Source organism: Pelmatolapia mariae, linkage group LG15 (assembly GCF_036321145.2).
Source record: "Pelmatolapia mariae isolate MD_Pm_ZW linkage group LG15, Pm_UMD_F_2, whole genome shotgun sequence".
NCBI lineage: Eukaryota > Metazoa > Chordata > Actinopteri > Cichliformes > Cichlidae > Pelmatolapia > Pelmatolapia mariae.
In genome coordinates, this window is record NC_086240.1 from 33,019,942 (window position 1) to 33,080,889 (window position 60,948).

The following is a 60,948-nucleotide window of genomic DNA, read 5'->3' on the forward strand; positions in this document are numbered from 1 at the left end:
GTCCAGTTGACTGGCCACAGCTCTAGCAAGAAGAGTTTTTCCAGTGCCTGTTTCACAACAGATCATCACTGACCATTAGAAGTACTGGTGGTACGGATTTCAAAAATACTACATCGTGTTCTACTCGATTTATCACATTCACAGACTTGTGTGTCCATGCCACCCGCCTGTCATCCTGACAACAACACCCCCACCAGGCCTTTACGGCTGATTACATTATGCTCCCAACGAAGAATCAGTGGAAAAAAATTGTTGCACCCATAAAACAAACATATCATGGATGTAGTGCTGGGCGATATGGAAAAAATATTTATCACGATATGAATTATTTTATATCACGATAACGATATATATCACGATATACCACCTGACCTGTGGTCATCTAGGTACGCAGTCTGTAAACAGCGAGTGCTGAGGGTGCAGTCTTTGTTTTGAGTTACCGTAAAGCATGTCGCAAATCCGGGTGCACGTACAGCAGCACCAGCTCGCAAACCACGAGACGGAGTTTCTTTGCAAAAAATATCTTTTTTTTTTTATACTTTATTTTTTCTTGCATAAAGTTAAGAGCATGTATAGTGAGAAGACAACACTAATATATTTGCCACAGGCTATTTAACCCTTTAAGACCTACCATAGAACCAAGTCCGCCAGAGCTTATCTTTATGTTTTTACATGCTGTAGTGCCATTTGTGGGAGTATTTCAAGTTTCCATATATCAATACAACCGTTATAGCCCAACTTTTAATAATATGTATGCATTAAGTCCATAGTAACTACATAAATTGCAAAAACTTGTAGTGTTTTGTTTTTTACATATATTTCTAGTTAAAAAAAATTTAAGAGGTGTATCCCTCAAAACTGTAAATACAAAAGTTTCCAACCACGAGAAATTTATTTTGAGTGTCTTCATAGTTTTATTTTTGAGATACACTAATTTTTGTATACTACAGGAAAAATGAAAATAAATATTATAATGCATCAAAATAAACTATTTCCAACAGTGTAATTTGAGTTCTAAGCATCCCAGAAACGATACAGAAAAGCATAAAGTCAAACATGCCTTTTAAAAACACCAACATAGGCTTATAAGGCCCTTTCGCGAAAATGACGTCACTTCCGGTTTCGGGCAGGTAATGGCGGACATGCGATAGTTCGCGCTGACGTATATGCCAACGTAGGAAGTGTTATGACCATCGGCAAAGCGTGTTTCTGGAATATTATGTTTTTGTTGCTGCAAGTCTGAAATATTACCTTTTTGTTGCTGCAAGTTTGGAATATTATGTTTTTGTTGCTGCAAGTGCTTCTTATGCAATTTTTGCAAAGCTATATGTGGAAGGAAACCGTGACCTTGGACAAGCTAATGGCATTAGATGTAAGTACAACTCTTCTGGTTTCACATGCAAAAAAAAAAAATATTGCACTACCATACGTGGTTCCAGTTCTACAGGGGTTTAAAAATAGTTAGGCAAAACGGAGTGTACCTGCTCCGACCGGTTGTAAAGGGTTAATTATATATTTTATGTAATAATTTAGAAAATTTGGGTTAGTACGATATAAACGATAGAAGACAAATGGCACGATAGACACTTTTCTATCGTCCACACGATATATATCGTCATATCGCCCAGCACTACATGGATGTATGATGAAGCCTATTGGTGTATTCACACCATGCGTTAAGTGAAAATTGGTGTGATTACATCAGTTCAAGAAGGTGTATTGAAACCAAGACAAGGCTGACAGTTTTTCAGCTTAGGCAACAATTTGCTCCACACTGCATCGAGGCGCGATTAGAGCATGTAGCCTTTAATGTGTACAGCACTTTGGCTTGCACTGACAACCCAAGGCTAGCTGGAGCTGTATGTTCAAAGTCACTTTTCGCACATGAAAAACAATGAAGAACTCTAATTGTGATTAAAATCAGGTGCACTTGAAACACTACAGTGACAAATGAGTAAAATTCAGCTTATTCAGCCTCACTTTAACACAAAGACAAGAAGAAAAACAGAAGACTCTTTGGACTAAAGTGAGTGAAATCACAGGATTTCTTGGCAAGCTGTGAAAACATTGTATTCTAACTTGATCCTAGCTGTTAGATGTACTCTTCCTCATGCCATTGGCCATTAGGAAGAAATATTCATATGTTTATGAATGTTTTCAAGAGAATAAAGCATTGTATTGTAGGGTCTACCTTACAACATAAAGCACCTTGGGGCAATTATTGCTGTGATTTGGCGCTGTAATGTGAAAACACCAGGAAATGACAGTTACCTGGGGGCCCATACAGCAGACAGCCTTTAGGAGGAATGATGCCAACTCTCTGGAAAAGCTCAGGGTTGGTCAGTGGGAGCTCAATCACCTGCAGGAAAACAGCAGCAGCCCCATTATTGTAGACTCATTTAAATATATAATGTAAAACAATGACTAGTGAAGGTGAAATCATACAAACAGAATGTAATAAAACACTGGAGTCAGTCACACTGAGATAAATAATGCAGAGCACACGAGAGTTGAGGAGGACTTCATTTTTGTTGTACCTCTCTCAGCTCACGGATCTGTTCAGACAAGCCTCCGATCTCAGAATAGGAGACGCTGCCAGGGTCCTCATGGGACATGTTGTACACCAGAGGGTCCACCTCCCTGGGCAGGTACCTGTGAAAAAAAACAGGCCACACATACACTGGCATCATCACATAAGCCAAGTTCAGGAAGCTTCCTTTTTATTAACTTTGCAGACGACACCACCCTGGTGGGCTTCATCACAAATAGGGATGGGTATCGTTTAGGTTTTATCCGATACCGGTGCCAACCCGGTACTTTTGAAACGGTGCCGGTGCTTAAACGGTGCTTAAAGAATGGAGAACACAAACTTTGTCCAAAAACCTCTCATGTTTAGCTGTTTTTTTTGTAAAAAGATAACAATGTTAGCCTTTTCTGCAGCTATAGGGCATATATGGTATCACTCTTGGCTGGAAGCAGTGCTTAAACAATGGAAAAAACAAACTTTGTCCAAAAACCGCTCATGTTTAGCTGTTTTCCACTTTTTCTTTGGTCATTTTAGCCTTTTTGGCCAGGGTGAAGGGAGTATCTGCCATCAAACAAGAAGACAGCCGCATGTAACCACGACGGTGTTTGCTAGTTCACCTTACGTGCATTAATTTAATAACGTGGTTAACCTACTAAACGTAAATTACACACGAACAACATTAAGCTACTCGCCCAGAGAAGAACGGCTGCTGCTGCCATCATCATCCGTCATCATTTCTGCTACACTGGCAGGGCTAGGGGCCAGGACTCTCCTCTTTGGGTTCTTGGGGGATGTTGCTAACTCCAGGTCCGATAACAGGCACCACACCCGCAGTAGATGTGCTCGGTGTGAGGTCTTGCAGCAAGCTATCAAATACGGTGCATTTTCGGCTTTTAAAAAAACGCTATGCGTCGCCAGGTGTTTCATCAGATTCGAGGTGTTACATCAGATTCGAGGTGTTACCTCCTTTGCACAGTCTCACCTTAAAGCACTTGTTGCAGGCTGCTGAGTTTGCATCTTTTGCTGTGAAGTACAGCAAGACTTTTGACCACTTTGCCTTGGGCATTTTTAATCCGTAGCTCTGCTCTAAAAGAATGTACGTACCTCGGCCCGCCTACTGTCCTTGGAAAGGTAAAATGATTGGCTAGAATCCAAAAATTTTTTTTTCCATCTCAGGAAAAAAAAAAAAAGCACCGAAATAAAGCACCGAAATAAAGCACCGAAATGTGCGCTGCTTTTCGGTCTGGTTACTACTGTTTATGTCAGAACCGGTGCCATAATGGCACCTGATACCGGTATCCATCCCTAATCACAAAGGGGAATGAGGCTGCTGACAGAGTGGTGTGAAGCCAACAACCTGCTTCTAAACACCTCAAAAACCAGGAAGGTCCTTGTCGCCTTCCATAAGACTGCAGGGGATTATACCCTCTCTACATACATGGAGACTGGGTAGAGACGATTTCTGGGAGTTGCAATCATAAATTATCTCTCATGGTTGGAGAATACACGGGCGATGGCAGTGAAGGCGATGCAGGGTCTGCACTTTGTGCCAATCTTCAGTAAAAAGAGACTGAATCAGAAGCTGCTTGTGTCCTTACTTACTGCATCTCAGTGTGGTACAGTGGAAGCAGCAGAGTGTCAAACACAGACAGAGGATCGTCAGATGCTCTCTGGCCCTTCCTGGAGGAGATCGCCAATTCCAGATGCAGAAGAGCCAAAAAACATCCTGACTCCTCCCACCCAGCTCATCATCTGTTCAGCTTAATGCCTTCAGTCAAGCCCTACAGGTCGATGAAAGCCCGCACAACTAGTATGAAAATTATTTATTTTATACCGATATTTAAAGGGAGCTGCAACTGTGATTTCATTATGTCATATAATGACAATAAAGCAAACCCATATGGAGTTTCCCCACTGCAGCAGACTTATTAATTCAGAGATGTAAAAGTAAACAAACCTGTGTGCTGTGATAAATCTATTGTTTATTAATCAGTGCTGAGGGCCATACTGCAAAGCAGGAGAGCACTTTGTTGAACTTTCAGTCAGAGCTTTCCTTGGTCATCAAAGCAGCTCTCTTTTTTCCTGGCTGAATTACCACGGTAGCTTATTTTGAATAACAACCTGATAAAAGATGCTGTGTTCTGAATTTGGGTTTTTAGGAAGCTCCACATTTCCTGGGATCTGCTCGAGCCACTCGCCAGGTTTGGGGGTCACTAGCTTGAGTGCTCCGATTACCACGTGCTCTAGGACCACTGTTGCCTTCACCGTCCACATCTTCTTGAGCACCTCTCTCAGCCCTTATTACTTCTTGAGCTTGTTGTGTTCCTTCTTCCTGATGTTGTTATCACTACGGCCTCCTTCCTCTGCTTGTCCACTACTATGGTAATAGTAATACTGTTGGTTAGCCACCATCAGCCATCACCATCCTCTAGGTTGTATTCCGTTTTGACCTCTGGACTTCCAGGTCACACTTGGCACAGATGTTTCTGTATACTATTCCAGCCACTTGGTTATGGTGTTCCATGTATGCCCTGCCTGCTAGCATCTTGCACCCTGCTGTTATGTGCTGGATCTCACTGCTTCTTTACACAGCCTGCACCTGGGGTCTTACCTGGTGTGTTAGACCCCAGCCTCTATAAACCTTTTTCTTAGTGCTGTGAGACACGATTCTGGTGAACCAATTCAAAATAATCATCATATCCACCTTACCTCATGATAGTAAGCGTAGTCATGTCCAGAGCCACTCTGGTCCCCGGCTTCAGCTGGGATTTGTCCAACTGGAAGAGTTTACATTTTATACAGTCAAGTCAGCATTTGTTGAGAAAGTTTGATTAGTGAAAATTAAACAATACATCATTTTTAATATGTCACAATGTAAACATTGTGAAGTGTGTTTCTTCTTTAGCTGTATTGACCCAATATACAAGAATAAAGTTAGACTGCCACTGCTGATTCTAAAAATTACATAACTCAGTGCTGAATAATGGAGTACTTCCAGCTGATTTACAACATTGTACACAAAGAAACAGATCTGGTCATTGGTACAGAGTCTTTTGTAAACCTATTTTTATTTCCTCATCATTGATAAATGATGAAAATCAAATGATTTAGCACTCAAAGCTCTCAGATGTGATTACAGAGGGCTTCCAAACCCTAAAGAAAATTCTGCATTACAAGACAGCACAAACACTAGAATGTGATCAACCCTTACCTGCCTGCGACATCCAACCACATATCGGGGTCCATTGGTAGCCTTTACAATGACTGTAATTTAGGAGCAAAACACAGATGACTTCAGTAAAAAAAAAAAAAAAAAAAAAAACCACACACCTGAGTTTAACACTGTAACACATGTCACAGATTCACATTTGTTATTTCCATTGATTACCAGGCTTCAACATAGGTGTTGCATAATGAGCCTGACAGTAGAAGACTAAAGAGAAGTATAAAATCAATCAGCCTTTTCTACCTGTGCTATAATATATGGGAATTTAAGACTTACATTTCTCCTCAGTGAGTTGTTTGAGCACTTCTCCAACAATCTGCAGGGAAGACAAATAGTTAGCTAATAAAAAAAATACATCAGGTCCCTTCTGTTTGTGTTGACATTAGCTTCATGTACTATAGCCTAACTATTAGTTATTTAACTGGGACACAAAGGGGAAAAGGAGAAAAGAAAAATCACTCTTTTGATATTGTCTGCTGTTAGTTTCTCACCTGTAGCACACAGCAGCTTAGTCAGCTGAAACTGTTCAGCACTCTAGCGCATTGGTGGAAACTGCTTATTTCTGTCTGTTGACTTACAACAGCCAGAAATATTGCACATCTAATTACTGTCACTGGCTTCAGATTTCTGTCATCAGATAACAAGTGAACAGTCTTCTCTTTGCATTGCTTGAGTGTGAATGCACTGATGTACAACGTTAACCTTCAGTCTTTAGTTGAAGCCAAATGATTAATTTCCACACGGTATATTTACCTGACCGACGCTTTGGAGAGCCTTGAGATCATTCTCTGATTTCTCGTACTGTTTGGTCTGTTCTCGCAGCTGCTCTCTCACTGGAAAACAACGGACAGTCAACATGTTTCATACACACACACTAAGAGCTAACTGGAGCAGTTTGTTATAGCTAATGCTCGCATCAACGTGAAAAGTCAGAAGTTAGCTCTACTTATAGCTCTTGATAACGTTAACAAATAATGACCTCACATTCTTAAATTAACCGGCCTTAAAATATGAATTATCCAACGAACGGACGAACTGTATCACTGTCGTGTTTATGCTCCTAAGCTGGTAGCGAGACCCGGTAGCCTCCATACATTTCCACCAAGAAGCTAACTGCATGACAAAGCACTAGCTAGCTGGTATGCTAGTCAATGCTGCCTGTCCATCTACAAGTAACCAGTCAACTAAACAACACGAATTTCTAGCACGAACGCAAATATCAGTGTTAAATGTTCCTTTACATTCTTTTAGTCGCCCATCAACTTCTTTGTGTTCCAGCAATTTCTTCCTGTAGTCCTGCAGCGCTTTTTCTCTAGTGTCCGCCATGACGCCCCGCTGAATGATGGGAAAATGCGGTGTCACTCCACTCTTGGTTCGTTCACTTACCTCAGTCGGATGCCGAAATTTCGCGCTCCGTGATGTTGCTGTTCGCTGGGATTGATATTCACACACACACTGCTGCCTGTCAGTTTAGACATGCAACACGTACAATGTAATAACTGATATAACACTAACAGAAATTAATAAATAAACAAGAGGACCCTATAGAGAATTTACAGAGCTCATCTTAGAAAAGATGGATGTGTTTGGCACAACATTGCATTGAGATTATAATTCTGATTGTCAAAAAAGTCAACATTTATATTATATACATTATATACATTTAATATTACCACCTTCAACACAACCTGAACTGACTAAGGCAAGGTTTCTTGTAATTTCCTTAAGCAGTCAGGAATCGCTGTCCAGGGTTCCTGATGAATGATCCCACACTGTTTCAATAATACTGATGGCCAATCCATGCCTGATAGTCTTCTATTTGTGTTTTTCTATCTATGCATTTACTGCATTACCAGTGTCTTTGGCATCGTTGTTATTCCAAAAATTAAAGCCAATCAAATGCTTTCCAGATGGTATTTCATGGTCTCCCGTCTTCCATACAAACTGATAATATTTAAAATTTTCACTTCAGTTGTTATGTAATTTTGTATATGTTGGCCTTCTCTCCCCGTTTCCCTTTCTAAATAATGTTTGCCTTACAGCCCCTTCCACTGAGACCATTTCTCAATAGGCTTCAGCAAACAGGAAGGGTCAGAGCAGACTCTACTTGCTGAGGCGGCTGAGGTCATTTGGAGTACAGGGAGCTCCAAAGACCTTCTATGACTCTGTGGTGGCATCTGTCATTTTTTACAGTGTTGTATGTTGGAGCAGCGGTTTATCGGCAGCTGAGAGGAAGAGGTTGGATAAACTCATCAGGAAGGCCAGCTCTGTTCTGGGATGCACCCTGGACCCAGTGCAGGTGGTGGGAGACAGAAGGACTCTGGCCAAAATAACATCTCTGATGGACAGTCTCTCACCCCATGCATGTAAATGTTGCTGAACTGCAGAGCTCCTTCAGTGACAGACTGCTGCATCCTAGATGCATGGAGGAGCGTTTCCGCAGGTCCTTCCTCCCTGCAGCTGTCAGACTGTACAATCAGAACTGCTCCCAACAAACATAGATGTTTACATCAGCACTGTAAGTGCAAAAAGTTAATCAACCAATTCACACTACAACCTGGTTTGCCTCTTATCTGTAGTTATTTTTATTTCATTTAATAACTGTACAGTACTCTCTGTATATAGTAACCATTGTCCTTAATGTATATATGTAAGAAAAATTGTGTATGTTTCTGTTCTGTGTCCTGTGTACTGTTTGTTTGTATATGTGTCTTTTTGGCTGTTGTTACAACCAAATTTCCCCTTGTGGGACAATTAAAGGATTATTCTATTCTATTCTATTCTAAACAGCAGATGAATCAACTAGAGGGACCGATGCATCTCTCAGATCCTAAATCAAATCTTTGCTGGAATTTTTCCCCATTTCTTAGGGATATGACTTTCAGATACTGTTCATCTGCTCTGGATAGTCTTTTAGGCCTGACGCTCTTGTGTCCTTTACTTGTCCAGTTTTCTTAAAATTTTAAGAACATAATACAAACTATGCTGAGATAGGTTTTCAGCCAATGGCTCTTTAGGATTCACAGTGTTGGTGCAAAAATACTGTATTTGTCAGACTTTGTTACCGTTGATATGGAGTCCATTATATTATCCTCAGTCACTCAGACTAGCATAGCCTGTAATTTCCATAATCTTATGATTTACTGTTTAATCCAGGGCATTTATAACAAGTTTTAAACTGTAAATCTGTTTAGAATTTAAGTCTTTGAATGATCCAGAAACAGAAAGGGTCAGATCAGGAGAACCCAGCAGCAGATTCGGCTCTGAGGGAGTAAATTAGTTAGGTCTAATACCCCCCACAGCTTCTTTCCAAACAGCAGAAAGAAGCTGTGGGGGGTAGGAACAGATTTAATGCCCAGTAATTCATTTGGCTCTTTTAGTGTGCAAAACATGAACATCAATGTGGTAATGGGCATAAAGACATTTTTGGAATGACTGGCTGGTTCATCAGCTGATGATCCGGGCAGGATACGCATCACTGGTGTACATCTGCCTGGATGCCAAGCCAAAAGAATTGCGCCATTCTCGCTCCAGAGTTTTGTCATACCTCATATGCCCTGCCATGCGGTTACAATGAGCCTCCTAGAAAATCATTTCCCTGGAGCTTTTTGGCACCAACAACTGAGTGTGTTCCTCATTGGTGCAAGTGTCACAACTCACTTGATACAATCTGCCTATAATCAACACAAAATGCATCTGTCACCCAGTACAGGGTGCACCATTTAACCATCAAAGGCTGACCAAGTGTAGTGTAGACTGAAGAGTAGAATGTCATCACGAGACTGCTCGTGGAGTTAATTATTGGAGCCAGTCCTGATTCTCCTCCTCCACAGAGTCAGTGTTAGATGACCTCATGTCACTGCTGAGCGCAGTGCAGACACTACATGCCCATATCAGTCGTGAATGCATCTCCACACACTGGTTATTAAACCCCGGCCAACCTATTCCCAGAATTAAGGGATGCATTAGGCAGAAGCTAACCACTGACTTGACTCTATGTGTTTTGCACTTATATTTTATTTGTAGGGGCATTATGGGATATTTGTGTATCCCCACATGCACACACCTAACATCCACCAGGGTCCAACCAGGGTTTGGTGAACAGGGAGCCTGTGCAGCAAAACTGAACACACTAAACTTAGGACAAGGTACGATCAAAATAAAACGGGAAACACACCGAGAGTCAGACTGAATATAGGGAACAGAGGAAGCAAGAGGCACGACTAGGAAACAGATGACTAAACACAGAGACAGATTTTAACACTCATGGTAGACATGACAGATGATGCAGAGAGGCACAAAAGGGAATAGACTAAATGAATGAAACTCAGAACTAGAAATAAAAATGTTTATACAAATGCTTAAACTTGGAAGTACAAGGAAACTAACATTTACCAAATGAGAACATGAGAAACATAGAAACACTGGGTTCATAGACCCACTACAAATATATTAGTGTTATAGGATGTTATATAATGGAATCAATAGCTCTGTTTTGCTAAGACATGGCATTAGTCCAAGATTTGAGGTTAACAGCAAGGATCTAGTTGATCACCACTTTTTTTCATCATTGCTGCAGAATTGTTGTCTATTCTGATTAAAAACAGTCAAACTGAAGTGTTAAATGTGATGGGCAAAAATAAGTCAACTGACAGATGATACCACACTGTTTCAGAAAATAAGGACCAGATCCCTTTAGGCCACTTCTCCAAAGCACGGTGTCTACAGCTGAATATACATAAAAGTGAGATACTAGTTCTGTAGTGTCACTGTAGTTGATATGTAATATACAAATGAAAAAGGATGTGAAATATTTGGGCATTGTAATGTTACTAACAGAAAGCAGTAATATATGTGATAATATAGAAAAGTGTTAGTCAATTTCAAACAAGTGGCAGCAGAGGAAATAAATGCAAATATGCATGTGCATATTAAATGTGCAAAATGTGCAAATATATATCTTTGGTTTTTAAACATAAAACTTATAGTTGCAGCCAGGGAATGTACAACAGTGACCCCTTAGATGGCTTTTTAGTTTTAGTCTCCCTGTTTTCCACTAGAATATTGGTTCTGTTACTAGTTAGCTAACATAAACTAATGTAAGTCTATTAGTACCAACCAACCCAATGATGTCAGGTTCTGTACAGGCAGAAGATGGCGCTGAACATGTTCTAAAAACTCTAAAAACTCACTGAAACATGGAAATGACAAGCAAGCCCTCAAATTAGCGGCACTGTTCAATTGTTTTGGTTTTTGTTAACGTCACCCCACCTTTTCTGTGATATAGTTAAGGAGTTTTCTTTTCCTTCACATATTGTGTCTTTTTAAATATTTTAGTAATTGTGTTTATTATTTATTTTCGCTTTTTTTTATGCTCAACCTTGGGTATAAAGATTTCTCGAATCACTGTTTGTGACTGTTTGTTTGTCCCTCAAAGAATTGAGCAGTCGAGCGATTTAAAAAGTGCAGGGGGCGTGTCCGTGGTCGACTCCAGCCCGAGAAATCGCATGTGCAGACTGGCTCTAAATAAATAGCCATCACGGAAATGATCAATATTGGCTTAGTTTTTGTACAATCGAAGGAACTGGAACCACGTCGTCCATCAGGTTTGTACAGGTACTGAGTGAAACCGAGTGTTTAAAAAATGAGAATTAACAATTGCAGCCACTCTCTATACTTCTGATACGTTTTTTTTTGTTGTTGTTTGCTTTTTGTTTTAATATATATATAATTTTGACGCTTTCCCCTGGTTGCCCACCCACCAACCAATCGGCATGCACAACATCATGCCCATGCGCAGTTTGAAGCAGGCTTGGTTGGGAAACCCCTCTTCTCTGTCGTCAAACGCATACGCAAGCAGCGTCTCTCTTACCTTGTCCAATCCGAGAGCTACGTGTATCACACGCGGGGTTCGGAGTTCAGAGGTTGCCAACCAGAAAACAAGATGGCTGCAGTCATGATGAGCCATAAGCAGTGCTGAGCTCATTTACGCGGATAATATATCAGAATAAAGTGGTCGTGTTCTTGTACTTTATCCGGGGTTTTCCCCCTACACGAAATGCGGACACGAATGGCGCTTATGTACAGTTTGTTATGGCGGCTATTACTGATTCTCGTTCACGTCAACAGAGCGCTCTTCTCTTGGCTCCACGTCCGCATCCAGAGCTGGAAGGGCCGGCTGTGGGAGCGAGCAGCGACCGTCCTGCTGTTGCCGATATCTCTAGTTGGGTTTCCAGACTTTCAGAATAATCTGAATCATGGCCCAGATGCTAATGCTAAACCGATAACTGAAAAGCGCACCGGCGGTTGCCGGTCACGGTGTCTGTCTGACGGAAAGTCCCTGAAGAAGATACCGGTCCATATCGGCCTGTTGGTTGCGGAAGAAGAGCCCAGTTATCCGGACATAGCAAACGTGGTGGTGTGGTGTATGGCTGTCGGCATATCCTATGTTAGCGTGTATGATAATCACGGTAAGCATGTTACTCCTATCAGCTGAGTTTGCTGCTTGTACTTTTATACAGTAAAGTTCATAAAATAATACATCACTGTTTCATCAAAAATACCTTTAAAATTGTTGTTTTAAAAAACTATACACGTAGTTTGACTACAACCAATATTTTGGACAAGTTCATCCGATGTGTGAAAACAATTCAATGATTTGCTCTCTCTCTCTCTCTCTCTCTCTCTCTCTCACTCACTCACTCACTCACTCACTCACTCACTCACTCACTCACTCACTCACTCACACACACACACACACACACACAGATTCTTGAGTGAAAAAAAAATCATAATTCCAGTCTCAAAGAGTATTAATGCGTGTGAGCTTTAAATATTCATTCAGTATTTTTCTGACTCTTAAGTATTTTTTTTTATTATTAGATGTACATTGTTTCTAATATGCATTTTAAAGATATTGTTTCCAACTTTGAGGCTTTTAGTATTACATTGTATTACATTCATTCTCTGTAAATTTCCCCTTTAATGCTTAGGCTGAAGATGTATCGAATCTTTTCCTTTTCAGATTTAGCAATGCCCTGTTTAATTGTTTACATTAAATGCAGATTAAATCTGTCTTTTTTTCACCACTTCAAGTCCTGATTTTGTTTCAACATACTTTCAGCTACAGACACTATTCAAACGTTAAAACAATTGCGCAATATTTAACTATTAAACTTGTATTCATCTTTTCATTTTTTTTGGTTGATTCTGTTCATTTGGCCGTCACGTTTTCAGTAGGAGAAACGTTTTATCACTCATCCAAGTGACTTGACAGTGACAGTGACCTCAGCTGACTGCAGATTTTCACTAACCTTATAAAAAGTTATTGTGCAAATGTACTGTTTATAAGATTGGGGAAACATGCAGTCAGCTGAGACTGAAGAAGTCACTTGGATGAGTGACGAAATGTTTCTCTGAGTGAAAACGCTACATCCAAATGAACAGAATCAACTTTTGGGATTCACTTACCTGGATGATTGAGCATGCATCAAGACTTCATTTTGTTACTTTTTTTTCCAGTTACAGTTATATTTCTGCTTTTTAACTTTAAGCAGAGGTTATGCAGCAGCTGAGCATTTTACCCTCAAATTGTTGAAATTATTGTCCCCTTCTCCCTAAATGACAAATCTCGTAAAGCTAACAGATATTAATGTTTTGACTGAATTAGGGAGAGTGCCTTCTAACTGAAGTTATTTTACATTCCCAAACTACCTCAGTTGGCCCCTTTTGATATGGAGGAGCAGCGGCTCTATTCCATCCCTCTCTAGTGACCAAGCTCCTCACCTTAGGGCTGCCCTCTCACGGATTGTAGTTTTTGCCATTGCCAAGTAATGTAAAGAGATTAAAAACAAGTATGATTCAATGCAGAGAGGTCTATTAACACATAGTGTGTGAAAAAGGTGACTGAAAAGGAAAAACCCAATGCATCATGGGAGTCCCCCAGCAGCCTATGCCTATTGCAGCATAACTAAGGGAGGATTCAGGGTCACCTGATCCAGCCCTAACTCTATGCCTTATCTTAAATCTTAAAAGTAGAGATAGTGTCTGTCTCCCGAATCCAAACTGGAAGCTGGTTCCATAGAAGAGGGGCCTAAAAACTGAAGGCTCTCCCTCCCATTCTACTTTTAAATACTCTAGGAACTCTAAGACTGCGAGAGTGAAATGCTCTAATGGCAGGATTTTGAATTCAATTCTGGATTTAACAGGGAGCCAATGAAGGGAAGCCAATACAGGAGAAATATGCTCTCTCTTTCTAGTCCCTGTCAGTACTCTTGCTGCAGCATTTTGGATTAACTGAAGGCTTTTCATGGAGTTTTTAGGACTTCCTGATAATAATGAATTACAGTAGTCCAGCCTAGAAGTAATAAATACATGAACTAGTTTTTCAGCGTCACTATGAGACAGGATGTTTCTAATTTTAGAGATGTTGTGCAAATGGAAGAAAGCAGTCCCAAATATTTGGTAAATGGCCTGCATTTGTATAGCGCTTTACTTAGTCCCTAAGGACCCCAAAGCGCTTTACACTACATTCAGTCATTCACCCATTCATTGACACACTGGTGATGGCAAGCTACAGTGTAGCCACAGCTGCTCTGCCACCTGAGCTACAGCCACCCCAACATATTTGTTTAATATGTGCATGGAAGGACATATCCTGGTGAAAAATCACTCCAAGGTGCCTCACAGTGTTACTGGAAGCCAAGGTAATGCCATCCAGAGTAAGAATCTGGTTAGATACCATATTTCTAAATTTTCAGGGCCGAGTACAATAACCTCAGTTTTATCTGAATTAAGGAGCAGAAAGTTAGTGGCCATCCAGGTCTTTATGCCTTTAAGACATTCCTGCAGTTTAACTATTTGGTGTGTGTTATCTGGCTTCATAGATAGATAGAGCTGGGTGTCATCAGCATAGCAGTGAAAATGTATGCAATGTCTTCTAATGATACTGCCTAAGGTAAGCATGTATAATGTAAACAGAATTGGTCCTAGCACTGAACCCCGTGTAACTCCATAATTAACCTCAGCATGTGAAGAAGACTCTCCATTTACATGAACAAATTGGAGTCTATTAGATAGATATGATATAAACCACTGCAGCGCAGTACCTGTAATACCTACAGCATGTTCTAATCGCTCTAATAGAATATTATGGTCGACAGTATTGAATGCTGCACTGAGGTCTAGCAGGACAAGCACAGAGATGAGTCCACTGTCAGAGGCCATAAGAAGATCATTTGTAACCTTCACCAAAGCTGTTTCTGTGCTGTGATGAGCTCTGAAACCTGACTGAAACTCTTCAAATAAGCCATTCCTCTGCAGATGATCTGTTAGCTGTTTCACAACTACCCTTTCAATAATTTTTGATATGAATGGAAGGTTAGAGATTGGCCTATAATTAGCTAAGACGGCTTGGTCTAGAGATGGCTTTTTTAGTAAAGGTTTAACTACAGCCAGCTTGAAGGCCTGTGGTACATAGCCGATTATTAGACATAGGTTGATCATATTTTAATTTAAATTTAAACACATGTAGATGAATGCATTAGGGGGTTCAGTATTTTGCACATTGATACCTGGTTTCTCCAGTCTATCTATTGACCTTCCAACTGGTAGACCACGCACCCTACTGACTGAGCCACAGTTGCCCCTAATTTTGGATTTATTTACTTTGTTTTAAAGAAAATAGATTCTATCAATCCAAAAGTCATGTTTCTTCACAATTACTGTTTCTGTCTTAGGTCTACTTGGTGAAGTGAATTAACTCTGAGTTTCATCAATCTGAACTGAATGATGTACTTTTCCTCAACCCAGGTGTTTTTCAGAAGAACAACTCTCGTCTACTCGAGGAAATAAAAAGGCAGCAACAGGATCTGCTGGGTGTTGATGGATCTATGCACAGTGTGGAGTTCCTGAGCAGTGGTAGTGACCAACACCAGCACAATGGTAAGAACCTGGCATGATATCTTTGATTTTAAGTTCATACAATTACAGACTCGGACGTACTTGGAAGCTTTTTACCAATAAGAACATTTAAACTTGTAATACCAACATTTTGATTAGTAACTGTATTTTAATTGTATATTTTTTCAATAAATTCCAGATCAATGTTTTTCTTGTAATTAAATTCTGTGACTCTGTTACATATAAGTAGTTGCATTCCAAAATTTCTGTGTCCACTTGTTGGAAGTGCCCACAACCTGATTTTCATTTTCTGTATTGTTCTTCATTAGGTTAGATGGAATCCACTTATAAAACTTCAGACCCTTACACCCTTTACCTTGGAGAGCCCCAAAGCCCCCGGTACTGGGGGCAAAAGGGTTAAACTACAGTTTAACGTCAATTCTTTGATGCAAATATCGACATGTCTGATATTCATAGATACCTCAGAATCTCAGCTAAATGCTGATATAAACCATTTCTACAACCACCAAACACAGCAAAAAAAAAAAAGATGATTAAATGAGCAGTTACGTAATTGTGCAAGAAACACACACCTGAGCCACTTACTCTCCCGTCTTCATGTAACAACAAAGGGTATAGCTAGTTTGCAAGCAGAGATCTCACAGATTCCAAAACTGCAAGTTCCACCACGCTCTGACCAAAATTCACTGAACCAGCTGTAAAAGAAAAGCGTATCATATCCACTAAAACAGAAATCAGCTTGCCTCCAGTTTCCTCCGTTGTTGTCCATCGATAGCCGCTGTAGCTACTGATAATGGCAGTGCTAACAGAAGCATCAGAGCCACTTCTGTCAACAATCACCATTTGCAGCCCAGTTACAGACACGTGACTGGATTACGCTGTGCGTCGTAAATTTAGGGTCACATGGGGTTTTCGCCGTGAAACTTCTGATTAGTGAACGCACCCTCTTTACTAGGATTCTATTGGCTCAAATGATTAAAAAGAGGTGTCAATCATGCAAATCGGCCAATAGAAACTAAAGTTACAGCCCCTCAGAATTTAAAGTACCAGTGCATTTAAACTGACTATGCTGCAGTGCATAGTTTTAATGGGGCTGCTGCACAACGCCCGGCCATTTATTTATTAAAAGTGCAGTAATTTTTCACAGTTTCACTTTTGAAGCATAAATCTTTGCACAGATTATGTTTATATGTTGATTACTTTTCTGGGTTAAAATGTGAACTGAAGCATATTTTTAAAAGGGTTATATGCTAAAAAAATAAATTAGACAAGGAAAGACTACTTACTTTTTCTGTGTTCCAGCCTCAGTAACTTTGACACAGTAACATCTGCTGTAATATTTACACCTCTGATGAAATCTCACAAGTGTTAGCTTAATTCTGGTACCAAGATTGTTTAAACAGAGTTTGTAATTGCAGAGAAATTGATTTCATTCATTTTGGGTCAGGAAGCTCAGAAAGCTCTTTGGGGCTTAGCAGGTTTTAAACACTTTTTCAATGTCACCTTTTAATACCTCTCTAGTTATATCTCTTCGCCTCTGCAATAGGGCTGTTCGATATAACGATATATATCGGATGACGATGTAAAAACGTCTATCGTTTCCTATTACGCTATCATTTGTTTCGTGATGCCGTGAAATAAACTGTTTACAGCAATATTTTTTCATTGTTTTGATGGTCACTGTAGTGCCTATATTAATTTCTTAAAGTTCTCTCTTTCTCTTATATTTAATATAACCACACTATGGACGGACAAGCGCCTGTTTTTACATGTTGTTGTTAGCAACAACAACGGTAAAACCATCGCGTGGCTCCGCTGTCCGCCTGTTTGTTTTCCACGTAAACTTCACAATAAAGCTCAAGATCCTGTTGAGACTTTTCAAAATAAACTGAATCACGTGAAAGAGTATGCAGAGAGTTTACGGATGAGAAGCAAAAAAGAGCCGTCAGGTGCTAAAAAATAAACCTTAGACTCAAACTTTGAAAGAAAATGTCGGCCGTTACAACTTATGTCTAAAAATGTATAGTTTCATGTATCGGTTAAAACACTCGACTCCAGGTAAAGGACGCCCAGCTGGACAAACTTCATGCAAGTCGAGTTGCCCGAGATTCACAGAATTTACAGAAAATATTAAATTTTTGTGATTTATATCGTTGTCAGGAAGATGAATGTCTTATATCGGGATATGAGATTTTGGTCATATCGCACAGCCCTACTCTGCAATGGCTGAGTTTCCTCCATTGTCTTAAAGTAGCAACTAAACTTAAATCCATCATCCATCCATCTTCTTCCGCTTTATCTGGGGCTGGGTCGCGGGGGCAGCAGCCTAAGCAGAGAAGCCCAGACCTCCCTCTCCCCAGCCACCTCCTCTAGCTTATCCGGGGGAACACCAAGGCGTTCCCAGGCCAGCCGAGAGATATAATCTCTCCAGCGTGTCCTGGGTCTGCCCCGGGGCCTCCTCCCGGTGGGACATGCCCAAACTTAAATCCAAATCCTTAAATTCCTGCAGTGGATAAAACTGCAAGGATCCTTGTTTGGCAAGTAAACGCCATTGCACAAAGAGCATGTTGCAGAAATTTGACACAAAGTTCAGAATTTTCAAAGTTCAAACTTTTCATGTAATGTATGTACAGCCTGAACTTTTTGTCCTCACACAGCGTGAAGAAAAAAAAATGAAGTCAATGTTAAGCCATGATGAGCTGGTCCTGAAGTGTTGAATTAAGAAAATAAAATAATGGAAATTCTGGGTTCATCAGATTCTCTACAGATGGTAGTAGCAGGTAATATTTCATGGGGCAGTTTCAGCTGTTCTGGGTAAAGTTGCTATCACATCTGAGGAAGAGAAATAATTTCAGAGACCCAGTTGACCCAGTCATGTTTTGAGCTACGAGTCCACTTGTACGTCTGGCTGGTCAGAGCTTTTTATTCAGACTTGGATTGGTAATAAATGCCATAAATTCATCCAGTGAAATTACATGGTCGGTGTGAACGACTGCATTAAGAATAGGTGAGTCAGAAAGTGTCAGTTCATTTCATCGTAGTATTTATCCACATATTTTAGTTTTCTTTAAGTTGTTCCTTTGTTGGAAAAAAAAAATTATTGGTCAACGAAGTGAACATAGATGGTAACATAAATAAATAATGTCACTAATTGACTTGTTCCACTGAGGTAACGTCTGACCGAAGCCGAAGCATCATTATTGACCCAGCAGTTTCTCAGTTTACCCAACAATATGTTTCCCAGGTGTAATCCTAAAATCCCTGAATCCATACTTCATCAGTGTGCTCCAGTAGTCTACATCAGGTGTGTTAGTGAGATTACATTATTAAAAAAAATAAATTTTCAACTTTGTAAATAAATTTGGTTGTGTATTTGCAGAAGAATACCATTAGTAGTCATATTTAATTTAATGTGTTTTTATGTGTCCTTTGTTGCAGTTGTGTCCTGCAGGCCCACAGTGAGGGTGTTGTCTCCTGACGATGGGAAGCAGAGCATTGTCCATGTAGCACAGCAGCTCTGCCGCTCTGTGGAAAACAAGGAAAGGAGCTTCAAAGACATTAATGTTTCCATGCTAGACCTGCTCCTCAGAGGTAACACTTTATGCCTGTGTGCATGTGTAAAGATACTTTGATTGTTTTCAGAACACACTTGAGAGATCGTTGCTCACCAACCTGGGAACACCTTGGTAGCCCTTAATAAAGCTAGAGGGGGTTACTGAAGCTGCGTGTGCTTATTAAGAAAGAGTCTTAGAAAGCTTCTTTTCCCTAATCATTAGAAGTGTGTCATGGAGTTCAGTAATTCATTACTGTTGAAAGCAAAAGAATTTCAAGATCCAATGGATGTGGGTACTGTGTGTTTTAAAAGTAATTAAGACGTGTCTCAATTGGTTGAAGTATTTTATCCTGTCTTTATCCACTCAATCCCAGCTGGTTACGCAAATGGCCGCCCCTCCCTGAGCCTGGTTCTGCTGGAGGTTTCTTAATATTAAAAATGGGTTTTTCTTTCTCACTGTTGCCAAAGCGCTTGCTCATAGGGGGGGGGGGACCCTGCATTATTGTAGGGTCACCTTACAATATAAGTGCCGTGAGGCAACTGTTGTTGTGATTTGGTGCTGTATAAATAAAACTGAATAGAATTTAATCATTATTGGACAGCTTAAAGAGGGAGCGTAACCTGTAGAGGATTCAGGTTGGCTGGGCCATGACATGGGATTGTACTTTTACATACAAGAGATGGACATGACATTGAAGTGCTGTAAAATGTTTCTTCTGGGCATTTTTCCCCACTGTTGAACCTCTTGGGTTAAGCCCTAGGAAAAGTGTTGTATGAATATGTCCAAAAAAATACTAAGAGGAGAAAAGTGAATGTGTGCCATGTAATATATGAGTGTTAGAAAGAACAAAGAAGCACAGATGTAGCAGTCAAAATGTCTTTTTGTTATTTGACACAAAAGAATATCCAAAAACCATTAAGCTATTTTAAGAAATAAATCATCTTGTAACAGAGGTATTACACAACATATTGCCACAGTAGAATTCCAGTCCACTGGTTAGGCTTCTGTATTTAAATAGACTATCCAATGCCACAGTTCAGCCAACTGGAGACAAATAAATGCAAAACAACCTCTAGAAAATCAAACAATTTAACTTAAATAATGACTCAAGTTTTCTAAAAGTCCAGGGATTGGACACATTTATGGCACCAAAAATGACCATAACTGTGGAGAAGTGTATTGTCCAGTGAGAGTGGATGTATATTACCTAAATTTTCTTGAACCTGTGTGGCTGTGGATCTCGGGTGACATCTACATGAGTACTGCTGAATGGGAGCCACTCTCAACATTGAGTTCATTCTATAGTCATAACATGCAGATTCTCAGTAAATAGGAGAAAAAAGATTGTCTTGATAACATGTTCGCTTTCTTTGTGCTTGTTTCAGAATCAAAAAATATTCCAGACCCTGAGTTGGTGGTGAAGTTTGGTCCTGTAAACAGCACACTGGGCTTCCTCCCCTGGCACATCAGGCTCACAGAGTTCATGTAAGCTTCTTTACGTCTCAGAATTTGCATGTTTAGATGGACCACTTTTAATAATGACAATAAAGTATGAAAGTTTGTTCGAATTTTGAAATTGATGTCATTAACTAAATTCACTTTGAGGCGCACTGTGTTCAATGTGTAACCTACTCTGTGCCCTCAGCTCCCTGCCATCCCACAGAAATGTCTCGTATGAGGACTTGTTGGGTGCCCTGCAGCGGTATGGGGCTTGTCAGCAGCGGCTCGGACAGTGAGGCAGCAAAGAGATTATTAAATAAACAAGTGTGGGCTTTACATAGCCAGGACATCCCGGACAGGTAATGACTACTGTCCCTCATTACTCGTCGGCTCAGCTATGCCCATCTGCTGGACCTCTAATACAACAAGACATTTCAAATATATGGAAACCAGGAAACATAGCCAGCCAATCTTTACCACCAGCTTGTCTTCTAATGAATTCACATTCCAGGACTCATGGAACATGCTCGGTAAAACAAGAAAAAATGGCACTGACGTAAGACTGTCTCCACAGACTCTGTGGTCCTAACACCCTTGTTTGTTTCATTCTTTCTCCAGCTGTCATTTACTGCTGATGGAAAAAATTGCCTTCACATAGACTATAAAGAAAAAACAAATCTTTGTGTGCAAGCTGCATCACAAGGAAATATAGCAGCAGTTTAGGGGCATGCAGCGCAGGAGCTGAACAGCAGAGTGGCTAATGTGTAAATATGAGAAATTCCTGTAGCTCTGTTTGTCTCTGTGGCCTCCAGCTTGCAGTCATGTTCATGTGTAGTGTTGTTTCATGCACATACAGACGGTTGTTCAACATTTTTTTTTTTTTGGTCTGAAATAAAGAAATGCACTGTGTGTATTTGAGTGTGTTTTTGTGTCTGTTAACACTCTTAGAGGAAAAGAAAGCTCCTTTTATGACAGAATGAACTCTTCCTATTATGATTTAACCTCAACTCACTGTGTGCTTGGATACGACTCAGTTCTTTATATTTTGCTTCAGTGCAGCAAGACTTGTTTATCATTTTTAAGGTGGTCTTGAGTAATAGTTTGTGTCTGACGTTTTTCTTTGGACATTGGTCTGAAAATGGATAGGTACAATCAATGTTCCCTCTAAGCTGCGCACGTGCGCAATTGCGCACTGTTGGCACGGTCTCTGCGCAGAGAAAATCTGCGTTGCGCACACAAACAAAAATTCTAACCTGAATTGAAATTAAAGTAAATATGTGCTGACACTGGTGTTTTAGCTAGCAAATTGGCGTGGCTGATGTGGAGTGAAGCCACGTTATTGACAACGTGTACAACCCTTGGAGATGTGAGCAGGACAGACGGAAGAATTAACGGAAAAAGTGTGGACTTTATACCAGTTTATAAATTGTGTTGATAGGCCACGTAAAACCAGAGTTATGACAAAAAATATATGCAATGTTTGGTTTTCTTCCTGAATACTATCGTTGTTTATATATACTGCGGGAAGAAACGGTAAAAACGGTTTTATAAGGAAAACGCTCGAAAGCACTCTCCGCCTGTGAGCATAGACGAAACCAAAACACCCCAACCTTTCCCATTGGTCGAAAAATGTACCATGTCGACCAATCAAAACATGGCATTTAGTTGTTAAGAAACGTGAGGAAGTTTTAGGAGTGAGAGATTTGCAACGTTTAGCGCAAATCTTGTGTAGTTAGTGTGTAGTGTAGTCAATAGTTTTGTTGTGTGTGTCAGAACAATGAGGCGACTACTGAATGTTACAGGTGTTACAGCAGTGATACATCTCCTGTTGTCAGGCCTGCAGGTATCAGGCTGTTGTTCTCCTTTATCTCATAGTGGACAGAAATTATTTTTGGAGTGGCACAAATAATTTGTGTGGCATCAAATTTGATGCAGAACAGCTGATTGTTCTGTAAATAGTTTGAAATGTTTATTTTAAAAAAGGCCTTGGCTGCATTTTTAGGTAAACAGCTGCAAAAAAACTTTGTTGTTTGCAAAACTCAGTAACTTTTTTGAAGAAGTAACTATATAATTAATTGCCCAGCATTGGTCATTATATACTGTATTTTGCAGACAGAGTTACAGGACTCTCTCCCAGACCACAGACTCATAATACAAGTCAGAGCTTTATGAAAAAAACGTTGTGTTTTCAAAATTGGAGTTCAAGTTATTTTTACTTCCAATAGTGTTAACATACTACACAGGTCATGAACAAGATTTTTAAATTTTCATTGTAAGTGGGCTAAAGCAGTTAATTAAACGTAGTCTAACAGAAATGTAAATGCTGTAATTTTATTATTTTAATAAACCATGTAACTTGGATGGATTTGACGCTGGCGTGACCACAGTGCACACGTCTAATGTCGCTCACAGTGGTCCACAAGATCGCTCAGGGAGTTTGTGTGTTCGCTCAGACACATGAAAAATTAGAGGGAACATTGGGTACAATGTTGTTTTTTTGTTTTTTTTAAGTCACTTAGCATAGACCATTGAATCGAGCATAAACTCAGCTATGAAAAATGCCAAAGGTGACATTCTGATGAGCATCAAACAGTATTTTTGCATCAAAAAAGCTTTTAACTGAAAACTTGGCATATTAGCATTCTTTGCATTTCGGTTTTATTATTTCACCAAATCACAATAGTCATCTCAAGGCGCTTATTGCCATGTCCTTGAGATATAGAAACAGAAAAATCCTGTAAGGAATTGACACAAGACCTGGGAGATGGATCTGGCCCTTCAGGTGATTATATGGAGCCTCATGTAAAATGGTTGCTGCCAAGAAGCCATTCTTAAGGAAGCTGAGCTATGCCAAACTACACAATTTTCTTCCCAGACCAATCATTTCAAAGAATCCTGGAGGGGTGGCTTGGCCTATGTCATCAATGAATACTTCACATACCATCTGGACATCATAGACACCTGCTATTTCATTATTTCTCATCACAGTAGTTTTACTTAGTAAAACTTGATAATGAATGCAACATTCTAACCTCACTCATAATCAGTGTTGGTCGTTACTTTTAAATAGTAATTCATTACTATTACTTCTCCAAGAAAGTAATCCCATTACTTAAAAAAGTAATCAGATTATGCATTACTGCCCATCTCTGCTCATAATACACTGAAACTCTCTAGGGTTACATTCAATATAGAAACAGCTTTAGTGAAGGTTACAAATGATCTTGTGGACTCATCTCTGCTTGTCCTGCTAGACCTCTGTGCAGTGATCGATAAAGTTGATCACATTTTATTACAGCGATTAGCGCATGCTGTAGGCATTAAAAGGTACCGGGCTATACTTGTTTGAATCATTTAATAGATCTAATATGATCACGGAAATGGAGAGTCCTCTTCACACACTAATTATGGAATTCCACAGGGTCCCATGTCAGGACCAATTCAGTTTACATTATACACGCTTCCCTTATTAGAAGGCATATTTTCATTTCTATGCAGATAAAGAGCTCTGTCTGTCCACAAAGACAGATGACACACACCAACAAGTTTTTAATAAATCTTAAAAGATTTATGCAGTTAGAGGTCATCAAATTAGAGGTCAGCTCCTGGATGATCTCTAATGTTCTACTTCTAAATTCAGAAGTAGAAACAGCGTCGTTGCTTTTGTATCACCTGCGAAGTGCATTGCAACCTGTGCACTGCTGCCCGCGGGACGGAGACCAGTAGCTCCGCAGCTTCTCTGCCGACGCCCCTCCTTCTCCTCCGGTACTCCTTCAAGCACAATGCGCTGATATCCGCACGCTCGGTAAAAGAATGATTTCTTTTGTGTCGACAGTAGAGGGTGTTCCCAGAGATACGGGCACCGCAAGCCTTTACCAGCGGATCAGAAAGGTCTTGACGAGGTAAGATGATCGTGATGGCGCTGAACAATTTACATTCACTCTGCGCTCCAAACACAAGCTGGCCATCACACCCGTCAGATTCTGCTGCATACTGAGCAACAGATGTCATCGTAGCATCATGCAAAGAGCTGTGTGTGTGGAGGGTAAAGCATTCGAGAAGGAGCGTTAATACATTTGTAATACATTTAGTTTTATGTTGGTGTCCAGGGCTAGACAAGTTGTGTTGGGTCGGTGTCTGCTGCCGTGCTGCGTTTATCTGTCCGCTAAATTGCTGCTGTCCAGTCCCCGTGTCTGCTAAAGCCTCCGTCACCTCTACTCACTGGCCTCACTCACTGCATCCTTCAAACTCCCTTTGTATTTGCCTACTACATGCCTACCAATACCAATATGTAGGACTGCTCGCTTCCATTTTCGCAACATCTCCAAAATTATAAATATCCCTGTTCACAGTGATGCTGAAAAACTAGTAGATGGATTTATTATTTTTAGGCATGATTACTGTAATTCGTTATTATTAGGATGTCCTAAAAACTCCCTGGAAAGCCTTCAGTTAATCCAAAATGCTGCAGCGAGAGTACTGACAGGGACTAGAAAGAGAGAGCATATTTCTCCTATATTGGTGTCGTCTATTAGCTTAAACTAGCTCGAATTTATATGTGCAACACATCAACGTTTCAGCTGTGAAAACAACGTGACAAAGTGAAAGAGTCACTTGTAGTAACCTACAGAAAGGCTTAAGTTTACCCTTCTTTTGCAAGATGCGTAAAGTAATCGAATGGGTTCAATAGGTTCTTCCTTTTAACATGTCCCACATCTCCACCAAGTTTAATCAACATCCTCTTGGTAATTATTGCACAAATAGTTATTTCTGTCTTGGTGGAGGAGGACCATTTCAGTTTTACATAGCTTTATGGTAAGTTCAATTCTAATTCTATTCTATTCTACTTCTAATTTTTAGCTGCCTTCCTTGTACTGTTTTGATTCACTCTCTGTCATTCCAACAGTGGACAACCTTATCAGACACAAACAGTAAGATATCAAGTGATGATCATTTTGCTTTAGCAGTGAAGCTAAATGCTCAGTGAATGATTGCTTACCTAATATTCATTACAATGGAAAACAAACACTGTTGTAAGCAGTGTTGGTCAAGTTACTGGAAATAGTAATTAGCTACTAATTACTGATTACTTCTCAAGAAAGTAATCCTGTTACTTTACTGATTACTTATCTTCAAAAGTAATTAGTTAACCTTTAAATTAGTTACTTTTTAAAAACATGATCCACAACCTGAATATGTAATAAAGCAATAGACCTTTCAGCTGAATTCTGTTTTTTCTGCATAATCCAGCATATAAAATAAAATAAGTGTTTTTGTTTACACTCACTCTTTCAAATAGAAATCAGAGATTCAGCGCCACTAAGTCCTGTCTCTCTTAAGTCTATTTTCACCTGTTTAGCAGGAGTGGGGCCGGTGGAACTTTGCCCGGTGCCTCAGCGGTCCTGTCAGCGGGGGGATCCAGGAATTTCTCTGTGGCGACCATGAAGTTTAATTTTTAGCTGCAGAAAGAAGTTTTCTTCCCCACGCAGCAGACGCTAATGTTTTCGTCACTTTTTATGAAATCAAACTCAAAATACTGTCAGTACTTCCAAGCTGTAAGTGCTGCATGGTCTTACTCTCTCCTGCACTCCACATTATCCATTGTTGATCAACACACGTCTGTTGATGTCACGGATGAGGCACTCACTCATGAGACACTCTCACAAACAAAATCATGGTTTAGTAATGCAGTAACGCAGTGTGCTTACGGGAAAGTAACAGTAATCTAATTACTTTTTTGCAATAGTAATCCCCTACTTTACTCGTTACTTGAAAAAGTAATTGTATTACAATACAAGTAACAAGTTACAAGTAACGCTTGTTACTGCCCATCTCTGATTGTAAGGCTACAGTATGTTACTCTGTAACTTTTTGGTATCCAAATAGGAAATTGGTAAAAAGTTCAACACATAAAAGGATATACACTATACTACCAAACGTTTTCACTCACCCATTCAAATCATTGATTTCAGGTATTCTAATCACTTCTGTGACCACCGATATATAAAATCAAAACCCCATACAGATTTGATGGAATTGGTTTTCATGGCCGAGCAGCTACATTTAAGCATTACATCACTAAGTAATAAAGTAATAAAGTAATAAAGCATTGGATGCAGTGGTTGGTGTAAACTGGGTGTTATGATCTGGGGTTGTTTTTACAAGCTCCAGTGAGAGGAATTCTTGTGTGTTTCAAACAAACTATTTTGTCTGTTTTTGTCTATTTGTTTCTACCTCCCCACCTGTTGTATTTTTTATTGTTTTGGTGTCTTGCCTGTCTTGCCTTAGACATCGTTGTACTATTCCACATATAATGTAATGTCTGAAATAAAACAAAAACAAACAAATAAATAAACAGATAAAAGATTCATATGAACAATAGGAGCCTATAGAGATTCTGTATAGCTGTTCTTGCAAAAGCAAAATGTGTTTGGCACCACCGTGCACTCAGATCACAATACTGACTGCAGGACAGGTTTTTTTAAAAAAAAGTTCACATACTTGTGAAGGCGGACAAGCGTATACTTTTGACAAAATATTGTGGGTCACTGTGTGCTTCTTGGTACATTCAAGTACTCCTGGTGGCCAAAAATGGTTATTGCATTAGTAAGTATGATTTCAGGTATTTAATTTTATAAGTCATCTCATATGACAGAGAATGATGTAACAAGCAGAGAACGTTAGAGTATATTATTGCCTTATGATTATAATAATCCTTGCCATTCATGCTCAGTGATAAAACTGACTTTTTGTCCGTGTGTGCTGTCCTCCACAGGGACCTGCTGGTGACCTTGGCCCTGGGTCAGGTCCTGTCCTTGTTAATTTGCGCTTTAGGTCTGACAAGCAAATACCTGGCGAATGACTTTCACGCTAACACTCCAGTCTTTCAGAGCTTCCTCAACTACATCCTGCTGTTTCTGGTGTACACTACCACGTTGGCAGTCAAGCAAGGTAAAGCCACAAGCTAAGATGTGTGAGTGCATAAATCAATATCAATATTCTATCTAGCAATCTAGCTATCTAATTATAATAAGAATGATAATAATGAAGATGAGGCAACTGTCTATGTCAATGAATACCAGAGTCTATACAGTCTTTTTTGTGTTGACTTTTAATTCAAGTTCAGTTTGAGTACCATCAGGCTTGTTTTATGTTTTGTTTTTATGTTAATATTGTCACGGACTGCGGAGGCAGACTGTGTGGAGTGTGTGAGGAGGACCCACGTGGAAACACAGACGAGGAACCAAAACTAAACTTGAACAAAAAGCAAGCCTTTATTTTGGGGCTGAAACTCACAAACATAAGACAAGGCAAAATGAGAGAAAACCTAAATATACACTGGGCAAATTTTAACTATGACTTTAAACTATGACTTGAACTATGATTCTTACTATGAGTTTAACAAGATAACGGCTATGAAAACTGTGACATGATGTGGGGCAGGTAGCACAGACAGAAGACACTGAACTCAAGAAGACAGAGGGCTTAAATACACAAACGAGGTGATCAATGAAATGTAGACACATGAGGAAACAGCTGACTAGAATGAACCTAATGACACCATGGAACACAAGACCCCTTCAAAGTACAACAGGAACTATAAATAGGATGCAGACGTGGCATGAGCTTGACAACATGAACCACGCAGACATGAGACATGACAGACAGACACACTAACCAACAGGGGAGACTTAAACACAGGGGTGGGACACAAGGGGAACGTGATAAGCCATGAACTTACACTGTAACCTAGGCATGACAGAATTTAACTAGATAAGCTGGAATGAAACTAGAACGCAAATAAATACCAAAATGAAGAGCAGGGATCCAAGCACAGAACCTTGAGGCACATCTTGGTTAACTGGAGTAGACGTGTAACAGACTGGGTGGCTGTAGCTCAGGTGGTAGAGCAGGTCATCTGCTAATTGGTTGTTCAAACCCTCCAGTCTGAATCCTAAATATCCTTGGGCAAGATACTAGCCAAGTTGCACTCCGATGCATCCACTGGAGTATGAATGTGTGCTAATGTTAGTTAGAAAGCACTTGTATAAAATGCTTTGAGTGCTGAGATAGAGAAGAAAAGTGCTTTATGTCCATTTACTGTTCACAAACTATTGTGTGTTGGAGAGATAGGACTGAAAGCAAGAGACTAAAGCACCAGTTAGTTAGATGAGAAACTGGTGTTGAAGGCTAGAGAAAGCTCCAGGAGGATGAGGATGCTGAGTTAGAGGTTAGTGGTCAGAGTCCACTCCAATAAGAGTGGACATTAGTTATTTTGATGAGAGCCACTCATTTAGCTTGGGAGTCACTTCACCGAGTGCTTCGATTACCACTGGGATCACTGTTACCTTCACCCTCCACATCTTCTCGAGCTCTTCTCTGAGCCCTTGTTACTTCTCAAGCTTCTCATGTTCCTTCATGTCTTCCTTCTGTATTGCTACATCTGTCACTAAGGCCGTCTTCTTCTGCTTGTCCAACACCATGTCTGGTTGGTTAACCACCACCATTTTGTCCGTCTGTATCTGGAAGTCCCTCGGTCATTCTCCACCACCCTTGGGGGAGTTTGCCATTTTGACCTCGGGACTTCCAGGCCATATGGTTATGGTGTTCCCATAACCATACTTGGTTATGGGAACACCATAACCATACTTGGTTATGGTGTTCCATGTATGCCCTGTCTGCTAGCATCTTGCACACTGCTGTTATGTGCTGGATTGTCTCAGGGACATCTTTACACAGTCTGCGCCTCGGGTCTTGCCTGGTGTGATAGACCCCAGCCTCTATGGATCTTGTGCTCAGAGCTTCTTCCTGTGCTGTCATGATTAGTACCTCTGTGCTGTCTTTTAGTCCAGCTTTGTCCAGTCACTGGTAGGATTTCTGGATGTCAGCCACCTCCACTATTTGCCAGTTGTACATACCATGCAGGGGCCTGTCCTTCCATGATGGTTCCTCCTCTTCCTTGGGTTTCTGCTGCCTGAGGTATTCACTAAGCACGTTGTCGGTTGGGGCCGTCTTGCTGATGTATTCGTGGATGTTCGTTGTCTCATCTTGGACTGTGGTGCTGAAACTCATGGTTCCATTTCCCTGTGGGATCCCCAAGTACTTGTACCTGTCCTCTATTTCTGCAATGTGTCCTTCTGGTAGTTCGATCCCCTCAGTTCTGACTACCTTCCCCTCTTTTTGTTATCATCTGACTACACTTCTCCAGTCTGAACTACATTCTGATGTCACTGCTGTATATCCTGGTGGTGTGGATCAGTGAATCGATGTCTTGTTCACTCTTGGCATACAGCTTAATGTCATCCATGTAGAGGAGGTGACTGACAACTGCTCCATTCCATAGTCGGTATCCGTAGCCAGTGTTGTTAATGAACTCACTGAGGGGGTTCAGGCCTATGCAGAACAGCAGTGGGGACAGAGCATCTCCTTGGTACATCCCGCACTTGATGGCGACTTGTGCCATGACTTTGAAGTTGGCCTCCAGTGTTGTCTGCCACGTCCCCATTGAGTCCCTGATGAAGACTCTTAGGGTCCTGTTGATCTTTCACATTGATGTGAAAGACTCACTGTCACTTATTGCAAACTTCTGTGTTGCAAGATACTAACTTTGTTTGATAATGACAAAGTTGTGGAAATGACTTTCATATTTGATCTTATGGTATAAACTACTTGCACAATCTTCATGAAATATAAACAGAAAATAATATTTTTGGCTGACTGACTAAATAGGACATTTGTGACTGTGTGTGTGTTTGTGTACAATGTTTACATATATTTGTGGGGACCAAAAATTTGAATATTACTAAACTTGTGGGGACCAGTAGCCCTTATGGGGACCAGTAGCCCTTATGGGGACAAAATGCCTGTCCCCAAGAGTTTGAAGTCTTTTTGACACTCAAAATGTGGTTTTAGTATCAGGGTTACAATACGTTTATGGTTAGGTTTAGGCTAAGGAGTTAGGGTTATTCCTTCATTTGTGATGGTTAGGGTAAGATGCTAGGGAAAGCATTATGTCAATTAGATGTCCCCACTAAGATATGAAAACACGATTTTGTGTGTGTGTGTGTGCACATGTGCTGTAATGGAGTGAATTATCTTGTCCCTATATTTGGAATACTGTTGTGAGATTCTTTCCTTTTGTCCCTTTCTATGTTTCTCACCAGGGGAAGGGAACTTGCTGGCCATTCTAATGCAGCGCTGGTGGAAATACATGATTCTGGGTGTCATAGACATTGAGGCCAACTATTTGGTCCTTAGGGCTTACCAGTACACTACACTGTCCAGTGTACAGGTTGGTATGTGTGAGTGCTTCTGTGCATGTTTGCAGACATTACATCAAAGCCAGCTGTCCTCATAGTACCCATAGAGTTTTTGTTAAGTCTGACAAAATAATGTTGATGTTTATGGTACAAAGCTTGTTTGTGTTTTTTTTTTTAATAAAAAAGCCCTTGGGTTCCATTATAGAAAATCAGTGAAGAATCAGGATACCTTGACTTCTGCTTCGCCAGTGTGGCATGGTGGTGCCATGCTAGGTGTTGCTGCATCAGAGCAAGCAGGTCCTTGGTTGGATATGTGGGATTTGCAGTTCAGAATTTAGTTACTCTGGCTTCCTCCCACATTTCAAAGACATGCATGTCTTTCAAAGACATGCATGTCTTTGAAATGTAATAAGTGAATTTAAATTAGCACAGGATGCAAGGTATGTAAAGTGCTTAAAGTGTATAGAATAAAGTAGGGCTGGGTGATGAGAGGAAAATCTAATATCAAGATATTTTTTGGCCCTCTCATGATACACGATATATATTGCGATATGTTTACGCGACTCAGGAGGGGAAAGTGGTGCTCTACCTGCACTGTGTATAGTGCGAGTGGAGCACTGCCGACTTCAGTTGAATTCAGTTCAATTCAATTTTATTTATACAGCACCAAATCACAACAACAGTTGCTTCAAGGTGCTTTATATTGTAAGGTAGATCCTACAATAATGTATACAGGGAAAAACCCAACAATCATATGACCTCCTATGAGCAAGCACTTTAGCCACAGTGAGAGGGAAAAACTCCCTTTTAACAGGAAGACACCTCCAGCAGAACCAGGCTCAGGGAGGGGCGGCCATCTGCCGAGACTGGTTCTGGAGAGGGAAAGAAGACAGGAAAAATCATATGCTGCGGAAGAGAGCCAGAGATAATAAAAGTATGATTCAATGCAGAGAGGTCTATTAACACATAATGAGTGAGAAAGGTGACTGAATAAGAAATACTCATTGCATTCATGACTTCAACTGAGAACATTCTCGGGGAGTGGAAGGAATACTTTGAGGACCTCCTTAATACCACTGGTACATCTTCTGCGGAGGAAGCAGAGTCTGGGGACGAGAGGGACAACTTGTCTATCTCTGGGGGTGAGGTCCCTGAGGCAGTTAAACAGCTCCTTGGTGTCAGGGCCCCTGGAGTGGATGAGGTTTGCCCTGAGTTCCAGAAGGCTTGTCAATGCCAGGGTGATGTGAAGGAGAGTCCGTAGTTGAACCTCGGATACAGGAGGAACAATGCGGCTTTCATCCTGGTCGTGGAACACTGGACGAGCTGCTTTGTGGACTTGTGGAAGGCATTTGACTATGTCCCTGGTAATGTCCTGTGGGAGGTGCTTCAGGAGTATGGGGTGTCATAAATGGAAACTTTAACGGCCTTTGAGCCTGTTACCAGCTTAGGTGGGTTGCCGAACTGGCGGTGAGGCGACAGTGAAGTTGGCCATAAATAGCCTCCATTGATTTTCCAGATCTAACTCTAGGTGCGCTGTCCAGTTGAGAGAATGGTAGGCCCACCCCAAGGTGGTTACAGGAGGCAGGGATCCACACCAGTTACACCCAGCTGCTCAAATGGACCAGGACACTTCTCTGCTTAGGCTGCTGCTCCCGTGACCCAGATCCGGATAAGCGGAAGAAGATGGATGGATGGATGGATGAATAATTATTCCTGCAGTCTTACTATTTATATTATATTCCTGCACAGTTTGTGTGGGTCACCCACAATTTCATTGTACATCTACAATGACAATAAAGGGCTATTCTGTTCTATTCTATTTGATTATTAATCTTTGGGTCTCTTAAACATTAAATTGGTATCCTCTGACAATGATGCGGATCTAATCTGCATTGACAGACCACTAGGAACTCTACTGAAATCACCTATTGCATTGTTTAGAATACACAGTAATGGAGTCACTAGTCAACAGTAACAAAAAGATAAGTCTGATTAGAATGAAACAACACTTCCGGTGTGAACGAAAAAGAAATCATCAACCTGTTTATTTTTTTCTCTGTGCACAATTCTTTCTCTCAGCTCTTAGACTGTTTTGTCATCCCAGTGGTATTGCTGCTGTCCTGGTTCTTTCTCCTAGTGAGATACAAGACTGTCCATTTTGTCGGGACAGGTCTATGTTTGCTTGGCATTGGCTGCATGGTAGGAGCTGACATTCTTCTTGGTGGACAGCAAGGCCTTGGCAAGTACCAAGCACACACTGTCAAGTACACATAAATACTTAAAAGATGACACTCAACAAATTTACATTGGATTGCAAGCAGCTCATCAAGGCACAGATCCACTGCTAATTTGATATGATAAACAATGCATTATTTTGGCCCACTAAGGGTGCATGCATGTGTGGGTGCTGTCGGTTTGTTGGGGTCTCTTGGTCATTTGTGAGTGTTGATTCCTCCTCTCTTTCTTCCTGAATCTTTTCAGGAGAGCAGAAGCTGTTTGGGAATCTGCTAGTTCTGGGAGGAGCTATGCTGTACGGAATATCCAATGTATGCGAAGAGTTTATTGTAAAGAACTTGAGTCGTGTTGAATTCCTGGGCATGTTGGGACTATTTGGATCCTTCTTCAGCGGCATTCAGCTGTGAGTTTGTGTGGAGGAGAAACATGCTTCATAAATGCAAGTGGTCAAAACTTAATAAGTAACAAGCTAGGTATATTTAGCACAGTTTTGATGTAGTTTTCTTTAATTTCTAAATTGAATTTTAAATTTAATCAAATTTTAGACATATTGTACTTTTAACTGAACTATGTGTACTTTACAGCATTTGTTATTAGCCTTTAAGAGAATACATGTTACCTTTAAAAAATTAAGTATTAATGCATAATGATAATACAGATACATTACAGGTACAAATGGTTAGAGGATGTAAGAACAACACTTTCTGAATGTAACTTTGGCCTTTCCATTCATTCCTACCAGGTATTTTAAACATATTTTCACCAGGAAATTAAATCTAAAACTTTGAGGCACATGGACTAGTTCTTATATAGAACTTTTTTTACTCTACCTGAGCACTCAAACCAGTTTATACAACTTAACTTATTCACCCATTCACACAAGCACTTTGTTCTATGCGTTTTCTAAGGAAGTGCTTTCTATCTAACATTCATCCTCCAGTATATGCATTGGAGAGAGCATATACTGGTGACTGTATATGGGTTACCCTACCCTAACCCTTTCCAAGTATATATTGTCATGGTCCTGGGTCTTTGACCCAGTGTTTTGAGTTTATTGTTATTATTTTCCAGTTTCTGCTGTTTTGTATTTGTTCTTAGGGTTTGAGTTGTGTGTTTAGTGTTTCTATCATCCCTACCTGTGTCTTTCCTCTGTGTTCTGTTCGTGTCCCCGAGTTGGTATTGTGAAACAGTCTGTGAGTTTCCTGTTTTACTTTGTAGGTTTGTGTCTCGTTATGCCCATTAGTTCCAGCTGTGTCCCCTCCTGTGTGCCATTTCCTAATTACCTGGTGTGTGTAATTATATTGTGTGTCTGCCTGTGCTCCTCGTCGCGTCGTCTGTGTTTCTCCGTGAATCTTCTGTGTACTCAGCATTATTCCGTGTTTCACTGTGTCTCTCTGCTCCTCGCCCCGTGTCCTCCTTTTGTGTTAGTTTTCCCAGTTTAGGTTTATGTTCAGTTCTGCCCGCACCTTGGTTATTGTTCACCGTAAATAAAACTCACTTGCACCTCCGCCACTGTCTGCTATTTGGATCCTCCTTCTCACCTCCACACGACTGCTGCCCCAGTCGTGACATATATGGCATGCACAATAGAGCAGCCAGGAATCAAACCACCAAACCTTCCAATTGGTATGTAGATGACCTGCTCTTCCTCCTGAGCTACAACCACCCCATTTATCTGCAATTTGAACCTTTACACAAAAAGCAAAATACCACTGAAAGTGTCTTGATGCATGCTCAATCATCCAGGTAAGGAAATCCCAAAAAGTTGATTCTGTTCATTTGAACATAGTATCTTCAGTGGGAGAAACGTTTCGTTACTCATCCAAGTGACTTCTTCAGTCTCTGCTGACTGCAGGTTTCTCCAACTGTATAATGAGTACATTTGTATAATGACTGAAACTAGCACCGGGCCATGAGGTCAGTTTCTTGATCATTAATATGCAAATTGTTATGTTACGTCCAGGTGAACAGAATCAACTTTTTTGGGACCACTGAAAGTGGTTTTGGCCATACTAAACTAGAATAAACATTCTTTGTCCACTGTGCACCAAGCGCCAAGACCCTAAAGGAACTCTGGTACTGTGAAAAATAAGCCAGTGCTATTAAATCTCTGTGTATGCTTTGTTGCAGGGCTATCATGGAACACAAAGAGCTTCTAAGAGTATCCTGGAACTGGCAGATAGGTGACTCTGAACACACACACACACACACACCCATTCGGCTATCTTAGTGAGGACCTTCATTGACATAATGGTTTCTCCTAGCCCCTTACCCTAACCCTAACCATTAAAAATGAATGCCTAACCCTAACCCCTAACCCTACTAAAAGAAACACACTTCCTAACCCTTACCCTAAACCTAACCATAACCCTAATTGTAACCCTGACACTAAAACCACATTTTGAGCCTCAAAAAGGGCTTCAAACTTGTGAGGACCGGTGAGTGTGTCCTCACAAGTGACTGTTGGTTCTCACAAGTATAGTAGAATGCAGATTTCGGTCCTCACAAAGATAGCTAGACAGGAACACACACACACACACACACACACACACACACACACAAAGTAATATAACTCCAATTCCAAAATATTAATACATAAATATAAAAAAGAATGCAATGATTTGAAAATGTCATAACCCCATATTTTTTCACAGTAGAAAATACAAACATGTTGTATTCATAACCTGAGAAAATGTATAATTTTAAGAGAAACATTAGCTCATTAGCTAAGTTGCATAGCATACCTGCTCTTGTAAAAAACAGCCAGTAAACATGTAGGAAGTGAGGAGACCAGTTGCTGGACTTTTGAGAGAAGAAAAGTGCTGTTCCATATTTATGTGAATAGGATTCTACCTGCTCAACACTCATGGGTCTTCTTTGTTGTGAGACACACAAAAACTTGCCCATACACACATATATAGACACAAACACACATAGACAGGCACACACAGAAATAATGTTACATTATTATAATGTAATCACAGAGAAGCTTTTTGGTCTCACTTTCCCACTCTCTTTATCCTCCATCATGTGCTATGTTTTAGATTCTTTAAAGTACCCCCCCTTTGCTTTGTTGACAGCGCTGCAAACCCTTGGCCTTCTCTCAATGAGCTTCATGATGTAGTCACCTGAAATGGTTTTCACTTCTCAGATGTGCCTCGTCAGGGTTCATTTCTGGAATTTCTTGCCTTCTTAATGAAGTTGGGATCTTGTTCTGTTAAAAGGTTACCCGCACCAGATAATTTTTTAACAGTTAACCTAATTAGCTCCAAAATGTTGTTTCTTTTTTGTGCCACTTACAGTCTTACAGTTACAGTCAAAATAAGCTAATATTTTTCTTTAAAAAGTGCATTTTCTCACTTCATACATTTGATATGTGTTCTATTGTGGATCAAGTGAAAGGGATAATTCATATTTGTAACATGAGCACTAACATGAGGCTAATTTTCATTTGTAGTAATACACTACCGGTCGAAAGTTTTAGAACACCCCAATTTTTCCAGTTATTTATCGCAATTCAAGTTCAATGAATAGCTTGAAATGGTACAAAGTGGTGCCAGAGGTTTAAAAAAAGCATTAGGTTACCCAAAACTGAAAAAAATGTACATTTCCTTACACCTTACCTTCTAAAACAAATTGGTCTTACTGTCCTTAAAGATGTGGTAAGAGACAGAAAGCATGCTATTTGCACATATTTATTCATCAGGTCTGCAGAGGACCTGAAGGAGAGTCCAGCCTGTTGCTCTTACAGTATAATACTCATATTACAAGTACAGTAACGGTAGTTAGTTAGTGACTGAGCAGCTTGGTGACTTTCCTCTTGATGTCTTTAGTCGGGCTAAATTCATTCACCTGCACGGATTAGCTAAACAAACTTTACAAAACAAGTTTTCCCAACAGCCGAGTCCTAATCTAGCTAGGTAAGGATTTTAGTTCATTTTTGGGGCGCTATTAGGTTGTCCATGTTTTCTACAGTCATTGTACTATACCTTGTGAACATCAGTTGAACAGTACTGTACTGCAAAAAGTAGTGTGTTGTTACAAAAATGCCGAAAAAAAAGGCAATTACCAATGGAAGAGAGACAGACCATCACAACACTTAAAATGTAGGTCTTTCCTACAGAGAAACTGTGAAGAATGTCAAGGTGTCAGTGAGTACAGTTTCCTTCACCATCAAAAGGCACTCAGAAACAAACTCTGACAAGGTGAGGTCTGGCAGACCTATAGCCACAACTGAATCAGAGGACAAGTTTCTGAGAGTTAACGGCTTGCGTGATAGGTTGCTCACAGGACAACAGCTTCAAGCACAGCTTAATAGTGGTCGTAGTAAGCAAGTCTCAGTTTCAACTGTGAAGAGAAGACTTTGAGCTGCAGGTTTGATAGGACGAGTTGCAGAAAGAAAGCCATTGCTACTAAGTCAGAATAAGACAAAAAGGCTTGCCAATCGCTACCTTATCGTGGTGGAGGGGGTTTGTGTGTCCCAGGGATCCCAGGGGCTATGTTGTCTGGGGGCTTTTGCCCCCTGGTAGGGTCTCCCATGGCAAATTGGTCCTGGGTGAGGGACCAGACAAAGAGCGATTCAGAAGACCCCTATGAAAAGACCATCGAGGGAACAGTTCACCCTGCCCAGGATAGGGTTACCGGGACCCCGCCCTGGAGCCAGGCCCGGGGAGGGTGGCCGAGGGTGAGAGTTTGGTGGCCGGGCCTTAGTCCATGGGGCCTGGACAGGCACAGCCAGAAAAAGGGGCATGGGCCCATCTTCCTGCAGGTCCACCACCCGCAGGAGGCACCGGATCTGAACCCAAGCAGTGTTTTGTTATTGGACTTCTGTGCAAACCACAGTTTGGCCATAACAAACACCATGTTCGAACATAAGAGTGTCCATAAGTGCATGTGGCACCAGGACACTGTAGGCCGCAGGTCAATGATCGATTTTGTAATCGTCCTACCGGGCTTGGCTAGCCTGTGGGACTCCGTAGACAGCTGATAGGTACCAACAGGCCAAGCGGAATGCAGTGCGGGCGGTGGCGGAAGCAAAAACTCGGGTGTGGGAGGAGTTCGGAGAGGCCATGGAAAAAGACTTTCGGACTGCCTCGAAGAGATTCTGGGAAACCGTCAGGCGACTCAGGAGGGGAAAGCGATGTTCTACCTGCAATGTGTATAGCACTGGTGGAGTGCTGCTGACTTCGCCTGAGAAAATTGTCAGGCGGTGGAAAGAATACTTTGAGGATCTCCTCAATGTCACTAGCACGTTTTCTGTGGTGGAAGCAGAGTCTGGGGACTAAGGGGATGACCCGCCAATCTCTGGGGGCGAGGTCACTGAGGCAGTTAAACAACTCCTTGGTGGCAGAGTCCCTGGGGTGGACGAGGTCCGCCCCGAGTTCCTGAAGGCTCTGGATGTTGTAGGGCTGTCTTGGTTGACACGTCTCTGCAATGTTGCGTGGAGATCAGGGGCAGTACCCCTGGACTGGCAGACCGGGGTGGTGGTCCCCATCTTTAAGAAAGGGGACCAGAGGGTGTGTTCCAACTACAGGGGAAACACACTCCACAGCCTCCCTGGGAAAGTCTATGCCAGGGTGCTGGAGAGGAGAGTCCGTCCGTTAGTCGACCCTCGGACACAGGAGGAACAATGCGGTTTTCGTCCTGGTCGTGGAACACTGGACCAGCTCGTTATCCTCTCGAGGATACTCGAGGGCGCATGGGAGTTTGCCCAACCAGTCTACATGTGTTTTGTTGACTTGGAGAAGGCATTCGACCGTGTACCTCGGGGGGTCCTGTGGGGAGTGCTCCGGGAGTATGGGGTGTCTGGCCCATTGCTACGGGCCATTCAGTCCTTATACGACCGTTGCAAGAGCTTGGTCTGTATAGCCAGCAATAAGTCGGACTTGTTCCTGGTGGGTGATGGGCTCCGCCAGGGCTGCCCTTTGTCACTGATTCTGTTCATAATTTTTATGGACAGAATTTCTAGGCGTAGCCAAGTGGCGGAAGGCTTTCACTTCGGTGGTCTCAGGATCTCATCTCTGCTTTTTGCAGATGATGTGGTCCTGTTGGCTTCATCAGGTGATGGCCTCCAGCTTGCACTGGAATGGTTCGCAGCCAAGTGTGACGCGGTGGGAATGAGAATCAGCACCTCCAAATCTGAGGCCATTGTCCTCAGCCGGAAAAGGGTGGAGTGCCCACTCCAGGTCAGGGACGAGACCCTGCCCCAAGTGGAGGAGTTTAAGTATCTCGGGGTCTTGTTCATGAGCGATGGGAGAGGGGAGCGGGAGATCGACAGACGGATTGGTGTACCGGTCTGTTGTGGTGAAGAGAGAGCTCTGTGTAAAAGCGAAGCTCTCAATTTACCAGTCGATCTATGCCCCTACCCTCACCTATGGTCACGAGCTGTGGGTAGTGACCGAAATTATGAGATCGTGAATACAAGCGGCGGAAATGGGCTTCCTCCGAAGGGTGGCTGGCCTCTCCCTTAGAGATAGGGTGAGAAGTTCGGCCATTTGGGAGGGGCTCAGAGTAGAGCCGCTGCTCCTCCACATCGAAAGGAGCTATTTGAGGTGGTTCGGGCATCTGACAAGGATGCCCCCTGGGTGCCTCCTGGGCAAGGTTTTCCGGGCATGTCCCACCGGGAGGAGGCCCCGGGGCAGACCCAGGACACGCTGGAGAGATTATATCTCTCGGCTGGCCTGGGAACGCCTTGGTGTTCCCCCAGATAAGCTGGAGGAGGTGGCTGGGGAGAGGGAGGTCTGGGCTTCTCTGCTTGGGCTGCTGCTCCCGCGACCCGGCCCTGGATAAGCGGAAGAAAGTGGATGGATGGATGGATGGATGGATGGCTTGCTTGGGCCATGAAAAAACACCATTGGACTACTGAAGACTGGAAGAAGGTATTATGGACTGATGAATCAAAATTTAAAATCTTCAGTTCATTATGTAGGATCTTTCTAAAAGGATGGTTCCACAGTGAGTGGAATCAACTGTCAAACATGGAGGAGGAAGTGTGATGGTCTGGGGATCTTTCTATTGCTGGATCCAGGGTCGGTGACTTGTACAGAGTGAGAACCAAAACAGCTACCACTGCATTCTGCAGCTCCATGCAATACCCTCTGGTATGATGGAGTGGTCAGCACCGTCTCCAGACTTAAACCCCATCGAGCTGGTTTGGGATGAACTGGATAGAAGAGTGAAAGCAAAGCAACCTGCAAGTGCCACACATTTTTGGGAACTTCTGCAACAGATACAGAGATGCTGACCTACAGCATCTCTGTATTGACCTAGAGGTCAATGAAGATGCTGTTGATGCATTTACTCACACTTCCTTTTTTTTTTTCTTTTTTCTTTTTTTTCTTTTTTTTACCTGGATCACCTGTTGAGAAAGAAAAAAGAAAACAAGCAGAAGAAAACGAGAGTAATAGAATAAACAACATCACAATGATATATGGGAATATAACACTACATACTTAATATTAAACATTATTGTGCAGCACGTAAGATCGACAGCGCACAGTGTGCTTTGAGGTAGGAGCCAAAAAGGGTGTAGTTTGTGTGTGTGATCACCTGTGTGTACACCTGTGAGCATGAGCGCGCTTGTATTTAAAAGGTTCCTTAATGTAATGATCTGCTAGAGGGTGTGGGGGGCCACAGTCCCATCCTCCAGGGCATGAAGCAGGTATGGAGGAGATCAAAACTCCAGACATCCAGAGGCCCCCAGAACACAAGAGACCAAGGAAGACCATTTACTCACACTTCCAAGTGCATGGGTCCTCATATTGAAGTATGTAATGAAGCTCATCACTTAGGAAAACATGGGAAACCATCACTCAAGGATAAAAAGTCAAAGCATTTGTTTCTCAAACTTTATTAGACTTTCTCAAGCTTTCTCACAAGCGAGACTTCAAAGATTTGCATGCTCCTCAGTCCCCTTCTGTAAGTGACAGAGTCAGAGATGGAGCTAGTGTGCTTTATCAAGGGAAGGGCTTCTGAGAAGAAATTTCCAAGCTACATGCTTGCATTATAGGGTAGCCCTTTCTAGTGGCTGCTGCCAGTCACACAAGATGGCATTTTTATGGTAGGTAGCAGGGTGAGCACATCAGCCATAAAAGAGGAGGCAAAACAACCTGAAACCTCTCATTCTCAGATCTGCTCACATGGATCTTGGTCAGAGTGGCAGGAATCACATTCAAGTTAGTTCAGTTCAACTGTATATGTGTATAGAGACTATTTACAACAACAGTCCCTCAAAGCACTTTGTGTTATGTGAGGGCTGTGTGCAGGCAGGAATGGTGGACCCAAAGTGCAGACGCTCGAAGGCAAAAGGTGAACTCAAAACAGCTTTAATGCTGAACTCAAAAAAGGTAACAAAACTGAGACTCCAAATAAACTCAGGCAAGCAGACAGAACACACAGCATAGTAAACGGTAGATCGCGACACGGACATACACAGGGCTTAAATACACAGAGGGAGCAATCAGGGAATAGGTAACAGGAGGGAAACACAGCTGGGGCAAATCAGGCCTAACGAGACAAAGGAAGCAAAACCGATGCATTTACATGAGACACAGACTTTCAAAGTAAAACAGGAAACACAACACAGACTGAACTACAGACACAGACTCACAGGCAGAGGGAACAGAGACGTGGGACCAGGGCAGACACAGACACTGACTGGACACGGGGAAATAGCAGACAGGGGAGACAGCAACTAAGGGTTACACAGAGACATAAACCATAAGACAGAACTCAAAGAAACCAAAGACTAGAAATAAAAAATAATATAATAAACTCAAAACCCTGGGTCAACGACCCAGGCATCCTAACACTTTGTTGTAAGATAAAGACCACACAGCATTAGAGAGAACACTTAAAATAAATCAGACAACCCCCTATGAGCAAGCACTTGGAGAATCTGGGAAGAAAAAACTCCCTTGTAATAGAAAGAAACCTCTGGTAGAATCAGGCTAGAATATAAATATAGATCACATTGAGGCACCTGTTGTTGTGATTTGGTTCAATATAAATACAACTGAACTAAAACGAAAAGTATTGGAGAAGTACCCTGTTCACTTACAAAAAGACACAAAATGTGTTAGGAAATCCCATAAAAGTTTTTTGCCTTGGTTTGTCTGGAGAAAAGGGCTTGTGACTACGCCTCAGTATGTAAAAATTTTGGTACACAAATGTGTTTTCCTGCATCTCTACAGTGTGGGTTGGGAATGAAAAGTTAGCAATAACTCATAGCATGATCCATAAGATCACAATAACCACTTTTATGGTAAATGGTACATAGACTGGTTCTTACATAGAGTTTCTCTACTCTATTTGAGCACTTTATAATGAAATAAAAATAAATCCTATTAAAAACGATACCTCTTTGTGTGTTCACAGGTCTTCTTTATGTTGGTTTCAGTGCCTTCATGTTTGGCCTTTACAGCTTCATGCCTGTTGTGATGAAGAGGACTAGTGCCACCTCAGTCAATCTGTCTCTGCTCACAGCTGACCTTTACAGTCTCTTCTGTGGCCTCTTTCTCTTTCACTACAAGGTAATCAACTGCCAGGAATCATTTATGTGATGATGTGCAGTTTAAAAGATATATATACAGTAAAGCACAATTTAGTTTGACTAGACTAATTGATTTAGTTGATTAAAACTAAAATAACTGAACTGCATTGTGGTATAAATGATGTACACTGTTGTGACTTATGAAAATGCTAATGATACTTGTTGCACTTAGAAATATTTTTTTGTTTATAAAAAGTGATATAAAGTTAAGAATGGATGAGGTGAACACAAAAATAGGCAAGAGCTATGCTGGCAGGCAGGTGGCACAGGTCTGATGGTGGAGGGTGAGTGGGTTTGGTGACATGGGCAGCAGGACATTCACACAGGTTCCAGAAGTAATACAAGGAAAACGGAGTGGATCTTTAGTGTATTCGGTGTTGCTATAATGAGAAATGTATCTTCAAAGCTGAGAACTTGAGATGTGTTGTAAAAATGTGTCAAAACATATTTTAAAATGCCACCTAAGAGTTTAAACTGAGCAGATGTTCTGGAAACTGCTTTCTGACAACCTTAGAAAAAAAACAAACAAACAAAATTTTTATAGTAAATTTTTATCGGAAGTCTCGTAACTGACGGTCTTTATGCAACATTTATTTAAGTTGTAGCTTAGTTGTAGCATATAAGAAACTACCAATAGCTTAGTTGCCATTAACCATGCCCACTAGAAGGGAAAACAGGTAATCCCAAAACTGGGAGCTGAAATGCTTAAATAATGCCTTGAAACCATTAAAACATTAGAGTTTATTTGTCAGATGATTGTTTTAGCACAGTACAGGGGGTAAAATAAGTATTGAACGCTTCATCTATGTTCTTAGTAAATATATTTTAATGGTGCTATTGACATGAAATATCACCAGATGTGGGTAACAACCCATACAATCCACACATGAAAAGAAGTCAAGACATTGCATATGACCCCAAAAACACCATCCCAACACCGAAGTTTGGAGGTGGGAACATCATGATGTGGGGCTGTTTTTCAGCATAGAGCACTGGTATGCTTCATATAATTGAGGAAAACATGTACTGAGACGATCTTGATAAAAAGCTGCTGCCATCTACCAGAATGATGATGATAAAATGAAGGTGGATGTATAAGCAAGAGAATGATCGCAAATACACAAAGTGTGGAGCATGAAATTGTCCAAAATGTCTTGGTATGCTGAACTATTAAGAGTTCCTTGGAACTAAGGGGCTAAGCTCACTTCCTGAAAAACAACCCCACACCATATTTCAATTCAATTCAATATTATTTATATAGCACCAAATCACAACAGCAGTTGCCTCGAGGTGCTTAATATTTTAAAGTAAAGACCCTACAATAATGTAGAGAAAATCCCAACAATCATATGACCTCCTATGAGCAAGCACTTTGGTGGCAGTGGAAAGAAAAGCTTTTAACCTCCAGAAAGAAACTTCCACCAGAAGCAAGCTCAGGAAGGTCATCTGCTGCAACTTGTAGAGGTGAGAAAGACAGGACAAAAAATGCTGTGGAAGGGAGCCAGAGATGAATAATGACGCTTAATTAAATGCAGAGTGGTGTATAAACACATAGTGAGTGACAAGGGTTGAGAGAAGGAGAAATACTGGGCCTATGGCACAATCACTAAGGGAGGATTCAGGGATACCTGGTCCAGCCCTAACTATAAGCTCTGTCAAAAAGGAAAGTCTTTAGCCTAATCTTAAATTAGAGATAGTGTCTGTCTCCCAAATCCAAGCTGGGAGGTAGTTTCACAGAAGAGGGGCCTGAAAGAAGGCTCTGCCTCCCATTCTACGTTTAAATACCCTAGGAACAACAAGTAAGCCTGCAGTGTCAGAATGATTGGGGCTGTAGAGGTGTTATGGTACTATGAGGTACCATACCATTTAAGATAACATGGGGTCTGATTTTGGTCTAAACCTTTTGACTTATTTGAGCTACACTACCAGTCAATTTTTCCAGTTTTTTATTGAAAATTATCCAGTTTAATGTCTGATTGAACTCTGAAAGGAAAGCACAGTACAAATAAGCAATTGGAGTTAAAAAAGAAACCAAGAATTTATAGACCAAAATGTATTCTAAACTGTTGACTCATCAAAGTAGCCACAGTAACCATTGCTGCAGAACAGCTTTAAATTGTTAACCCATTTTGTGTTCCCTGAAAAAGGCCTTTTTTGTATAATTCTGAAATAAACAATATCTTTCAGTTTTCGGTAACCTTACCTTTTTTTAACCTCTGGCAGTTCACCACTTACCTTTGTACCAATTCAAGCTATTCGTTAGACTTGAACGACTTGAATTGTAATAAATAACTGGAAAAATTGGGATGTTCTGAACCTTTTGACCTGTAGTGTACCTTACTAAGTACTGATGTACTAAATAGAGGACATCCTATGCTTTCCATTGATATGTCATGTGTTTTTTGGTGGGCACTTTTAGTTCCCCAGAGGAAGGAAAACACACAAAAAATTCAATGTGAAGATTCTTTCTTTGAACTGAATTGAAAATTTAATTGAAGTGAAAAAATTCCTGAAGTCATTACTAGTTATTACTAGTTAATGTTAAAACTCAACAGAGCCAAGTTTTCTTTTTCAGAGGAGCCAGAGTATCCAGGGTCATACTGACCAAAGATGTAACATTATTAACGAGATAATCGACCACTGTGGGAGTAGAATTTAGCTAGCTGCTCTCTGTGTTGGTATATAACATTGAAGAGAACGGTGGAGGAATTCTTTCCGTACTTACCAGACTTTCAAAAAGAGATCTACTCTGATATTCCCCTACTGCTTAATCTAAATTTAAATGTTATTAGGAAATGAGAGGGTTTTCTGGAAACACTTTTAAATGTAAAGTTTCTATGCAATATGTTAAAACAAGATCTAGAGTGTGATTAAAGTGGTGGGTGGGTTCTTTTAAATTTTGAGAGAAGCCAATTGAGTCTAATAACAGATTAAATGCAATGTTTATGCTGTTATTTTCAGCATCTACATGGATGTTAAAATCACCCACAATATAATTGTTTTGTCTGAACTGAAAACTAAATCAGTAAGGGCTAGGGTGGACAATAGACAACAAATAAAACTGGTTTTTGAGTTTTCCAGTTAGGGTGAACAAGGCTAAGCATCAGGCTTTTAAATGAATTAAAACTCTGTCTGGGTCTTTGGTTGATTAATAAGCAGGAGTGGAATATTGCAGCTGCTGCTCCTCCTCCTCATCCTGTGCTTTAAGGATTCTAAGCTAGTATAACTCAGGGGTGTTGATTCATTTAACCAGTTTTCTGTAAGGCAGGGTACATCAATATGCTGATCAATTATTAAATTGTTTTCTAGCCGGGACTCAGAAAAGAGAGACCTAATGCTTAATGATCCACATTTAACAGTTTTACTCGTTGGTGCAGTTATAGATACTAAATTGGTCTTTCTTTGTGATTTGTTTATATTTAAATTGTCTTTTGCTAATTTTTGGTTTGTTTTTTGTTGGACTGGGAGCAGATACAGTCTCTAAGTGGATGGGGTTTTGGGGAGATAACAGGAGGAGAGAAGCTGCATAGAGGCTTTTAGCACTGCAACTCTGCTTCCTGGTCCCAGCTCTGGGGCTTTAATACATTTCTAGAAATGAGAGCTGCCCCATCCAAAGTGGGATGGATGCTGTCTTCCATGCTAAGATCAGGTTTTCCCCAGAAAGTTTCCCAATTATCTATAAAGCTCACATCGTTTTTTTGGACACCACTCAGACAGACAGCAATTTAAGGAGAATATGTGACTAAACATGTCACTCCTGGTTCGACTGGGGAGGGGAAGAGAGAAAACTACAGAGTCTGACATTATTTTGGCAAAGTTACACACTGGTTCAATATTAATTTTACTGACTTCTGATTGATGTATCCAGGTTTTAATTGCTGCCGATGTGAATTAGAATTTTACCAAATCTGTTTATCCTTAGCCAGCAATTTCAGGGTTCATTGAATGTCCCTGCTCTGGCCTTTGGAAGACATGGTGTTTCTAACGACACGTTCCTCAAAACAGAATGACCCAAACCAGAGTTTGTTCCTTGGCGGGTGTGTCACAGAGTGGGGATAGATTTTAGATGTGAATGGTTGGTGTACTAGGGGTTTCTGTGTAGGACTACTAGGACTAAGGTGCAGGAGGGACAGTTGAAGACACCGTACTGCTAGTAAGTCGGCTAAAAGCTAAGCGAATGTAATGAATCCCTAAAGACACGGTGAATGAATACTGTAAATATAATTAGCCAGTTATTCAACAAAGAGTGTGCTTTGAATAAAGCTTTGGGACACTAGGAAATAAGTCATTTTCCAAGAGTTTTTACTTAAATGGGCTACACACATAAGCTACACCATTGTGTGTTGTAACAGGAACAGGAAGTGATACTGTTCCCAACACTGGACCAACACCAAGTGAGAGTGCCACCACCCTCGACCAAACCTTGGCACAGTACAGTCAGATCTCCTGGTAACCACCAACCCAAATTCATCTATCCGATTGCCAGATAGAAAAGCGAGATTCGTCACTCCAGAGAACAGGCCTTTTTCACTGTCTTCACTGAAGTCCAGTTGTCCAGCACGCTTTACACGACTGCATGCAGGTTTTGCATTGCGTTTGGTGGTGTAAGGCTGGATGCAGCTGCACAGGAATCTGTTCTTGAGCTAATCTGAAGATCACATGAAGTTTGGAGGTCTGTAGTGATTGACTGTGCAGAATTTGGTGACCTCTGCTCACTATATGCATCAGCATCTGCTGACACCACCAATTTGTGAAGAACTTACCGTCTTCCCCAGTCACTTCCAAGTTGTTATAATACCACTTACACTTGACTTTGGAATATTTAGTAGCAAGGAGATTTCAGAACTAGACTTGTTGCACAGGTAGCATCCTACCATGGAATTCACTGAGTTCCTGAGAGTGACCCATTCTCTCACAAATGTTTGTAGAAGCAGTGGCCATGAAAGTAAGTGGGACACTTGAATTTGGTGATTTGGATTGGTGAGTGAATACTTTTGGCAATATAGTGTTAATACCAACAGCAGAGATCTCACTTTGACACTGCCTTCTTGGATAATACTGATTCCCTACATTTTCTACCATGCACTATCAAATAAAGACAAATATAATAGATTTTTATGAGACTTTAAATAAGATTTAAATAAAAGACAAGTCAGGACAACCAATCCTGATGAACTGTTATTAATCAGCATTATCCTAAAAGAAATGTGCATCTTTACATTAGTTTTAGAATAGATTGAAAATAAAATATTGCATGTATGCATATATTGAACGTCACATGATAGCTCTGTCTCTGTGTTTCAGTTCTCGGGCCTCTATCTGTTGTCATTCTTCATCATTATCTTGGGCCTGGTTTTTTACTCCTCCTCGTCAACCTATGTGGTTCAGGACCCACGAGTCTACAAGCAATTCAGAAACAAAGACAATCAAACACCATATGAACCACCTCCACTTTGCCCTAGAGTCTTGGAGCCCACTGTCATCTACACTACCCTGAGCCCTGAGCAAGGAGATGAGTTTCCTGTTAAAGTAGCCTAAGAACTGGGACAGAGTTAAGTGCATTAGCCTGATAAACTTGTGAGTCAGGTGCAACCCCCAGGTTTCCCTTGTGTACAAATGAATAGTGCTAGGCTTTGCCCAATCTGGTAAGCAGGATAGCTGGGATCACCCAGGTAAGTCAAGGTATTCATTTTATGGTCTGAATGGAGAAATGTCTCCATGCTCACAGTAATCAAGTTAACACAAATTCATTTAGCTACATATTGTATGTACTGAAAAATGACTGACCAGAATGTAATTTAAACACATAGCAATGTGAGTTGAGTTCACTGTCATCAAAGACTGTGCATAGACTATAGTAGCTGTATATGATGATGTAAAGAGATGGTATTGTCATTTTTATGTTATCACGTATTTCTTCTAATATTTGCAAGAGGATATTGTATGGATGTAAACTATCATCTGCCCAATATTGCTCTTATTTCAAAGAAAGAAGTTCAATAAATTTACAAAAATAAGTGCACATTGTATATTATAAGAAGGATTCTCTGTAGGATCTGATTGTTTGCAGGCTGAAAGAAGGATAACTATATTCTAACGCCCTGTTTTCCACAGTGTAAGTATTAGTGAGGCGTGAAAGAGATTTCAAATTCAATGTTAAATTTGTCATAGGCCCTAGAATGTCAGGCCCTAAAATTCAGGATCCAGCAGATGTTTGTGAGGTACATTTTGGAATGTTTTTCAAGAGATGCATTCAGATGACTCATGTATCATCTGGACTGCTGTTACAGCTGTATACTGTTTTGAAAAATACAAGGCATTGTTCAAAAGTTTTTTGTTGGTTGCTTTGATTGAAAAAAAAAAAAAGTACAGTACATACAGTGAGGTCAACCTTAACTGAGTTTTATTTATTGGACATGGTTTTTATGTATAAATAATTGTATACAATTGGAACATAAAAAACTAAGGTTGACAAAACATAACTTAATTGCGTGCAACCAATGTACATTTTTTTATGTTAATCCCACAGGTTATTTTTTTCAGTGAACTCTAGTGGTGTACATGACAGATGATTCATTTTAAATAATAAAATATAAAAGATGTCCATTTGCTGGTGTTCATAATTCTATTTTTCACATCCCAAATTGCCTAAAAATAATTAGAAAACCATTTCTGAAATGCACTTACTCAGTAGAAACAATAATACAGACATAATACTGCTGAATACTGACTGACATTTTTAACAATATGTTGCGTTACTACATGAAACTGAGTCACTCATATTAAATGAAACCCATTGTGGAGGAGGGTGTTTCTTCTTCACTCACTATGTGTTAATAGACCTCTCTGCATTGAATCATACTTGTTATTAGTCTCTGGCTCTCTTTCACAGCATGTCTTTTATCCTTTCTTCCATGTCTCACCCCAGATGGCCGCCCCTCCCTGAGCCTGGTTCTGCTGGAGGTTTCTTCCTGTTAAAAGGGAGTTTTTCCTTCCTACTGTGGCCAAAGTGCTTGCTCATAGGGGGCCATATGACTGTTCGGTTTTTCTCTGTATGTATTATTGTGGGGGTACCGTACAGTATAAAGCACCTTGAGACAACTGTTGTTGTGATTTGGTGCTGTAAAAAAAAATTGAATTGAACTGAAGTAAATACAAATAGCAATTTAAATGATGATTTTATTTGTTGAGGAATAAAAATATCCAATCCTACTGGTCCTGTGTGAAAAATAGTTGTAAGTTGTTAAGCTAAAGATTAATCATAGAAAAATAATTTAGGTTTAAACCGAATGAGAAAATGTAACATGCGAAATAAAGTGTCCAAGCATGCCAGGAACATGCTTGGATGTAGTTATGTGGAAGTATAAAAGTGCTGAGCAGAGAAGGCAAACTGTTATTATTCCTTGTTTCAAGCTGGTGAGCGGACGGGTGACTGATCTGTGGGATCTGCAGTGGAAATAGTTGAAGCGAGGAGCGGCAGGGGAATAGCCAAATCCCAACCACTGCACGTATCTACTCTTTGCCCCCATTAATGTCAGAAACCCGTCAGAGACAGGTTATATTTTTATGCCTTAGTTTAGCTTGTGTTCATTGCTTATTTTATTTGACCTCTGAATGTACTCAAGTATTTATATATTTTTGCATTGAAGTTACATTTAATTAGGGCACGTAGATAGACGTGGGTTGTTAGGGTTGTTTCTTTTGACAGACGTATCTAAAATGGAAACCAATTTTTACCTTTTGAATATTTATTATTGTTCATTAATAAGAAAATGATTTATCTGATTAATTGGTGGAATACTCGATAATTACTTGATAAGCCCTACACCTCACTGCAACAAAAGAAATCCTTTGCAAATGTTGACATACAAGCACTGAGAAGAGATGCACTTTATTTGTCCTCTATTTGATACATTCCTTTATTACAGCAGTTGAAATTAATATTATCTGCAGAGCGCAGTACTGTATTATAGATGATTATATTTGGTACAAAAGATTTCCACCTGAATCTTTCGGTACACGGCCTGCATAAACTGAAAGAACACTGCAAGATATCCAGAAAGTGGAAAACTGTCGTTGATGAGCACTTACAAAAAAAAAAAAAAAAAATACAGGAAGGTCTAGCTGCCTGGAAGCAAACTACAAAGAAGTGAGCAAGATTGAAAATAAATGTAAACTTCTGTAAATAGAAAAAGAACTTTAGAGTTTCCTGCCACTACCCTGGTGGTTTTTCATGTTACTGCCATTTCATCTTGTGATTTCAGCTTGGATTTAATGGTATTAAGCATGATGAGATGAGATTTCCTTTCAGGAAACAAATGACTGAACACTGTGTGACACATTAGCACAGGATACCTTTAGGTTCAGAGCTCAATGAGAGTGTTTTGGTGGACCTACCAAATAATGGTGAAGCTGACAACTGTGTACGACCCAGCTAAACAACAAACAACAAATTAGACTTGACTCCCCCCGCCCATATTTCTTTTATTAAATCAGTTACAATATACTGTTAGGTCAAGAAGAAAAAAAAAAAAATCACAGATGAGAGTCAAACACATCCACAACATGTCTGAAACAAGCTAACGCTAATGCACTATGCAAGAACTTATCAGGAAGCTTGTCAAGCAGTCAAAACCACAAATGTTATCAAAAAGCAAGTCAGAAGCAACAAAAACAAGAATGCATCTTGTTACTCACTTAGCTGAGCGTGTGCAGACATGTGCAATATAAAGAAGAACTATCTACACCAACACATATGCACAACACAACACTGCTCACGCAGGGTGATGGAGCCAGTGGGAACCTACTCTTGCTTCTAAATGTCACAGCTGCTCATGCACAACTCAAAAGAATAAAAACATTTTTTTCCCTTTTTTAAACAGGAAACAGCAAACAGAACATTACAGTGCAGAGTTGATGTGCACGCAGGATCATAGGAACCTTTTCAGATACAACTACTGTTAACATCACGTCGAGTTTTCAAAGAAAAACGTGCAAGTCGTCACTGGGTTTAACAGGATATACTAACGACTGCAACGAACTGCTAAGGATTCATGAGAATGGGCTGAAGTCACAGCTGGAAAAAACAAAAACAAAACAAAACACATGAACATCCTGACTAGTTCATCACCTTCTGGTTATGTAGCTACACTCAGCAATACAAGCGAGTCACCAGAGCCAATAAACAACCATTCCTTCAGCACTGACTCATGCAATGTTATTTAACTACTAAGTTTCTTAATTTGCAGTAACAAAACACAGGTGAAAGCTTCAATATTTGGAGGAGCAGTGGGACAGTGTGCAGTTTCAGTCAAAGTCCCTATTGACCAGGACCAGTGGAGCCACCAATGTCCACACATAGAGTGCGATGCAGATCCAGCTGGAGGAGATCTTCACCCACACAGACGGCCACTTGCTGGTGATGACCTCATAGTTGGAGTCAGGGCTGCGGATACACACAAACAAAGTGGACTAGTTGCTTCTATCCAAATAATATACCTTAGCAGAAACACAAAACGCGCCTTATTTGGACCTAAACCCCACATATGAGGTAAGAAATCCACAGCAAAGCAAAGGTAACGTCTCCGACTATTGAAGACTGCACAACTTTAAGCTTATTGTGGACAAAACCCATGAAATAACAAATATAAAGTACAAAGATAGACTTATACAGGTCTCCTACAGCGTGAAACCTACCTATACCAGTTGGTGAGTGTCATCATGATGTAGAGCGATGCAAGGAACAACATGAAGTGGAAGAAAGAGTAAGAATACGTGACACCATCTTTCTCATTGTCCACAGCTCTGTTGGGGCCGTTTCCCTCCTCAAAGCTGTCCGTCTGAGGCCCATCTTCAATGAGAGCAGACTCATCACTGGTCAGAGTCAGCTTGTTGACTTGGGCATTGGATGAATTGCGGATGCTGACGAATAAACAGAGGGCTACAGTTAGAATCGTGCTATCCACAAAGAGACAGCCTGCAGGTTAGTAAATGAACCATTTAGTTGTCTGGGTGTTTGCAAGTTTAGAATTACAAAGATAATTAAGGAGTTCCTTACCTGGAGTAAAGGACACACATGAGGAAAAGGATCAATCCCACAATCCCTTGGGCATCCCACCACTGAACCACATGGCTCTGACTGGCAGGACTTGTGGTGTTTAGCCCAATAATGCCCAGAAGGCTTGGGTTACATTTCCTGTCTGAGAGACAAGAAGAGATTCTTTAATTATCTAATTACCGTCATCTGCACAGCCACTGAAGCCTATTCAAATGCACTACATGTCAGTGATATCAGTAGCGTTTAGCATTTAGGAAGGTGTTCTATCCATCCATATTCTTAGTGTGCTCCTGTACTTCCTTTCCTTCCTGTTGCCACCAACCCAGTGAAGAGGGAGAAGACAGCAATGCCCTGCAGGAATGCTCTGACACTACAGACATGTTCTGTCATCCAAATGGAAATGACAGCTATAGCATCACAGACTACATCACTGACTGTATACATTTCTGTGAGGATCGTCCCAACCAGGACTGTATGCAGTTTTCTTAACAACAAGCACTGGATCACCATCGACACTACACTGGTTGGATGTACTAAGGGTGGGCAGGAGTCAGAGTACAGAGAGCTGGTGAGGAAGAAATCCCCTCGTTCTGAATGTAATCAAGACAACAGAGATGGCGGTTGACTTCCAAAAGAAAAAGTCTTCAGCTAGGCCCATCAACATCATGGGTGAGGAGGTGGAAACAGCGGAGAGCTACTGGTAGTTGGGCGTTTACATTGATGCTGTTTATAAGAAGGGGAAGCTCAGATCCTTTAATGTGTTGGAGGTGATCTACCAGTCTGGCCATCTAATTTGCTGTTGTCTGCTGGCGGAAAGCATCAGCGCCAGAGTCCGTAGGCTTTGAGTTGGTGAGGGACAAACTGCTCTCCATCATGGACAAGCCAGCATCACTCCACACTTCGAAGGCAGCAAAGCTCCTTCCTTCATTCTTCCTCAGTGTGATTCAACCCCGCTGCCTCAAACAACACTTCAGAAAATCATTCCTACTGTTTTATAGAGAACAGTGCAGTAACTACTTGTTCTATGACAGCAGATCACACCTATCAGCCAAACCATCCCACACATATTTTTGTATTATACCTTCATGCAGCAGTTTCTTAGATTAATAGTGGACATATTTATGAACACAATTTGCACTACTCTGCAAAACGTCAGTCTTAATTTTACTGTTTTTTTTAAACCAACTTCGTTGTTACTTTTTTAAAATCACTGTTGTATTTGTAAATCTTTGCACGTGCATTTATTAGCGTCCGCACTAGGCACCTGTGGCACTCCGTTTATTGTACACTGCAGCATTTTTATTCTTTGTCCAGCTGCTCTAACACAACAGTTTTCCTTGTGGGATCTATCTGGACCAATAGAAACACCCATATTCACAAGTAGAGTGTGACCATGTAGAGAGAATGGAACTGATAAATCACACAATAGATCGATGCAGCATGAAGCATCGCAAAAATACACATTTAAACATTACCAGTGCAGTGCTGGGGGCATTTTTTCCAACCAATTTACACTTATCCTCTAAAAGCATCAAATGCAGGCATTCATAAAGCCAGTTTTACTTATACAGCCCAAAATTACAATGACAGCTGTCTCAAGGCGCTTCATACTGTAAGGCAGTGATGGGGAGATGCCACACGGAGTGTGTGGCAACATTGGCCTTACTGTGTCAACACTGTGTTGGTGCGTCAATCAAGAACGACACCTACTGGACCCAAAGAAAAGGAAAAAACATTTCTGGATAGTATTAGGCCCACATTAAATAAAAACTATTATTGATCAGTTTGAGAATAAAGTTGAAATCCGTTGGTGTCAAACTGATTCTCAAAGCAGCGTTCTGGGATCACTGCTGGCTTTGGACGGGCACCTGTCCGTTCACGTCAGAGCATGGGGTAGATGTGGACGGATGTGTATCTGTGTGTGTGGGGCTAGGCCTGGGTCTGGGGGTCAGTTATGGGTGCATACCAGTACACTGCAAAACACAGCAGGCTGAAAAGCTTTTGTTTTCTTACCAGGCTCATTGGTCATAGCAGACCAGGTCAGGTACATGGTGTACAGTGTCACCAGAGAAGACTGCAACAGGCCAGACCTGGGCTGGGACTCCTGTACATGACACACCACACATCAGTTATCTCTATTTTTGAACAACAACTTTCATAAATGACACATTCCGAATTATATTAGGCGACACATCTATGACTCAATTATCTCATGTTTGACTCATCTTGCTATAATTCATGCCATTATCCTTTTAGTGTTACATTGCATAACATCACTTCATAATAAAGCACTACATATCCTGTCATGTTAATATGATTAATGCATCTTACTACTACATATAAAACCTGAACATGTCGAGTCATCTAATGTACACAAAATGTGCGTCTGTATGAATGTAAGAGAAGTGGTGTGAACCTGGATCTGTGGCAGGATGGACATGACGGAGGCAGCGATGCAGAGGAGCATGTTGATGCTTATGAAGACCTTGTTTTCAGTGCAGCCATCAGAGTGGGTGTAGTAGACATAGAACATGACCAGAGACACCAGAGACAGCAGGTAGCTGACTGTGGTGACTGACAGCAGAGCTGTAAACATACAAAAACAAAGAAACCTCATTAACATAGAGTTGTGTTAAGCTTTTCCAGCTGATGGAAACACCACCTTGAGTTGTTTACTTGTCATATAAAACAAATACACCCAAGTGTACACCTAATTATTTCTTGTGACTGTTGTAATTAATAACATAAAAATAAGTCTTAAGTAAATCCTATTTTTCACATTTTTCCAGCTATGACCAAAACATTTTTGTCTGCACTTCAAACCTATTAGATCAAAGACAGAGCTCTTTAGTCATCTCCACGAGTATCCTCTGTCACTTGTCATCATACCTGCATACCAACAGCGAGAGTTGCCCTCCTCCATCTTCTCCACCCAGGACTCGTTCCAAGAATGGGCAAAGTCGATGAGTAAAACAAGCTGGATAAGGATGAAACAGAAGGCCCCTGCCATACCGATGTAGAACCACACTGTGGATCAGAGTGAGAGAAAGAACGTCACACAAAGGACACTAATATAATAAAATCTCCAGTTTAGTGTTAGATGAATAAAGTGCTTTAATCTGGCACATTCACATTTCTTTATTCTTGTCCCTTAATGTGCACTGTAAAATGAAACAAGGTGTGTGTGTGTGCAATCAATGATCAATGTATTGTTTATCAATGTAATCAATTGGACTAAGTGAGAGTGAACCAAAAACAGTTACCAGTAGTAAAGGGCCCTTCTGAGATAAAGAAGGATCCAACAGTGATGGCAACAGCTGCTGCAAACTTGAAGAACCAAAACCTGACAAACAGAACATAAAGAAATTAACAATCAGATTACTCCTGAAAACGTTCACAGATGTTATCATTCAAGTACATTAATGGTAACATGTTTTAAACGTGCAATGATGGACATCAGGAAACTGTGAGCAACACATCTGGTGCTGTGCTATTTAAATAAAACTGAATTTAATTGAAAATACTTCTTATATTCATGAAAATAATCACTAGCTGCAGTCCTGAGTGGGATGTTCTGCAGTAAAGATGGCCTTTCACTCCCTGCTGCTAGTTTTGATGTGATCTATAATAAGAACACATTCCAGCTTGTCACATGTTCTAATAACATGATATGTTTGGCATGTTTAAAGCAGGTAATCAATCCATCAAATCTCAATAAAACCTGACTTTGTGTCATAACAGACATGATGTGGAAGATGGACATGCTGACTCACCCGTTGTGGAGTGCAGCACGGGGGTCTTTACTGCTCTTGACTTTGATCATGAGCAGAGAGAAAAGCAGGAAGAACATAGCCATTCCGAAGCAAACACGGTACACGGCCTTGTAGCCAACCAGCACATCACAGTTCACATGTCCCTCCACACCAGGAATAGATGAACCCATCCCTCCTTCACAGAAACCTGGAATCTAGAGCAACATAAAAAGAGACAATGTATACAGGTGTGTCGTAGTGCAGCACCGCCACGAAAGAGCAAAGGAGCCACTGCACTGCAAGCCAAAGGAAATCCACAGAGATCCCACAGGTCAATTATCCACCTGTCAAGTGCAGGCTGGACATGAGCTAGCCAAAATTATCCTTTAACATGTTGTATTTTGTACTCAAACGACGTGTCGGTCATACAAACACCACCACTGGATACATCAAAGCTAATATTTGCCTCTTTTCTAACTTTTTTTTTGGTCACATATGTCACGCTTAGGTATTTTAGAGCAAACGCATTTCAGTATTAGACAAAGATAACCTGAGTCAATAGAGAGCAATTTTAAAATGATGATTTCATTTATTAAGAGAAAACTTATCTGAACTGAATCTGTTTTAGTTGCTTTAGTTTTAAGACAATTAGTGTTGCTTAATGTCACTAACACAACTGCTTGCACAAGGCCATACAAACCTATCTTGAAAATGGAAATTGGTCTGGTTCTTATACAGCTTATAAGCTTGAGCACACTTGGGTTATGCAGCAGGACAATGACCCAAAACACAACAGCAAGTGGTGGTTCCATCTCTCCAGTCTGCATGCCAAATATCCTTGAGCCCAGTCCCAATCTTTTCTCCGACGCATTCATTGGATGCATGTGCGTGAATGCTAAATGGAACAAAAATAGAGCTAGATCCAGCATAGAAAAACATAGAAAAAAGTGCTTGGGTGAATGAGACAAGTTGTATAAAGCACCGAGTGCTCAGGTAGAGTACAAAAGTGCAACATAAGAACCAGTCCAATGACCATTTGACTAGTCAAAGCCTGGACTTAAATTTAACCAAGGTCATGAACTTTAACAGTCAGCTTATATCTAAAAAAAAAATCCTCCTTTGTCGCTGAATTAAAGCAATTCTGCAAAGAGGAGGCAAAAATTCCTCCACAGTGATGTGGTACACTCACCGTCAGTTATCACAAAACAAGGATACAATCAGTTATTACGTTTGAGGGGCAATAACTTTTCCATTAGAGCATTTGTAGCTTTTCCATTAAATCAAATCATCATTTAAAAAATTAACATTTGCTTGGATCATCTTTGTCAATGTTCAAATGTGAAAAATTAGTGATGTTTGCGACTAGTCGACTAATCGTTGTCACTATTTGGTACCAGACTTGATGCCTAATGCTGGTAAATTGTTGGGTCATAAATGTTATGCAGCCATCTGCCACTAGATGGAGCACTGTTGAAGAGCACCAAAACTCTGTAATTCTAATAGTGAAGGCCTGAAATGAGACAGCTATACAAGCGGTGGACATTGGCTTTCTTCGAAGGGCGGATGGTCTCTCCCTTTGCGAGGCTGAGGAGTTGAATCATTATGTAGGGGTTCAGAGTAGCGCAGCTGCAGCTCTACACAAAAAGGAGATGGTTAAAGCTGTCACCTCCTGGGTAAGGTGTCTAAGCCGGGCGCGTCCTATCGGAGGAGGCCGCAGCACAGACCCAGGACAAACCGATAGCTGGATGTTTCCCTGGATAACCTGGAGGAGGTGATGAGAAGGAGGTCTGGGCTCCCCTGCTGCTGCCCCCGCGACCAGACTTCAATAAACGGAAAAAATGGTTGCAAAATTTGTTGTTTTCTTATTTTAGATTTGAACTTTTATTGAAGTCGTTGTCATGAATTTTCAAACAGTGTGCATCGTTCATGATGCAGTGCCACACTGTTCAGTTACAGTTTTAGTTTTTCAGATGTTCATTTGTCCTATTTTAATAATTCGTGAACATGTTTTCATAACATATTTAACATTGGTTTATCGGAAGGGTTTTTCCTCTTTGGTGTCTATTTTGAGTATAACGTGTTGATGATGAATGACAAGAGGTGGCGCCCATCTAAACAGCACTGAAGAATCGGATTAATGGTTTGAAATGCCTTTTTATTAGTTTTTGACATTTTCCACTAAACTGTTCTCAAATGTAACATATTATCTTAGTGTTTCTGACTTGTCAGTTATTCTAGTATTAGAGTGTTGTCTCACTTGCTTAGTTGAGAAACATGCCTAAAAAAAAAAAAAGCAAATACGCAAAACACAAACAAACAAAAAACCCAAAGAATTAGGTTTTTCACAGCACTGCAGCTTCCAAACACGGCCTACTGAACACCGTTCAAACTTTTTTCCAAACATCCCACCAGATTATTTTGTTATAATAATGTAGCCAATATTATACAACAAAACTGCACAAACAGAAAAAAGGGGATTGAGGCCACTGTAGGGATCAACATGAAAACAGTTACCACATGAGAGGAAAGATCACAGTACATTCACAGCCGTGTATAGTTCTCTTGGTGTGAATATCACACATATTTAAGTATTGAACAGTTGGAACGGGCAGGTATGGCTCATTAGGAGAATAAGGTGATTAACAACTGGTAAGCTACTTAACAGCAAACAAGGACTATGTGTCTTACATAATTAGGAGCAATGAACCAAACTATATTTACTCTCACTGCAGAATCCTGTTAAAGCCTTAGCAAACTAAAATATCCTTGAGAGTGTTTTCACAACTTGTGACATCTCTGTGCTGCAGGAGATATGCAGGCATTATTCCAAGTCTAGTTTTATGTCAGGAACACTGCGTACCTTCTTGAGCTGGCCCTCCATGCCAGGCATCAACATGATACAGGCAACAGCCACTCCCAGCAGCAGGAAGAAGGCATAGATGAGGCGAGTCACTGTGGAATTATTTCCACTGGGGCAGCATCGACATAGCAGACAGGGGGCGCTGCCACAGAGACACGGGATCTACATACACACATGGGAACAAGTCGAGTATTAGAGTTAAGCACAGGTATTTTAAAGCTCATTGGTTAACAGGAATAACGGTAATCATTTAGTTCCTAGAAGCACCTCGTGTCTGTAGGTCTAGCTGTCCGTTTCACATGACACGAACCTGCTGCGTGCAGCGGATACCCCACTCTGTTTACAAGGTTGAGCTAACGTCACACCCCGGTGTTTTCATATCACGGACAGTGTGTTTACGAGCCGTCACTGAGTAACATGGACATAAACAGGCCTGCTGGATGGGAGGTAGTACGGCGATGGTTCGCATAATCGGCTCCGTCTAACTAAAAGTGCAGTAACACGCTCTCAGTAACTGAATCACTAAAGCGGCTGTGTTATGAGCCAAACGGTGATGTTAGTATGTCTGCGCCACAGACGCTCATCGTGTTGGCCTGACATTTTCCTCCTGCGCAGTCACTGCAACATTTGTTAAATCGAGGCAGCTAAAACGTCCTGTCGCTGTTATAACTGTTTTCACAGTCAAATGAAGAATGATACTGACCCAGCTTGCCATCGAGCACAAACCCAAAACAGCTCCCATGATCGCTGTTGTTGTTCTTTTGTTGTCCAACAGCAGACCGCTCCAAGAGCTCGGTTGACAATTTAAGAGAAGATGGCTGACGCCCGGACACTGGCTTCTTCTACGTCATAAGGCGACAGTGTCGGTGCCGTTCACCGTTTGGCTGCCCCCTACAGGACAGTTATAGAAAACAATCCAAATCAAAACGGAACTCTAGAAAAAGGAAGAAAAACACGCAGAAATAGTCTGATAGCCCATTTCTTACAAAGAACTGTACGTGGAAAGTATTGGCTAGGCCTAATTACTTTAATCCCTCAATCAAAGAAAATATTTTCTATCATTAAACAGCTGGCTACCAATATTAAATAATAAATCATGCTTTTACTGGGCAACAGACTGACCGGGATTCATGGAAAACAGACATATTTAAGTCTGAGCTTAGACATTTTTACTCTGAACTTGTTACAGAAGACAGCTTTAGTCTTTTCTTAGGCCTCTTTAAAGCATTTCCTCGGTATATGAGTTTATGGCTTGATGTGTTCCTTAGAGCAAATTTGTCAAAGCCCCAGTGGTTCTCAAAGGTTTTACATCATTCCCCACATGCAGGAGGAAAGATTTTCACGCCACAGATAAAAACAAAACATAGACAGAAAAGCCTAGCTGCAACTTTATTTTGATAATAAGCACATTCACAATGAATTCTTCATTCATTTTTTTTAAACAAACAATAGAATAGAATAGAATAAACATTTATTATCCCACGAATTAGAAATTTGGGTGTCACACAGCTCTTATAGCAAGAGGAATATAGACACAAAGTAGTCCTATATACACAGCAACCGAAAT

At 40.8% G+C, this 60,948-nt stretch overlaps 4 protein-coding genes across 4 annotated transcripts in view; 2 read left to right on the top strand and 2 right to left on the bottom strand.

The window, feature by feature from the left end:
- psmc6 (proteasome 26S subunit, ATPase 6) overlaps window positions 1-7,109 on the bottom strand; it is a 10,876-nt gene extending 3,767 nt beyond the window's left edge. Inside the window, exons 1-8 of the mRNA XM_063494623.1 lie at window positions 6,995-7,109; window positions 6,507-6,586; window positions 6,030-6,069; window positions 5,739-5,791; window positions 5,237-5,304; window positions 2,538-2,652; window positions 2,272-2,359; window positions 1-47 (exon numbers count right to left, since the gene is read on the bottom strand). The exon at window positions 1-47 is cut by the window's left edge and continues 15 nt beyond it. Coding sequence (XP_063350693.1) covers window positions 1-47; window positions 2,272-2,359; window positions 2,538-2,652; window positions 5,237-5,304; window positions 5,739-5,791; window positions 6,030-6,069; window positions 6,507-6,586; window positions 6,995-7,079 — 576 coding nt within the window. The 5' untranslated portion in view covers window positions 7,080-7,109. The remainder of the gene's footprint in view (window positions 48-2,271; window positions 2,360-2,537; window positions 2,653-5,236; window positions 5,305-5,738; window positions 5,792-6,029; window positions 6,070-6,506; window positions 6,587-6,994) is intronic.
- Window positions 7,110-11,688: 4,579 nt separating this feature from the next.
- Window positions 11,689-21,581, top strand: nus1 (NUS1 dehydrodolichyl diphosphate synthase subunit). Its single transcript, XM_063495432.1, has 5 exons — window positions 11,689-12,223; window positions 15,564-15,695; window positions 19,113-19,265; window positions 20,614-20,713; window positions 20,874-21,581. Exons 1-5 carry the CDS (start codon window positions 11,812-11,814, stop codon window positions 20,962-20,964), a joined length of 888 nt encoding a protein of 295 aa, XP_063351502.1. The 5' UTR covers window positions 11,689-11,811; the 3' UTR covers window positions 20,965-21,581.
- A 2,854-nt stretch (window positions 21,582-24,435) lies between these two features.
- Window positions 24,436-49,097, top strand: slc35f1 (solute carrier family 35 member F1). The gene is made up of 8 exons (XM_063495642.1): window positions 24,436-24,570; window positions 27,444-27,619; window positions 30,832-30,959; window positions 33,007-33,166; window positions 33,409-33,565; window positions 35,293-35,345; window positions 42,538-42,692; window positions 48,017-49,097. The coding sequence occupies exons 1-8, from the start codon at window positions 24,482-24,484 to the stop codon at window positions 48,248-48,250; spliced, it is 1,152 nt and encodes a 383-aa protein (XP_063351712.1). The 5' UTR covers window positions 24,436-24,481; the 3' UTR covers window positions 48,251-49,097.
- A 2,079-nt stretch (window positions 49,098-51,176) lies between these two features.
- Window positions 51,177-60,216, bottom strand: serinc1 (serine incorporator 1). The gene is made up of 10 exons (XM_063495170.1): window positions 60,085-60,216; window positions 59,382-59,543; window positions 56,543-56,736; window positions 56,033-56,112; window positions 55,659-55,796; window positions 55,186-55,355; window positions 54,783-54,873; window positions 52,770-52,911; window positions 52,409-52,633; window positions 51,177-52,157 (listed from the first exon to the last, which is right to left on the bottom strand). The coding sequence occupies exons 1-10, from the start codon at window positions 60,121-60,123 to the stop codon at window positions 52,019-52,021; spliced, it is 1,380 nt and encodes a 459-aa protein (XP_063351240.1). The 5' UTR covers window positions 60,124-60,216; the 3' UTR covers window positions 51,177-52,018.
- Window positions 60,217-60,948: the final 732 nt, after the last annotated feature.

Bases quoted from the DNA above. Each gene is read 5' to 3' on its own strand.
- nus1 (XM_063495432.1), top strand. From the start codon at position 11,812: ATGCGGACACGAATGGCGCTTATGTACAGTTTGTTATGGCGGCTATTA. The intron at 12,224-15,563 runs GTAAGCATGTTA...TCCTCAACCCAG, and splicing joins TAGCGTGTATGATAATCACG to GTGTTTTTCAGAAGAACAAC. The intron at 15,696-19,112 runs GTAAGAACCTGG...CCTTTGTTGCAG, and splicing joins TGACCAACACCAGCACAATG to TTGTGTCCTGCAGGCCCACA.
- slc35f1 (XM_063495642.1), top strand. From the start codon at position 24,482: ATGATTTCTTTTGTGTCGACAGTAGAGGGTGTTCCCAGAGATACGGGC. The intron at 24,571-27,443 runs GTAAGATGATCG...TGTCCTCCACAG, and splicing joins ATCAGAAAGGTCTTGACGAG to GGACCTGCTGGTGACCTTGG. The intron at 35,346-42,537 runs GTGACTCTGAAC...GTGTGTTCACAG, and splicing joins ATCCTGGAACTGGCAGATAG to GTCTTCTTTATGTTGGTTTC.
- serinc1 (XM_063495170.1), bottom strand. From the start codon at position 60,123: ATGGGAGCTGTTTTGGGTTTGTGCTCGATGGCAAGCTGG. The intron at 59,544-60,084 runs GTCAGTATCATT...GTGTGTATGTAG, and splicing joins TGTGCTCGATGGCAAGCTGG to ATCCCGTGTCTCTGTGGCAG. The intron at 55,356-55,658 runs GTATGATGACAA...GTATGTTTACAG, and splicing joins CTCTCGCTGTTGGTATGCAG to CTCTGCTGTCAGTCACCACA.